Source organism: Pelecanus crispus, chromosome 12, assembly GCF_030463565.1.
Source record: "Pelecanus crispus isolate bPelCri1 chromosome 12, bPelCri1.pri, whole genome shotgun sequence".
NCBI classification, from domain to species: domain Eukaryota; kingdom Metazoa; phylum Chordata; class Aves; order Pelecaniformes; family Pelecanidae; genus Pelecanus; species Pelecanus crispus.
In genome coordinates, this window is record NC_134654.1 from 3,563,874 (window position 1) to 3,634,648 (window position 70,775).

The 70,775-nt window shown below is 50.7% G+C and overlaps 1 protein-coding gene across 1 annotated transcript; it reads left to right on the plus strand.

The window, feature by feature from the left end:
- Positions 1–14,593: 14,593 nt before the first annotated feature.
- TBX4 (T-box transcription factor 4) lies at positions 14,594–55,700 on the plus strand. Its single transcript, XM_075720002.1, has 9 exons — positions 14,594–14,605; positions 19,673–19,831; positions 20,639–20,733; positions 32,910–33,029; positions 34,867–35,014; positions 48,698–48,850; positions 52,789–52,877; positions 53,440–53,681; positions 55,078–55,700. The coding sequence occupies exons 1-9, from the start codon at positions 14,594–14,596 to the stop codon at positions 55,698–55,700; spliced, it is 1,641 nt and encodes a 546-aa protein (XP_075576117.1).
- The last annotated feature ends 15,075 nt before the right edge of the window (positions 55,701–70,775 follow it).

The window sequence follows — 70,775 nt, forward strand, 5'->3', positions numbered from 1 at the left end:
GGACCACTGACCCAGGCACCCCTCTCCTTGGCAGAGCTTCTGCCGGCGAGGTCCTGCGCTCCGGGAGAGCAGGGGAATATTTACACTGGAAGATGGTATCGTGGTGCTGCTCGAGCTGTCCTTTGAGGTGAAGCACAAACAGGTTCGTTTAAACAAGATCACCCCTTTAACAGGTTTAAGTGGGTTTCACTGTAAAATGAATTTATTTCAACAAAACCTTTTTTGATAAATTAAACCAGCACCGCTCTGTATATAATTTCTATAAACAATGTTCTCTAATGTTTACCTAACCTGGGCATGCAGAAACTCTTCCACTTTAAATATTAGATGAAAAGGGGTTATGAAAGCTTTAAATAATTTTTTTTTTTTTTAAGCAAGAAAGGCAGCATGCCATGGGGAAAGGCTTTGCTGCTTTTGAGCTGGGGCTCCCCCAGCTCCTGTTGAAGGTGAAGGGAAGGAGGCAGCCCCTCGTGTTGCCATGGCTTTGTGTTGGGGTTTTTTATTTCCAGGGCGGTGGCCTTGGGCAGGGCTGTAGTGCGAGGCTCGGCGGGGCTTGCTGGGTGCACGGGGCCAGCATCCATCCACGCGCGCCCCTGCGTAGCCAGATCCCTCCGATCCTTCAACTCCTTGGGCTGGATTCTTGGACGTGTAGGAAAATATCTTAATCTTAAGCAAAGTCCCTGCTGCAGCTGACTTCTCCCTAACTAAGACATCACCAAACCAAGTCCCAGGTCCCCTTCTTATATGAAAATAAGGGGAGCGTGCTTTGCAATTAAGCATATAGCTTAATTGGATTGGAGGGAGGATGGCAGAAACATTTTTGCTGAATAATTCAGTATTTAGAGATGCCCTCACAGGACGTGTCACGCTCAGCTATTCAGATCCTTATCAAGAGCCTGCTAAGCTGATGATTTCATCAGGAGCTAAATTATTCAGTAATATATAGACTAAATCTGGCTCCTTTAGGGATGCCAGAGTATTAATCCAGCAAGCTGCACCGTGGGGCTGTTGGTGGATCAATCAGACGCTGCGGCCGTGGTGGGTCCTTTGGAGATCAGGGGAGCACCCACCCCAAAATCAGCCCCTCTGATCCCCTGGCACCCAAGACCCAGCAACCCCTCCAGCTGGGATGCCCACACCTCCATAGTGTTTTCTACTACCAGTTGGCAAAAGTTTCCAAAAAAGTTTTTTTGGGGTTATTTAGATGGCTTCCCATAGTCTGCTCTGGCAGGTGACAAATAACCTGAAACACTCGGTGAGATGGGTGCTGCTGTTTGGAGGATGAACGGTAGTGGCAAAGCAATGCACTGCGAGGCACAACTGCCTGCAGGAGAGAGAATTGATGTAAAATGACAGAAGAGATAAGTGATATAAGATGCCATAGGAGATAGAAGTGATATAAAGCAGCTCCCGGCTGCAGGACTTGCGAGTCGGGCAAGACCCCGTCTGCCGGGGATGGGGTGGGAGCCCGCAGCCCCCAGCCGGCGCTGGGACTTGGAGGGGCTCACGGCGACTGTTGTCACTGTCTTCAGTGCAAGTGCATAGAAATCCTCTCTCCTGCGGGCAGGGAGAGCCTGCAATGAGCTCATGTGTCTCTTCAGAGCTTTGTGGATGCTGGGATTGTGGGATCTATCTAAAATGTGTGTTAGAAATCAGCTTATCTTCCAAATAAACTCTCAGAAATTCTGGTATCTCCAAGATGTGCTTGGAAGCACATTTATTCTTCTTGCTTTTGGTGTTTCCCTGACACTTCTCAACATTATTTTTAATGACAGTGTGTTACCAGAGATCACTTTTGGTGGATAACACAGTATTTATGGAGAAACCAACAGCTAAATCTGGTTATCATTGACGTTGCTTATAAAATATACATAGCAATCAAGATACTAACCATGGTAGTAAATTGAAAATAAATTGAAAACATAAAGCATTTTTTCAATTTATTAGTAATACAAAAAATATTTGGGTGTTCCCCTCCTCCCCCCCCCCCCCCCCCGACTTGTTAAAAAGAAAGATATAGAAGCTGTTGTAAGGAAATCTGTAGTAGTGTTGGTCCAAATGCCGGCGTGGTGCAGAGGGTGAGTGGTGTGCCGGGTTTTGTGGGCTTTCAGATAGCAAACAGCCAGCTCTGGACACGCTACGGCAGCGCCTGGGGCACGTTTCCATCTGCCGAAGGGCTCGTAGCGGAAGCCCAGCCTGACGCAGATGCTGACTCGGCATTAACGCCAACCATCCTGGCCCTAAGGGGTCCTGGGAGCAGGTTTAGGAGCTACTGGAGGGCTGGTGGCTTCACAGGGGTCCTGGGAGCAGGTTTAGGAGCTACTGGAGGGCTGGTGGCTTCACAGTGGTGGCATTAAAATCTGTGACGTTCCCCCGCCGGCTGCAGCCCCTGGTGCTGCGACAGGTCACCCCTCCTGCCCCCGCGGCACAGCGCAATTTGGGTGTGTTGTTGAAGGGTTAACCCCAGCAACTGCTGGGTAAGTGTAAAAAATATTAATAAGGCTGCCGTGGGTCGCCCTAAAATGGGAATTTACGGTGGTAGTCAAAGCTAATGTTTTGGATCAATGCAACATCCCTTCTCAGAATGAAAAAATAAATTAAACAGACCATCATACAGAGGGTATGTAACCAAATCAATCATATTTATTGCATTTAATCAAAACTTGATTCGGTTAAATTTATTCCATATGATACCCGTGCGCTTCGTGTGATGCGCACCTAGCTGAGGTTGCTGGTGCGGCTCAGCGAGCTCTGCGCCGCTTGCCGGAGGGAGGGCTCAACCCCTGTGTCATTACACATTAATAAGATTAGGGGCATTAATTTGTGTACGATGCTGGGAGCAACGCATGGGGTGTGCGTGTGTATATGTGCCCAGGGAAGTGATCAGAGGGGCTTTGCTGTGGATAAATAATACGTATTTAGTAACCAATATAATTCCTGCTCTCTGCACTGCCCTGTTTGCTTGCTGCTGGCTGCATCTAGAGGGCGAGATGCGCTGCTGCCGTGCAGCTTGCTGGCCTCGCGCCGAACAGCTGCCCGGCACATTCCGGCACCGTCCGGCAAGGCCTTGCAGGTAGGTTCGATGGGGCAAAACTGGCCAAAACCCCAGGTGGGGCCAGAGCGGGGCTGGGGGATGCGGCACCGGCACGCCGGTTGATGCTGTGCCGATACCCAGGCAATAGAAACGGCGGCACACGCTGCCGCCCTTCCCATGCTGGTGCGTGGCCGGCCGGCCCCGGCAGAGCCCCCTGCCCCACGCCATCCCTGCCCCTGCCCTGGAGTGGCCTGGGCTGCTTTCAGCTCCACCGCTAATCGAATCCACCCATCCCGGGCAGAGATGTCCATGCCTTTGGCAAGGATCTTGCCACCATCCCAGAGGAGCAGGTCTTTGGGAGCGAGAGGTGCTCGCACCTCCCCTGCTCGCCTGCGCCCGCCGGGTGCTGCGTTCCCGTCCTGGAAGGAGGATTCGATCACACAAACCTTTCTTCTCCTCCTGGAAGTTAAATATTAGAATTCTTCCTAGCTGCATATATAATTCACTACATTAATCTTCCCTTAAAACATGCTCCTTCCACAAAGCCCCTCTGTATTGATCCAACAAAGACAATTATATATTGTGGGGGGAGGGGGAAACAGCTGAAATATTTGAGATTGGCCCTTCAGCTGGATTTATTACGTGTCTGAACTATAGTGTCTGCCTATTTTTTATTCTAAGCCTCTATGACAGGGGTCATGTCTTCCTCCATATACTGTACAGCGCTGTGCACTCCGATGGGGCTATATTAAATACTCAGGATGATTAATCACACTGTATAAATAACACTCTTCTGTTGTGTTTGGAGGCGTGCACGTGTGTGTACGTCAGCGGTACCTCCGTAGCGCTCAGCCAGAGCGCTGTCTCCAGCGACAGGTACTGCTGCCCCGTGCACGAGGCAGTCGTAGGGCCCTGAACTTCTGGATTTCGTGGTCTGACTCCAAAGCGCTCCCTGGCGCGTGCAGAGGGTTCATCTGGAGAACCCCCAGCATCCTTTCCAACTCGGATTTCTTCTGATTCTCTGGGATTTCTTTTTTTCCCAGCCCGGTCAGTTGCAGTGACCTTTCCAAGCGGGATGCGGTCCCAGGGCATCTCCCGGAGGCGATGCACTGCATAAGCCTGGGGGCTTTTCTGGTACCCTGCATTGCCCTGCCTTGGGGCGCAGAGCTACAGGCTGTGAGGGCGCAGGGTGGATGCCCTTTGGGAGAGGGATCACGTGCTATTTCCATCCCTACCCCAAAATAAGGAGGCAAAGCAGACGAGCTGAGAGCGTCTGCAAGCCTGACTGTGTAGGGAGAGAGAAAATAATGAATTACCAGGATCGACTGTTTGTAAATGTGCGTGAGATTAATGAGCAAAGGCTTCTCCATAACACAGAAGGTATGAAATCAATCCTGTGCTCCGAGAATAATGAGGGAATCAATAGGATTACGAGGTTAAGGCCGGAGTAAACCTGAATGACAGCTGCAAAATAAATTTTATTTGGAGGACGTGGCTGGGGTTAAATGAAATGTAATAAATAATGTAAAGCATTTAAGGGGTGGGGAAATGGTCCAGAGATGTAAGGAAGAACAGAAGGCCCCACAGTCGCTAAATCTGTCCCATTGATATCCATGGCATGTTTTCGCAGGCGTGTGATGAGTGCACCCATGCACCGTGCCTGCGGCTGGGATAGTGGCACTGTGAGGTTGGGTGCGCTCCCCTCGCTGTCTGGGACCAGGGTGGGGTGGTGGCAGCGGTGCCGCCAGGACCTCGGCCTGCAGCACCGGCACCAAAATGGGACAACGATGTGCACGTGTAAGTGGTGTAACGCAGCCCAGGATGCGTTCAGGGTGCATCGTATATGAGCTGCATGTTTGTGCATCCCTGTCTCCCTGTGCTTCTCTCCTGGTGTCTGAAAAAAAAAAATCCGGCATTGCTGCCATCCTGTTTTCCACTGGCCACAGACCTCCTGAAGCCCTGCTGCAGGGCATGGAGACCTCCCTCTGCAGAGCCCACAGCTGCACTCAGGGCTCATATGTACCCCACGGATGTGTCCTCTGTGCTTGCGGGGACGTGGACCCTTCCGGCAGCGTGCACCTGCACCCGCTCCACCTTTGTACCTGTGGTGGGCACATCCCGCTCTGCTCTGTGCTCCTCCAGGCACAGGGCAATGGGGAGCTGTGGGGTTGTGGCTGGAGGGGTTTGATGTCCTGCTGACTGCAGCTTTGGGGATAAAAGCTGTGCAGGTGGGTGTAGGGCTGGGATTTCAGGGGCTCGGCACCTTCTCCTGTGTGGCTTTGAGGGGGACGGTTGTGGAAGAGCTCAGCATCGAGCCTGCCGCTCTCTGAGAGCTCAGTGACTTTCAATGCCTCTCTAAAAATTGAGCTGCTCTGAGAAACTGGCCACAGCAGTGGGTGCCAAACTGGTCTGAACCCTGACGGTGTACTGGTTGCACTGATTTTTTCTGACATGATTAACTCCTGGTCCCGCCCCTCCCTGCTAGGAGCTCTCAGGGAAGGAGATCTGGAGTTCCCAGGATGCGCTCAATGCTTTAGAGGCAGAGCCCAGCCCAGAGAGTCATCAGCCGCATCTGCCCCCGAGAAAACACATTTCCCACTCTGGGACGAGCAGCTCCGAGCAGGGATGGGACAGCAGAGATTGAATCTCCACTTAAAAAACCCTCCCGCTTCCTTCTGGAGCCAGTGCCGAGGGAACCCGCGGGGCACTGCCTGCCCCGGATGCTTTTCCATCAGGTTACCCTGCGCTGCGAGGGCTTGTCCTCCCGGAGCGGCCGGTACCGTGCGTGCACGGCTCAGCCCTGCTAATAACCGCTGCGTGTGTTTTTCCAGTCATTAAGCGTATGACTAATAGAGCTATCCTGGCTGCGTAATGCACGCTGACAACGAGGAGCCTCCGGGGAGGGGAACAGAAATAGAGGGATAAGAAGAAAATGGCTTAAATTTATCCCCCGGCCGGTAGATGTGTTTTCCCTGTAGGCGTTACATCCCTGCCGTGCCGGGGCGGGAGGCTGGAGAGGCGAGAGTTGCCTTCTGCCGCCCTTCCCGTTGGAGCTGCCTGGGGCCCTGTGTGTCCGTCTGTCCGTCCCAGGCCCCTCGATGCAGCACAGTGGCACTCTGTGCCGTGATCTGCCCCTGTGCAGTGGATGCCCTTGCGCATCCTGACCCCACCGTGCGTTCGCTTCGGCTCCAGTGTCACCAGTGCAGGCTGTCAATGGTTATTCCCACTATCAATAGTGGGAACTATTCCCACTGTCAATAGTTATTCCCACTGCCGCGTGGTGAGTGCGTGCTGAGGAAGGGTTTGCAAACCACTGCGTGCACGGGCAGGTCCCTGCTGCCCACCCGCTGCCCGCCTGCTGCCCGCGCGTCGCCGCGTGCCCCTGCACGCGTGTGCCCGGTCCAGGGCAGCACCTCCCCACCAGCGTCCCGCAGACCCACCTGCCTCCCACATGAGACCTCTCTGCAACAGGATGCAGAGAAATGCCTTTAAGTTTCCTTTTAATAGCTCCTTTAAATCTTATTTTATGCTAAAGCTAGAGACACATTTATTATTGTCATAAAGGAGGAAGAACCGGTGAGTCCCCAGCTGGCCCCAGACCGGGTGACTGGGGAAGAGCAGAGGCAGCAGGTCGAGGGCTGCAGTTATCCCTCGCTATTTGGCACGTTTGGGGACACATTAGTGACACCAGGTGAAAACCTCTGCCTGCTCGTGGGGCGCAGTCCCCTGTGCCCGGGATGGACTCGAGGGGCCCCGGATGCAGCACCTGGAGCTGGGGGTCAGTCAGGGCTCAGGACCAGGCTGATGCATGTGTCTAAGCGCCTGGGCGCTGGTTTTGCTCCAGCACCTTCCTTGCCATAGGAAGCCATGCAGGATATATATATTTTTTTTAATGTTTTTATTTAATATTTTTTAAACCATTGCACAGGCAATCTCTATCCCAAATCCCAGCCCAGAGGTCAGTGGAGAATTGGCCCTGCACCTGCAACCTGAAACCAGCTCTGCCTGGCTGGCGAGCCTCACGCTGCGCCGCTAATTGAAGGGTTCGGGGGGTTGTTTTTCTTTTCTATTTTATTTTGAGATGCTGTTTTGAAGAGCATTGCCAAGAATGGGAATTTCATACGGTAAACAGAAAAGCTATTCTGAAGTTATTTATTGGTTCTGTTTTCCAGCACGTGGACTAGTATTGATTTATTTTGCAGCGTCTCTAGAGGCTTCTTCAAGGTTAAAATGTAGACATCGCATGTTAGGCTGGACGAAATACTGGCAGGAAAACACATTTGGCTCTTTTAATTGGAAAAACATACTCCTTTTATCACCCTGAGGCCAAGACTCTACCACAGCAGCACAGCACAGCACACAGCGAGCAGGGGAACGTATACAAGCGCGAGATGCTCTGGTTCACGCCTGCTCGGGGGATTCGGTGGGAGCATAGAGGCCCCCACAACCGCAGCTGGCTCTGGGGTTCTGCCAGGCCCCGAAATCAATTCCCCAGGGGATGGAGGGGGCCAGCAGCTGTCCTGGGCAGGGAGGTTGGGTGTGAGCATCCTGCTGAGCAAACCTGCGCTGGGTTTAGGAGCTGTCGTGGCCAAGCTTGGTCCTGGCTCCGTTTTTGCTGCTGTGAGCTCATCCCAATTGCCTCTTGGGGGGACTGGGCTCCCACAGCCCGGCAGGGATGGCTCGGTGCTGGTCCCCAGCAGTTGGTGGCAGGGGCTCATCCCAAGAAGAGGTGCTGTGCACTGAGAGCAGGAGACACCCACGTGTGCCCACCTCAGGCCCCACTACCCCCCATTTTCAGTCCATACAGTTGCAACCATTATTTAGCTGGAGAAGGTGATGGGAAGAGAATTATTCATCCCTAAGAAGCACTTGATAGCCCCTTCCATCCTTAAAGTGCTTTCCAGCCCCCGTGCTGCTCCTGTTCTGCTTGTGCCCCTTTCTTCGGCAACGTAAGGGACTCGCCCCGGGCCATCAAAGGAGGCTGTGTCAGAGCCGGGATGGCTGCTGCCGCTGCGGGTCCCTGTTCTCCGTTGCTCCCAAGCCGGCAGCGAGCGCATGCGGCTGGGGCGGAGGTGGGGAGCTCTGCTGGGAAGGTACGAGCTGAGGTTTAGAAATCATGATGTGCGAATTGAAATGGGAAGCAACGGATCTCGGGAATCACCGCAACTGCTACAAGGTGTTCCTGAAGCTGTCAGCAAGCCATCTGCCCGCTCGCCCTAGGTAAACACCGTGCCGTTGCCGCCATGGCCAGCCCTCCTTGGAAAGCCGTGAAGCAGAGGGGTCCCATGGGGTGAATCCTGCCGGGGCGGCAGCGTGGTCCCACGTGGGAACAGGAGGAAAAGGGCTCTGGCACGTGCATGCATGGAGGGAGCCGTGCCGCCTCGCTCGTGTTGGGGCTCTGGAGCGAAGCCCTGGCTGCGGCGCTCGCTCCTCGTAACTCATCCCAGGGACACCCGCAGTGGGGAGGCAGCGGGCGACCGCGCGAGGGCTGCCGGCCCCGGCGTGCAATTTATGGCTCCGGGGGAAAAATAGCAGCCAGTTTGGGAGCAGAGCAGCGTGCAGGAGGAGCACACCCGGGGTCAGGCTGCTGCCCGGTTTCTCTCACTCGGAGGTTGTTATCCAAGCGTTGACTCTGCCCGTCGCTCCCCTGAGCACGTGGTGAATGCAGCGGGGAAGGCAAGGAGCACGCGTGCAGCAGGGCATGGCTCGGGGCACCGGGGCGGAAAGCCTGCCGTGCTCCAGTCCCACTGCACGTCACAGCTCCCGGCACAGCTTGGGCACTGGGGATGTCACTGCCCCCGCAACGGGGACGTCTGGGGTCCCTGACGCCCTTCAACATCAGGCACCTGCATGCCCCAGTGCTCGTGCTGAGCCAGCTCGGAGGCCACGTGGAGCGGGGAAACAGCCACGGGCTGGCCCCGTCCGCAGCCCCGACACGGCGAGGCAGGCAGGCAGCCCTAAAATGGCTGATTAAAAAAAGCTGGGTGACCCGGGATGAGACGGGCGGCTGGTGAGTCAGTGCGGCCCCAGAAACGCACCCGATGGGTCGGGACTGCAGCATCGCTGCCAGCCCCAAGGGTGGGAGCAGGAGGAAGGGCCCATGGCTAAGACAGACCCAGGGTGGGAGGGCCTGGGGGGGCCACTCGCGCTTCCCCGCAGGGTTGGGGTGCAGCCCCGGCCAGAGCCCCCAGCCCCGCAACTGTTAGTCATGTCGTGCCTCAGTTTCCCCGCTGCGCAGGGGACGGCGGTGTCCCTGTCCCCGGGTGCCCAGGGTGGTGCACTGAGCTGTGGCAAGTTCTGGGGCCAAATGAGCTGGAGAAAAGCAAAACTGGGAAAGAACGAGTATTTCTGCAAAACTGGGCAAATGGGTGCCAAGTTCCATCTGCGCCTGGTGCAGGGACGAGTGCGGAGGGTCGCGATTTTGGGGCTGAGCCCCCTCGCCAAGGACGCCAGGGTCTGTGTCAGCCCGAGGCTCCTCGCAGTGCCAGTCAGCACTCTCAGTCCGCCCGTTCACTCACAATTCAAAATAAATACAGGGAGTGAACGTGACCTTGAGTGTATAGTCTAAAGCTTTTAAAACTCTCCTCTAATTCTTTTAACTTCCCGCACATCTATCCTCTGCACCAGCCTCCTCATTTCTCTTTCCCTACAGTAAACTTATACCCTTTCTAAAGTGCCCGGAGAAGACGCTGTAGATGAAATGTTGCTTTAGCTTAATTTCCTATTCCTAACATATGCTTTAATTAATGTCATTTGCTTTGATTTGCTGCCAGCATGCCAGTGCGGCACTTCCTTCGTTTCCCAACCTTTACCGTAACCTTGTGGGAATGAATATCAGGTGTTCCCGGCTGATTTCATCTGTTTCAGGGCATTTATCTTGAGCTCCGTGGCTTTTCTGCGCTGCGTCAGTGGCACCAGCACTGAGGCAAAACCATAGTGTCCTCCTTCGCTGGAAGTGCTGAGTATTTGTGGTGCGCAGAGAAGGATGCTTGTACATAGAGCACCGACCAACATTTCTTACCCGTGTTTTTTTACACTTTCTAGGGCTGAAGGTTCAATCCAGAGCAGTGAGGAACACGGCAAAGCAGGGGAGAGGAGGGATGGGACCCCTGGCTCCTGGTTTTGCTGCATCAGGATCAGAGAGGCGTCCCCGCCACCAGCCTGGGTGCGCGCTCGTGGTGCTGGAGCAGTGGTTGGGGCCTGGGGCAGAGCCCCCTTCGCCCCCCCCCCCGGAGCTGGCTCCCAGCTAAATGTGGGGAATGGCAGGGGCAGGAGCCCCTGGTCTCCCTCTATAGCAGTGGTTGTGCTGAAGCTCGGCGGTGCAAACCTTCTCTGTCCCGCTGCACCGAGCAACAGGGCTCCGTGGGCGAGAGCAGCATCTCCTGCCGTCCCCAGTGCTCCTGCTTCTCCCCGAATTTCATCCTGTTGGTTTACGGCAGGTGCAGATTGACCAGGAGGACCAAGAAGCCCCTTTTCCATCCATCTCACTGATCCCACCGCATGGCGAGCCACGTGTGCCCACGTCATTCAACACGGCTGCAGGCGTGCGATGTCCTTCCTCCAGCTGGAGCTGCCCCGGCCTCGCTCCACTGCCAGGTCAGTGCCCTGAGCTGCTGTGTGAGAATGAAAACTGCTAATTTGGGGGATCTTTTTCTGTCTGTTCTCCTGATGGAGCCAGCTTGGTCTCCCATCCCAGGCAGAAAAGCACCCCTGAGCTGCCCATGACTTTCTGTGACTGGTATGCTTGAGAGCAGCTCCCTGCACAGCGGAGCCCGGAAGAATATTTAACAATTGTCTACTCTGGCCCCAAATCACTGGCACTTGCATACAGCAGGCCTGAAATGGCCCCTTTCCCAGACAGCTCCTTAAGCAAGGTTTTCCTGTCTCTTTATTTAATGAATCTCAGCCATCCTTTCTCTCCTCGCTGGAGCCAGGGGCAGATGCAGGAGAGGGAGCGCGCTCCGCTCCAGCACTTCACCTCTTCCCTCTCTCCGATTTCCCTCCTTCTACCTGCAGCATTTGGGGTTCCACAGCAAGTCATGCCCCACGAGGAGGAAATTCCCAGCTTCTGGGCCCCATCCCAGTTGGCTATTGTTTCCCTTCCTGTTTGCTCCTATTGAGAACCCCCCCAGGAACGTGAATGTGATGCCTTTTTGCAGCTTTTCCACTCTTACTATGGGGGCAAAGCCACCCTGAAGGCTGAGCCCTGCTTTCAGACCAACCCCTCTTGCTGGGTGAGGAGGAAAATGCCCAAAATGGAGAACAGCATTTGTCCCAGGCTTGGCCCTGCCCCACTGCAGCCCGAGGAATGTGTTCCATTGCAGCGTCCGGGAGCGGGATGGAGATGTGGGAGGGATGAGACTGAGCAGGGAGCGAGCCACCACATCCCGGAGGCCGGCTGGCGATGCGGGGAGGCTTCCTGGTGAGCGGAGTTACTGGGAACCAAAGCCGGCCTGAGGGTTTGCATCTTTATGGGAGATGCTGGGGGAAATCCCATCCCAGCATGTCCTGACCGCAGAGGGATGCAGTGGTGAATTTTGACGGGCTTTGCCGACCTGCTTCCTAGGAAGGACCTTTTATTTCCCCTTCCGTCCCTCCATCCCTCCCTCCCTGCCATCACCTCCCCAGCAGCTCTGCAGCCTCCCAGGGCTGGGGCTGGCCCCACAGCTGCTCCCCCCTCATCTGCGGGGCAGAAACCCGAGGCCATGGCGCTGCCCTGGGAAGCAAAACCCCTCCCCAAGGCGGCCCCTTCCCGCCGCAGCCTCCTGCTCCCCAGACCCCGGAGCAGCTCCCTTCCTCCCCACTCTCATCTGCCTCTCACCTCGTCTTCCTCCATCCCGTCTGGCCGCCTCCTCGCCGGCAGCTCCACATCCGGATGTGTGTTTGTGTCTCTCCGCTCTGGCCCGTGAGCCCCTACGCTCGGAGGCTGGCCGCCTGCGCTGCTCACCGCTCCCCTCCACCCTTTTAAATCACACCTTCCCGCACCCCGAAAGCCTCACGCCCCTTAAATCTGCCCTGCGTGATTTAGCAAGGACCCAGGATGGGACTGACCCCCAGGAGCATGATAGATGGCTATCGTAGGCATCTGGCAAGTGTTTAAATCCCCAGTGTCCCTGTTTGCTCCTGGCTTAGTGTTTCCAGTGAGCCCAAAAGAGGGGGTGTCCCCCTGCCCACAGGTACAGTGCCAAGCCCTGCTTCGACCCGCTGCCGTGCTGCGGGGTCTGGCCCCAGCCCAGGGAGAAGATTTCCCTCTGGGCAGCACCATGGTGGAAAGGGACTGGCCAAGAAGAACCGTGGGCTCCGGTGGGGAGCGAGGGCTTGTGTGTGCCAGCCTGGGAGGTGGTGGCTTTGCCGATGGCTGAAATGATGCTTTTGCCTAAATAGCAACCGGGACACTAAGGTAAACAGAGGGATCGTGGGCTACAGCCTCCGTCCCAAAGCACGGCGGTGCTCACCGGGCGCTACCAGCACGTGTTCGTGCGTTGCTGTGCTGCCTTGCTTGGGCTGCTGTTCAGTGGGGTCTGTCCCAGAGGCAAGGGTCCACATTGGGGTGTAACGCTTAAATGTGGCTGTTTGACCTGACTGGCCCCGGTTGCCGCGACAGAGCAGTGTGCTGTGCCACTTCGGGGCTTGGACAGGGTCAGCACCCAGCTCCAGGGCAGAGACGGTGCTGGCAGCTGCCTGCCTTCATCCCTCCCACTGGGAATTTCTCACCCAGACCATCATTTCCCTCTTCACCCTGGAGAACAGCAATTTCCCATGGCAGTAACCTCCTCCTCATTGCCAGCACAAATTAAATAATCACTTTGGCCAGGACTTGCCTTGAGCCCCTCATCCCCTGCACAATGACGGGTGGATGATGCCAAGTATTTTGTGCAGAGCCACGACGCGTTGCTCTGAGAGCGCGCCGGTCTGGTTTTGCAATACCTTAAGGCAGTTTCTCGCTCTGATGCAAGGCTTCTGAGACAAGCCTCTCCTCTTTTCTTCCTGCACGGTGAGAAGTGACTTGCGGTGTTGTCACTTGGTGGATTTATGCGCGGCTCGTTTTTTTGCTCGTAGCCCATGTGCTCCAGAGCAGCTTACCCGGGAGGTTCCACGCGTCCTCCTCCCACTCCACCAAGGTCCCTGCAGGACGCTGAGCTGCCCTGGGGCTGCTCTCCCCTCTCGGTGCACGCGTCAGGCTACCACCCCGACCCATGCCGCTGCCCAAATCCCTTCTCTCCCGGGCTGTCCTCCGGGCCTCGGCCAAGGTTACCCAGCGGTGCTGGTGACCACGGCACGTCTAACCAGGGGCTTGTGCGACCAGAGGCGCTGACCCGCTGACCTGCCGTAAACGGCAGCGGCTGCCATGTGCGGAGCGGTGATGGCAGGGCCTGCTCGGAGCCCGTCCCGGCAGCACCATTTTGGCTCGGCGCAGGCAGCAGAGCGGAGCCGCGGCCGCCGTGCCGCTTGCAGCCAGGCTGCATAAAAATCACGACACGCATTGTTCTGCTTTTATTTTTTTAAACCGTTATTTCCATTTCGGCGTGGCCCTGTTTGCCTGCTCCCATGCTCCAGCACGCTGTAGCTTTAGGGCTCTTTTCACTAAAAAAAACCAAAAAAGTAATTGCACAGCAGATGGAACAATTTTTTTTTTTAATAAATTGACATTAAATCAGACCTGTGGCTAGGAAAGACCGTCGGAGACTATCTCAGTCTGACGTTCACCAGGGCAGTGATATCTGGACTACTCATTCTTACACAGAGTGTTGCCGAGCTCAAAGTAAAGTCTCTTCCGTACAAAATGCACAATGGACGCGAAATGTTATTTTTCTAGATGCAACTTTAGAAACCAGTAAGACAGCATATTCAAAAATAAAAATCCAGAGCATTTGGACAAAATTAATGTTAGTTTTAAAAATTAAAACAATTCCATGGTTGTTTGCTTTTATTTGTGAAATACTTAAGCTTTTAAAAAATGTCTAGATACATGAATATTCGTTCATAGTTTAATTATTACCGGTTACACAGTGAGCATTGCCTAATAGCTTGCATCCTACATAGCTTTGTGTGAAATTACGAGGGGTAAGTACGCTTGGTACGCCGGGACAAATTATCCAATATCACCCAAATATTTAAAAACAAATCGGAATATGGCTGTTCGTTTGATCTACCCGCTTTCCGTGGAGCTTGGTGCAAGACCGAGTAACACGTTAGTTTACAACGTTTTAAACCATTCGTTAAAATATTTACTTAATGGTCTAAAACAAAGCCTTCGAGCCTACAGACGTGCCTAGGTCAGGCAAATACATGCGGATAATTCGACTGACCGATTTAGCAGCAGAGAATCGCTTGCATTTAAAACCGTGCATATTTTCAAAACCCCCTTAGTGCATCTATTTTAGGCAGATGCTTAAGATTAAAGGGCCGCGTGTCAGCCCGTATCTTACCCATTCTTCCTGTCATCGTTTCTTTGCAATTTAATTTTGTGTTTTCCTTGCAGCCTAGAAGTGTTTGGTACCAGTCTCTTGGCAAAAGAGCCTGAGGAATAAAAGGGTAAAGAAATATGACCCAGCTGCTATGCACAATGAGGTTTGTAAGTCCTTGTATGGTATAAATAAGCATATTACACAGTTATTAGAAATTTGGCACTCCCTGTTTAGAAGCCCGAGTCTGATGCTGTGTAGTTCCTCCCGAGTCCATGCATAATTCAGTATTAGCGCTCCATCCTTCCAGCCTTATTACTGGCCAAATTCGGCAACTTTTTCTCAGTCCTCATCCATTCAAACCCTCCTCGGCAGCGTAAACCGGTGAGTTTCCGCTCAAGCCAATAAATCTGTGCCAACCCACGCGGCCGAGGCTCGGTCCTGACTTCACGGGAGCCTGGGCCAGGGTGGGAGCGGGGCCGGGGCCGGGGCCGGAGCCCGCCGGGTTTGCCCCCGCCGCCCTCCGCCCCGCACCGGGGCTCCGAGCCGTTGGGGCCGCCGGGTACCGTCGGGTGCGGGCTCGGGGCTCGCTTCTGCCCGGGTCTCCGTCGTGGCGGCAGGTTTTCTTGGGGAGGAAGAGGAGCAGGTTTTCTTGGGGAGGAAGAGGAGCAGGTTTTCCTGGGGGGAAGAGGAGCGAGCCAAGGGGAGCGGCGCTGGCCGCCGCGGCTGGAAAAGCCGTGGAGCATCCCCGCAGGTAACGCGCAGCTCTGAACCCGCTCTTTTTTTTTTTTTTTTTTTTTTTTTTTCTCTTTCTCCCGGCCCGCAGACTGAGTGTAATTATTGGAGAAAAGCGACAGTAAACTTTTATTAATCGCCGGTGTTTAGGGCCAAGGCAGGAGCGAGCTCGGTGACAGTGATGAGTGGTTTGGAGCGCCGGTCCCTGCGAGCGGGGCTCGTCCTCCCCCTGCTCCTGTGACTCGGCGATGATGAGCCGTGAATAGGAGCCACCCTGCCGTCGGGGATCCGGCCGTTTATCTGCCGGGTGATGACAGTCGGGCTGGTTTCGAGCCTCGCCGTGAATTGCCGGAGCCTCCGGGAAACGCAGGGCGCTGCCGCAGCCGGGGGGCTCCGGCCGGCCGGGACGCTTCGCCCCTCGGCGCTGGCCCCGTCCCCACGGCCGGGGGATGATGAAACCGGTCGCGGCTTCCCCGCTAGCCCCGGGCGAGCCCCACCGACCCCAGGGCTGGGGGAGCCCCGGGGGCAGGTGCCGTGCTCAGCCCGGGCGCACGGCGCGGCGGAGCCGCCGAGCGCGGAACGGGGAGGAGGGCCGGCGGGCGGAGGGGGAGGCTCTGGCTTTGCTTTAATTAAATCCTCCCCACCTGGGGATCGCCCCCTCCGCCCTTTTTTTGGTCAAGGGGGTGGATGGGGGGGGAAATGCATTTAACGTAGGGGAGCGCAGGCAGCGTCGGCGATTCCCGCTGTCCCTGTCCGCGGCTGCGGGAGGAAGGCGCGGAGGGAGACTCACCCAAACAAAGCCGAGCGACCGGCGCCAGCCGCAGAGTAAATACAAAAATTCACCTTGCCGTGGAGCCCGGCCCTCGGCAGCCGCCCCGGGCCCCCGCCAGCCCCGCGGGGAGCGCCCGGCCCGCAGGTGGGAACCGGACGGAGCGCTCCGAGCGGGGGGCGGCTGCGGTGCCCGGCTGCGCGCATCCTCCGCGCCTCTGCGCGGCTTCTCCCCTCCCGCGGCCGTGGGCTCGGGGCACGGCTCCGGCCCGGGGCTCGCAGGCAGCTACGACCCGCGGAAAACACCGCGGCCGCGCACGGGGCCGAGCGCAGCAGGGCAGCGGGGCTCCGGGACCCCCCCCACCCCCCCCGGGTCGGGCCGGGCCTCCCCGCTCCCACCGCGGCCCCGCCGGGACGGGTCCTCGCCCCTAGGCCCTCCTCAGCCCCGGCTCCCTCTGTGCGGGCCCCCCCGCCCCGGTCCCGGCCCCGCGGGCGCACGTCGGGGCCCGCCGCCGGCCCGGTCTCACCTGCCCCCGGCTCCTGCGGGAATTGCTCGCTGCTCCCTCGCTCGCATCCCCCGGCCCGCCCGGGCCTTTTTTTTTTTTTTTTTTCTCCCCCCCCCCCTCTTTTTTTGGGGTTTTTTTTTTTTTTTTTGGTTGGTAGGAGTGGGGAAAAGGTTCATTAAGAGGTTGACCCCAGTTTACTTTTATTCTTGCTCCTGTTCCCAATTTCGGCACCACGTGACGGTGGGAGTGAGTTTGGGTTTAAATTCACTTTCAAGAAAACCCCGATAAAAATCCTGCCCCGCGAAGCCCCGCCGGCTCATGGCGGTGTCCCTGTGAGCCCGGGGCTGCGGGAGGCGAGCGGCACCTCGGCACCAGCCGGCTCGGGTAAGCGGGCGCGGAGAGGGGGGCGAGATGCGGGAGCAGAGCCAGGCGGGGCTGTCGCGATATAGGGGCGGTCCGCAGCAGTGGCGCTGTCGCGATAGGCATCTCTACAAGGGGTTAGCGCGGCAGCCTGGGCGCGTTTCGGTGGCGGGTGGAGGCGAGGGGCGGCTCAGCACAGGGCGGGCAGCCCCCGCAACAGCGCTGCGCGGGGGCGGTGGGCTGCGTGTCTTGGTAATCGCGACAGCAGCGCTGAAGCGGCCCGTTCGGTCGCGACAGCACTGGGGGACTCTCCCGAGGGGGTTCTGCCCCTGATTTGGGGGTTTGCTTGGCGGTGGGAGCCCCGAGCAGGCGGTGCCGGTGGCCGGAAGGTGCGGGGGCTCCTGCCCGGGGGGTGCGGGGCCCGGAGCTCCGCTGCCCCCGCCGCCCTCACCTCGGGGCGGCCCCGGCGGGCGCTGGCCACGGCCGCCCGGCCTCGCCGCCGCTTTGTCTGCGGCCGCCCAGCTCCTGCCCGCCGGGGGGCAAGGCTCGGGGCTCTCTGTCGCGACCGGGGAAGGACGGGGAGCCCTGTCCCCCCCTCCCCGGGCTCTGGTGGAGACCCGCACCCAAAGACCGGTCCCAGGCCGGCGGGACACGGGCAGTTTGGCTGCCGGTACGGCAGGGCCGGGGAAGCCGCCGCAGGCTGCGGATCCCTCCCGAGGCGTGACCCCTGCCCGGGCCCGGCCCTTCCCCACCGCCGCTCCCGGGCGGCCCCGGCTCCCGCCGCGGGGTCCCGCCGCCCCGCACCGCCCGGCCCGCCGAGCCAAGCTCCCTTCCAGCGCGGCCTGCGCCCGCCGCGGCCCCTCAGCCCCCGGGCCGGCTCCCCGGCGGGCAGTGGGGAGCGCCGGGACCACCGGGGCTGGGAGGGGGCGGTGGGGCTGGGGGTGTCCCGTCGCCCCCCCACCCCCCCACCCCGTGCTCCCCCCCGAGCAGCCCGCGGCTCCGCTCGCCGCCAGGCCCGGCGCAGCGCCGAGGCAAGGCCGGGCAGGCCGGGGAAGGCCGCAGGCGGGCCCGGTGTGCGGGGGAGGGCCGGTCGCTGCCCCCGGCCGGTGCCCCCCGGTGCGGGCCGTCGGGCGGGCGCGGGGCCGGGGCCGGGGCGAGCGGGCCGGGCCGGGCGGAGCGGGCCAGAGCCGGTCTGTGGGGACGTGATTGACAGCGGCAACGTCAGCAACAGGCGGGGAAGGGAAAAGGGAGGGGGGAGACAAAGAGGGAGGGTGTCGAAAGGCCCCAAACTGGATCTTTATGGAACATTTTCCGCCAAGATCAAGGGAAAGTGAATCCGCGCAGCGGGGGATGCCCCGCACGCCGCTGCCATCGGGGGCCGCGGAGCCGCGCCCGGCCTGAGCGCCCCGCGCAGCCGCCGCGCTGCCCCGCGGATGCCCTTCATGCCGCAGCCGCCCCCCCGGCGAAGCCCGGAGCCCCCCGCTGCGCCTCCTGCCCCCCGGCCGGCCGTGTGAGTTCCCGGGGTGCGGAGGGAGGACGGGAGGGAGCGGGGGCCCCGCGGGTGCGGAGCGCCCTGCAGCCCGCCGAGCCCCCGGCCTGCGTCGGGGCGGCCGCCGCCAGCCCTGCCCGGCTGCTTCCCCGGCCCGCGACCCGGCTGCGGCCCCGGGAGCACCGGAGAGCCCCGCCCGCGGGCGGGAGCCGGGCCCTCGGGGGTCGCCGCCGCCTCCCACCTGTGCTGCCCCGGCCCCGCGGTGCGGGTCGGCCGCCGGGAACGTCCGCGCCTCGCCCGGGCCGGGGGTGCCCCGGCGCGTCCCCCCGAGCGGGGCGGGGGGTCCGGCGGTGCGCGGAGCCGCTGCGGCCGGGGGCTCCGGGCCCGGGGGGGCCGCGGCGCGTACGGTGCAGCTCTGCAGGGGAGCGCGTGTGTGCCCGCTCCCCGCAGCCGGGCGGGCTGTCCGCGGCTGCAGCTCTCCCCGAAGCCCTGCGGTGGCTGGAGCTGGGGGTCCCAGCCCCGCTCTCCACCTCCGCCGCCCCGGACGGAGGCTCAGCCCCGGCGGCGCCGGGCAGGGGAGCGGGGCTGCGGCCCGGCGGAGGGGAGCGCTCCGTCGGGGGCCGGGGGCCGTCGGCCTTTCCCGGTGGGGCGCGCCGGTGTCGGTTCCCGGGACCCCGCAGCCTCCTCGGGGCCGCTCCCCCTCCGTGCCGGCGCTGCCTGTCCGTCCGTCCGTCCGTCCGTCGAGCGGGGCGGGCGGCTGCGGCCCTCCGCGCTGTAAAAGTCGGGGTTGATGCGCGGCAGCCCCGGCGGAGCTGTCAGCCCTTATCTTTATTGGCTTTTCCCAGTCTCCGTCCAAGTTTAAGAGGGGCCCTTTTATCTCGGGGCCCAGCACTCCGCCTGTTTACGCCGCCCGGCTCCGCCGCGGCCCCGAGCGCCGTCGCGAAGCCCCCGCAGCCCCGACGGGCCGGGGCAAAGCAAAGCAGAGCGCCGGGCCGGGCCGCCCTCCCCGACGGGTACCGGCCCCGCACGGTGGCAAAAAGCGAAGGGCGGGGGGAGCGGAGAAAGTGTCGGGGCTGTGGGGCTGCGGCCACATCTGAGATGAGCTGCCCGGGCCTCAAGCGGGAGCGCAGCCGCGCGTGGGCCGCTCCCCCGCGGGGGCAGGCGGGCCCGGCGCTCCCGGGCACCGCGGCTTTGCCCCGGGGCCGGGGGCGGCACGTCCCGGTCTCGCCCAGTGCCCCTGCCTGAGGAAGGACCGAGGGCCGGGCCGGGGGAGGGGGGGTCTGACCCCGCAGGTGGCCGTGCCCGGGGCTCGGGGAGGGGGGCTGGACGTGGCCCCCGGTGCTGCGAGCTAACGGTGCGCCTCTCTCCCCCCAAGGAAATGCTCCAGGAGAAAAGCCTGTCTGAAACCGAGGAAGGGTTTCCAACAGCCCCCGCGCCCGGCCATGCGGACTCCTCCGCCGGTTCCCCCGTCCTCGGCGTAGCCGGGGGGAGCAGCACGCCGCTCAGCAGCCCGCAGCCCCCCGACCCCGAGCAGGTACGCACCGCCCGGCCCCGCGTCCTGCCCGACGGCTTCGCCCCTCGCTCTCCCCGCCGGCCGGGCCAGGCCTCCCGCCACCGCGCATCGCCCCCGGGGAGCCAACTGCGAGGAAATCGCATTATTCTTTACTTTTCCTTTCTTTTGTTAAATTTTTTTCCCCGTGCAAAGCAGGCCGTCCCCCGCCCGCCGACGGATCCCGAGCAGGATCCGGCCCGGCGATGGGTTTCGGTGGGTGGTTTTTTTGGTTTTGGATTTTTTTTTTTTTCCTCCCTTCCCACTAAATAAAACGCCGGGTCCACCCGCGGGCTCTCGGCACATGGCGGCTTCTCCGCCTTCGCCCCCCGCGCCCGGCCGGCGCCTCCGCCGTGCCCCCGGAGGAACCGCTCCGCGCAGGAACCGCGCATTGCTCCGCGGTGTCCCCGCGGATGCTCCCGGCCCCGGTTTTTGGGAGCCCCAGGGCGACAGCGGGGTCCGTCCGCGCCATCGGGGCGCGGAAACCCCTACCAAAAAAAAAACCAAACCAAACCAAAACCCCAAACCCAAACCAAATCCCTTTGGGCGCAGTATCCCGCCTGGATGTGAAAGTCTGCAATTAAAACCTCCGTTTGTTTCTCTTATTTTTGGCAAAGGGCAGTGGAATTTTTGGGACCCCATCCTCCTCCCGCACAGGCAGGACGGAGGCTGCGGTGCTGGTCCTGGGTGCGCAGCCGCCGAGCCCCACTGCCCTGCCCGCGGCCCTTCCCAGCTCCTCTCCTGGGTTTCCTCAGCCATTTCTTGCTGTTCTCATTATCTTTATTTTTCCAGACAATAGAAAATATCAAAGTCTATCTCCATGAGAAGGAGCTATGGAAGAAATTTCATGAAGCTGGCACCGAAATGATAATAACCAAAGCAGGCAGGTTAGTGAAAATTCCCTGCGAACATGTATTGCTTCTGAGCCGTATGAAATGTCCCCTGTTTGCCGAGACTGGGTTTTGCAGAGCTACTGCGATCAGTGGCATTTTAAAAAATTATTATCGTGATTGCAGATTTCGGTAAGATCATTTTTTTGGGGGGTAAACTGTGCATGCGTTTGAGTGTGGCAACGAGATTGCGGATGCAAGAAAGAGTTGTGGAGTCACTTGCTACATTTAGTCCCAATTGTCTTTGGTAATTCTTCATTTTGTTTTTTTTTTAAGATGTTAGCATGATTGCGGTTCTACTTTTTTTTTTTTTTTCCCCTCAAAGCAAACCCCACTCCCCTTTTCTGCACAGTGCACTAAGACCTGCAAAGCCCTACTTTGCACTGAATTTTTAGCAATATGAAGGCTTAGGCTATGCTTTTAATCTCAAAACTGAAAGAGGGACAGGTACCACTTTTATCCTGTTAGGTGCGGAGAAAAATTTCTGCCTTCCCTTGGAAGCAAACGATTATTTTTACCAAATCAGAGCCCCCTCAGCCTGCACACCCAGGCCTGGGAGGGAGCCCAGCAGCTTCGCTTCCAGGGGGAACCCATCCCTGCGCCTGATCAGGGCCCCCTTCCCACCCGGGATGCTCAGGTGGGAGATGGCAGAATTCATGTCAGAAAATTAAATGTCAGAATTAAACCTGAGACCATCAGCAGCTCGGCAGTCAGACGGTTCCCAGTAAACCCAGCCATCTCCTGCTGTGGGCACCGAGATAGCTGGCCTCGGGTTCTGCGGCGGCAGGCTCGCGTCGCTGCTGCCGGAAAAGAAAAATTGCCAGCCTTAGGTATGAAAATCCATTTAATTCTAACGCAGCTGTGTGCTTCTGCCATGCCCTGCGTTTGCTGATTTTACACCGTGCGAGAGAGCTATGCAGGAGGCCGTTCAAATAACGGGGAGCAAGCAGAAAAAAAATCCCACAGTCGATGTCTGTGCAGTCCGGTTTCACTGCGGTCCCTGATCCTTCGTGCGGGGCAGCCGGGAAGCTTGGGGGGGTCCTTTCTCCCCTGTACGCTGCGAGACCCAGCCCCGGACCCTCGGCTTTGGATTTGGGGAGCGATGAGCGGTTTCCCTCTCCTTTCCCCCGTCCCTGGCAGTGCTGCTCTGTGCAGCAGCTGGAAGCTTTCCTCGAATATCCAAGGTATTCCCATTAGCCCCCCTGGAGAGGGGGGTATATATACCAGGGATCTTCAATTTGTTTGCTATTTGGCCTATTTATGAAGTGCTTGTGCAAGTAACTCTGTCCTTATCACACCACATTTTGGTGTATAAAATCTTAGTGCTTGTTCCGTAGCGTCTACTGATGTGAAGAGCCGGATTCATTTTGATAGGTCTGCTACCTAAGTCAGCTAAGACTAGGGGATCAAGACCTCAAATATTTCACCCTTAATTTATAGTATCGGAGTGTGTCTGTGCGGGACGTGTAATATCTTTACCAAATTCTAGACCCTAAGCATCCCAAATGTGCATGTTATCTCTTTATAAGTCTTAACGTGGATTGTTTAAACAAATCCATATGTATAGGGCTCAGTCCCACATTCTTTGTCCGGTGGAGCTGGCAGTGCACACGTAGTCACCTTTGGTGAGCGTGTGGATGGGACCGAGGGGATGGGGGGGAATGACCCCAAGATGTACAAAACTTGGGGGTTTAAGTTATCAAGCCGAATTCTCCATGTGTGAAAATCGGTGCGGCGCCGGCAAGCTAACAGCATTTTTTTTTTTAATAGATAGTTTTTAATTAAAAAAAAACCAAAAAAGAAATGGCGCAAACGCTGCCGGAACAGAATAGTCACTTCGTTTTTTTTTTTTTCTCTGTGACCAGCGGCAAATTGTGTCAAAATAAAGGGCATGATTTTTAGGGGTGTTAGCGGTGAGCCCGAAGGCTCCCAGCCCCGGAGCCCACGCAGCGGGACCGCAGCCTGCCCCTGTCCCGGGCTCTGCAGCAGCACCGAAAGCAAAACCGCACGAAATAATTAGCGTGAGGACGGCAGGAAAACCGAGCGGCTGAAATCCCCGTGGTCGCCTCAGGCTCTTCGTTCACACCGAGTGCCAGGCTGAGCCCCTCGTGTCCGCGGCCGAGAGCGGGGCAGCCCAAAAGCAGGGCGATGCCGTTAATCGTAGCGCAAAAGCCGAACTGAACATCAGTACTTCGTGCAGATTTCATTTCACCGACGCTATTTAAATAAAGCGTAGCAATAACAACCCGCCTCTCCGCCTAATTAAAAAAAATGATGGTTAATGGAGATTTGTATGCACTTGCATTTAGCACTGGGGGGAGAGGGAAAAACGGTTAATTGCAGGCACTAATTAGGACTCTAATCCCCCTCCCAGCAGGCACAGGGATGCCCCTGAATGCAGTCAGTTGAAATCACTTAAATGTCGGTCAGTCTGACCTCAAGGGGCACAAACGAAAAGCAATCGAAGCCCGATTTTTAAATTTCAAACAACAACAACAACAACAACAAAAAATGAGTTTAATGACAAGTTCACTCAATGGGGAGGAAATGTAAAGCTCAGCGGAAGCGTTAATTCTGTGGCAACGGTGTAAAATAGCTTTTTTGTATAAACAAGGCAAATATTGATAACTTGGGGGGGGGGGGGAGGGGGAGAGGGGGAGTCATTTGTTTCATTCTTTGTCGGGCTCCGCAGAACGAGCCAACTATAAATTACCGAGAATTTAGGGCTGAGAACGACTTTGGGGGATTGTTACTCCCTCTTAGGACTGATCTGTAGGAGACATTAGGAGAACACAGCAAGCTCAGCATAGAAATCGAAATCGCGTTGTTGCCAAGAAAGCTTGATTTATAAAGTGGAAACATCTTTAAAATGCACTCGCTATCTTTTTAATGTTCGACTGCTTCGTTGTGGGAGGAAGAAAAAAAAAAGAGATTATTTTATATTAAAAGGATCATCAAAAGATAAAAAGTTTGTGTTAGCAAAGTTCCCTGAACTTTGCATAAAACCGCTCGCCTCCTTCAGGCATAAAATCCTGCCCATGGAGCGCCCGGAGGATGGGACGCTGGGCTCCATAAATCAGAACCTTTTCTTGTTCCTCCTATTTGAGGTTTGTTTTAATTACGAATTTCTACTCCAGAGGCTTTTCTGTTGCTGGGTTTTAAAGGCTGAGTTTCAGGCGGCGCAAAAATTGCCCCCTCTTCGCTGTTGCCTGGAGCTGGAGGTACCCAAGGGCTGCCTGAACCGGAGGGGGAACGAGAAAAAAAAAAAAAAAAGAAAAAAAAAGAAAAAAAAAAGAAAAACCCGGCCACGCGTGCTTTCTTTAAGCGCTGAGCATCGCGAGGGGCATTTTGCAGAGCAGCTTTTTCGGGAGGCGGCCTGGCTCGGGCGCTGCCGCCGCTTGCAGCTGCAAGCCCCTGGCTTTTTTGGGTGGCTGCGAGCCCGGCTCGGCTCCTCCGAGCAGCCTCTCACCGCGGCGGCCCGGCGGCTCCCGGTCCCGGTCCCCGCTCCCCGTCCCCGTTCCCTGCTCCCGGTCCCCGCTCCCGCTCCCAGCGCGGCCGGGTCTCCTTCCCGGGAAGGGTGAACGAGCCCAGCACCCACACCGAGCTGTGTTTATCAATAAGCCTATAATTATTCACAAATCCTCCCATTTATTTTAAAAAAAAACCAAACCAAACCAAACAAACCGCTTTTTTCCCAGGCGGTGGGGTCCTATTAATTTAATAAAATCAATGTAGATGGCCAGAAAGGGGACAGGGTGTGTTGGAGGATGGAGGTGGGGATGTGCAGCTGAATTCCTGCCTTTGGCTCTGCGCGGCCGCAGCCTGTCCTTGCAAGCGCGCACCTTTCCTGCTGGAATTTAGGCATTCCCTGGTGATGGACTTGTCTGAGGGGTGGGTAGAGCAGAAAGCAAACGGGAGAATTCATTACAACTCCTCTCCCTCTTATGTGCTATTATTGAACTGAACAATCGCATTTTTTTAAAATTTATTTAAAAAAAAAACAAACCTTGTGGCAAACCTCACTTTGTCTCTCAAAATTCTTTGTGAAATCTCCTCTTCCAGACCTTATTTCTGCAGGAAGTTAATCTTCGCTCACACAATCTTCCTGGCTCAGGATTGCTTTCTTTCTCTTAGTCTTTATTCAGCTCTAGCTGTTGACTAGTTTTTCCAGGGTGCCAGTCTTTGCAGCGTTGCAGTTTCTATCCAGATATTGCCAGGAATGAACAATTTGACGAAGCTTATGGATAACCAGTAAAAAAATACCAGTTCATGGGAAGTGTGGCCACTTTTTCATGGATAGTTATTGAAGAGAAAATAGCGTGTCGTTCCTCTATGGTAGCACAGCCATCCCAGAGATGTGAACAGGAGGCTTGAGATACTGAAATTGAGTTTTGGACAGAATGCAGGATGTGCACAGGTACAAAGATAGCTTCAGTCTTTATGGTAGCAGGTTTTAAGAAGCATATGTAGGAAAATACTGCACAGAAAAAAAAAATCAATAAAGCAGCTTGCATGTGTGGAAAAGACGCAAACCTCCTTTAGATGTTCAAGTTTCATTTTAAAAGTGGCTTATTTCAGTTTAAAAAAATCTGTTCCTAATCAACTTTAGTAAACCAAAATAAAACTAGATTTTAGGACATCAAGGTCTGAAGAAGTATAAATGCTTTGGCTAAGCTGGTGCAGCTTTCCTCTGTGAATAATCCTTTAAAAGTTAAATTTTCCATGGCTCTGTAGGGCATATGGATGCCCAGTTCTCATTACAATTAAAGGGAAATATTTGTCCAGAATCTTTTGAGGCAGTTACAAGAATCTCTGCTAAAGGTTTTTGATCCAAAATCAAACCTTAATATCCCAGATCAGCGATGGAATGTGAGCCATCAATTTAAAACTTGGAAATAAAGTAGATATTTAAGGAATGTTTGATCTGCTTAGTCCTAAATTTGGGGTCCTGGGATTACCCTGTTAGGGCAAACTCTTGCTTTTAGAGAAAGGAGCAGGAGCAAACTCCAATGGCTCTTGGCCATGCTGCTAAAGATGTCGACAGCTTTGGCGAGGAAGACAGAGCTTATGCACACCGAGTAGGGCAGGGATGGGATTTTAGTTTTTAATACCCTTCTCTCTTCAAACAGCAATCCTTGCTTTTAGTTTGTTAAAGACATGGGATGCTCATGATTAAGGGTGTTCCCAAAGCTTTCCCCGCTTGTCCTTAGACCGGAGCTGCAGCAGCGCTGGCCGGGCTTGCAGGGGAGGGTTTGGTCAAGCCCAAACCTGCCAGGGAAGATCCCCACCATCGCTCAGGCTCTGCGCCGAAGGCTCACGGGCACAGGGGCCGTGGATCATCTCCTGCTCTGCACTGATGAGCCGGTGGCATGGCCTGGCACCCACGCCGAGGCTGCCCATGGCTCCGCCGAAAGCCCCTGTGCAGTCCACGCAGCTGGAGGGGCTGCACCGTGGAGGGAGCCGGGCCGGCGAGGGAGCAAACCTGCCCTGAAATGCTGCAGCGCTGGGTTGTTGGCCATGCTCTTGCACAGCTTCCCTCCGAGGTACCTTCGGGCTGTGCTGCTGGTGCCGCCGGAGGCTGCTGGCACCGACCTCTCCCATCCTCTGGCACGCCGAGACCTTTTCTGCTCAACTTCAGTTATGGCAAAACGAAAGCATCGGAGAAGCATCCTGTGGCAAGAAGCCTGCCTGTGTTTCAAGTTACCATGGGGCAAAGAGAGGAAATGTTTCTAGACCATGAAAGCAGCCATCCAGCTAACCAAGTTCTCAAGTATGTGAGAAACAATGTTTTATTTAAAAATTAGATGCGCTAGCCAGAGGAAAAAAATACAACCTCGCCATTCCAAAATATAAAAATCCCTTAACTGTCTGACCTTCTCATCACTAGGTCATGGTCCTGCCACCAGATAAATCTCTCCTATCTGTCCATAGACTGAGAGTTCAATGTTGCTTGTGTTAGTGACAGTGAATTTGGGGCTGAAAAATGAACTACTGATGAGAACTCCTGTTGAACCTGTATTGTTTGTTATTCTGAGGCAAGGATCTGGCATGGGCTAATCCAGCACTTCAAAGTTAACTGCTCTTACTTTGTATACAGAGCGTCATAGCGGAGTGGCGTGGGTGATAAGAGAAATAAGGGACTGAGGGTTAGGATACACTGGGAAAATGGGACCCTGTTGAAAAACTCTTTGATCTCTTTAAAGTATTTTCTGAAAGCAAGAATCTATCAAAAAGGAAATGCCATTTAAAAGGCTAAAAGAAACAGCTGACATCCCCAAATTTGTTTTAATCTGCCCCAGAGAATATTATTTTTAAAGATGCGTTAAGTCAGTGGAAGAAATACTTGTCAAAAGAAGGGAAATTAGGAAAAAGAAGAAAGATCATCAGAATGGAAACATGGTTCTTGAAGCCTCTGCACACCATTCCTTTCCCTCCTAACAATGAAGATGAGGAGAAGCATCCTGAAGCAGCCATGCCCAATTCTCAAGAAGAACTTGGGGTCACATTAGTCATTATGAGGGAGGTAGGCATGTCATCTGCCTTGGTGTTTTGAAACCATCACCGGAGGCATCTCTGCATGCCCAGCAGCTTCTGAGGAGGTGGTCTTTCAGCCATGATATGGCTTGTTAGCCAAGATGTTGAGTGATTTCTTGTTTTTTTGATCCTTTCACAACCTGATATGCCGTAAGCGTCACCTTTCTAGACAGCACCGTACAGGAGCTTCTGAAAATCCAGTCGTCACTTTACTTGACCACCCCAAAATCAAGGATTGTAAAATCACTGTCTGTCTTTGGAAATCTTTGTCTTATCAAAACTCCTTTTGAAAATAAGACTTCAGCTGCTGAGCTGCTGAAGGGCTGGGGGACATTTTTACCCCCTGAAAGGACAGAATGAAGCGCTCGGTAGTATCTGAAGCAGCATCCACACCACAGGGGCATGCAGTGAGCGCCAGTCCGCACACTCCCATGGGCTTCAGAGAGCACCAACAGCCTTTGGTGAGAACATGACTCGGGTTGCTCCAACAGGACTCAGGTATCTTGTTTCCATGCAGTTTTCTCTATGGAAATAGCAGTTAAGTTCCCCATGGCTTCCTCACTTAGTGCGTGCTGGTTAGAGAAACCCCTTCCCATCTAATGCATCAGTAGGAGCATCAGAAATGACGTTTGCATCTAAGCTAGCATCTAAGCTAGCAAGGTCAGATCAAACCCTTGTGAGCAGGAGGGTGCTGAGGACCGAGGGGTCTGCAGAGGCCACCCCATCACCGAGCAGTACCATGGCATGAGCCGGTGTCCCTGGGACACCCAGGTCCTGGCGTGCAGCACAGCGCGGGGCGGTCAGTGCTCAGATGGGTGCTTTGAGCTCTTTGATCAGCTCTGATGCTTTTGGCTTTTCTGGCTGCGCTGGATTGCTGTCCCTTACCCAAAAATAAGATTTCGTTGGACCTGGGAGCCTTGCAGTCACCCATCTCTCCAGGACCAACCAGGCCTGCTCATATGGGGATTAAAATACCAGATGCCCATGAAGTGGCCAAGCCTGGGGAGCCTGAAAGGCTGGGAACTGCTGCCCCAAATGAAACCAAAGCTTTCCTCTTATCGCTCGCTTCCAAATCCAACCAACCAATTACACATTAATTAAACTTTGTTTGAACATAATAGAAGCTTTGGCTCCATGTCAGTAACTGCTCCATGGTTAAGGGGATTGGATAGTAATAGAATAAATAAATAAACAAGAGATGCTTATTCTAACAGTTCATTTTAAAACAATTTGTGAATATCATGTAGAGATAAAATGTGCCTAGCATAAACTTAGCTAAGCAATGACTGCTTCATTATCAGAACAAATAATTCACTCGCACATCATCTTTGAAGCTTGGGAGGGCTACAGAATTGTGCTGCTTGTTTATTTTCCTGGCTTTTACTGGTTTTGCTACATTTCATCTGCACAGAGCTGCGGGGAAGGGTTTAGCCGGGGCTGTGGCAGCGCGGTGCCAAGCCCCGGCGACGTCGGCTCCACTCCCGCTGCTCACGGTCCCCAGAGCCAGGCTCAGCCCCTCTGCCCTCCCCACGCCATCACCCTGCACCTCAGCCCCCAGCGACCGGGTGCCAGACCCTGGTATTTTAATGCCGTATCAGATGTCCCGCTCGCACAGGAGTGAGGCACCATAGCCTTTCTCCCGTGATCGCTTTCTTTGAGGGCAGCTTTCTCGTGTGAACGTAGAAACCGATTTAACTTTTCCCCTCTGATGGGCAGTGAGGGCTGCCGCTGTCGCACGGCAGCACCGTGCCTGTGCCAGTGCAGGGAGGGAGGTGGAAAAGTGCCTGTCAGAGCCACGAAACCCCGCAGAGAGATTTGAGGGGTGTGTGGGAGACCATCAGGATGGTGCTGAGGAGTCTGGATGGTCCCTTCTTCACTAGGTTGAGCTGGAGGGAAGGAACGGTGGGTTTTGAACGTGTCCAAAATTGGGGTCTGCTGACTCAGTGTTTTGCAGAAGAAGAGGCTGTCGGGGCTGATGCTCGGCTGCATGTGCTGCACTCACCCGTGCATCGCCGGCTGTCGCGCAGGCACGCCGTGGGCTCGTGGCCGGTCCCTGGGCGGGCAGGGGAGCCGTGGGGCTGGTGTGGCTCCGTGGCTCCTGCTCACCAAGCGGCTGCGCTGGCTGCCCTGTGTTGGCTGGGAGCAGCCATCGCACCTAGTGTGCGCTGGTGGGTTAGACACACGCCTTGTGTGGCTCTCAAAGAAAGAAGAAATTGGTCCGGTCTCCCGGCCTCCCCTACCCCAGGGATGGTGGCAGCATTTGCATGTTCAGGGCATTTGCTGCAGCCGCAGGACACCGTGTCCAACTAAGCTTTGGGTCCGAAAAAACGAGGACAATGCCAGGAATTGCTGCTCTTAATATTCTGGTTACTGGTGGCTTAAACTTCACCTAATAGTTGGTTTATCCTCTGCTGCACATCTCTGCTGCGCTTAACCTCGCTGAGCTTCCCCGTTCGCACAGCTGCAGCAGGGCTGCAGCTGCCTTCAATGCAGGAGGTGTCGCTGAGGGGCACCTGCTCAGACACGCTCCCCACAAAGCCCCAAATTCACAATTTTTGTAACCGTTTTCCGTGCAGTGAAGCTCTCCCCGGGTTTGGAGTCGGGCGCGGCAGCGGGAAGGAGGGTGGGTAAAATGTGGGTCTGCCCAGATCTTGCTTCAGACCTCCCACCAAAGCCAGGCTGAGCTTTCCCAGAGCTTGGCAAGACGTTGGCAAGTTTTTTTATTGCAGCGCTGGGTTGTTCTTCTGCCGCTGCTGGTCCCTGAGCAATCGATGATGAAGCAAGCTATTGTCAGGGAAAGCTGGCCGAAGCGAAGCATCCTCTGCGGAGACGCCCATCCGCCCGAGAGCTCCTGCCTGCAGAGATTTGGCAGAGGGGCCGGTTATGCAAAGCTACTACTGAGCATAGAGCCTATGGCTGTGAGTAGCTCCATTGACCTGGAGTAAATTTGGGGAAGCAGGCAGGTTTTTGGCCCCTTCCCAGGGCTGACGGGGAGCTGTATAGACCCACTGTAGGCATGGCCCCGCTCCCAGGCAGAGCTGGTTGCAGGCCCGTGCCTCCGCCGTGGTTTTCTGCTCCCCTCTTTCAAGTGGAACATTGAATAAGGGCCAGGACATGATATTAGGTGCTCTCTCTTGCCTTTTTTTTTTTTTTTTTTTTTTTTTTAAAATGCTATGACTGCATTTTCTTGGACCCGGCTCTTCGGTTTGTCATGCCTTCCCACCAGAAATGCACAACCCATGTTTGTATCATATTGCAAAGAGATATTTACTAAATGAGTCCCTGCCAAGGGGTTGAGAAATATGTTTTCATTAAGAAAATTAAACTGACAAGTCCCTGGACAGCACATTAGTCGCATATTTTTTTTTAAGACCAAAATGCAGCAGCTAATAATAATGATGAAATGTCCGTGCACAGCCAAATTACTAAAATCTACCCTGTGTTTTCCTGGAAAAGAATGCAGAGAGTTGGCAAACTTGGTTGTAGCTGGGTCTGTCGACTGCCGAGTACAATGCTACCACTGCAAGATAGCAAGCGGGTTGCAAGTTAAGCAACACCTTCAATCAGATGTGAGTCCCCATTTGTTATCCTTAAAGAATTTCAGCTGTATATATTATAGTAGTACTTTGGCTCTTTGTATTTATTTTAGAGGGCTATACTAAAGAACATTATAAACTCAGGCATGTCCATGCTATATGAACTCCATATGCTGAAGCTTAATTTTAAATGCCATTAAAAAAGCACTTAACATTTACAGTATATCAGTCCGGCTACTTTAGCAGCTTGGATGTACTACAGCAAATGAAATGATTGAGAAAAAAACGAAATTCAGAAGCTCGATGTTATAAAAATCCCCGATGCAGGATGTTCGCTTGGTACGATGCAGTAACTGTCAAATAGTATCCATCTCATTTCTGTTTTTTAATCAATTCCTCCTCTTTTTTGTTTCATTTTTAAATGTCATTTTAAGGCCTAATTTAAAAAAAAAAAAAAATCTTGGCATTCAGATTGGATTCCTTATGCCATTTTTTTCAATGTGTGAATTGGGCTGTGTATTCACAAATTGAAATGTCCTACTGTATTTATCCAGGTGCTTACCTGTAGGAGGACAAGGTTAAGAGGAGTGCAGAGTTTATGAATGAAAATCAAATACGGACATTGGTAAACCACCCCTTTTTAGTCCCAGCTAATTACATGGTAAACATCTGGAATTTATGCAGGGCAGTTAAAAGAGTCAATTGAAATGATTTCGAACAGGGCCCATTTTGTTGCCCTCTCCCCAAGCAGCGACAAAATGGTGCTGCAGACCTGGGCCAGCTCGGCCGGGCGCGGGGGCAACGCGCAGGGGAAGGAGGGATAAAGCCGGGGGGGACAAAGTGGCCTTGACATCCGATGGAGAAATGACATCAGGATTTGAGCCCTTCTTAATTAGGGTAATTAGAACGAGTCCAGGATGTAGCAGTTCTCATCCTCCGTCCCCTTATGCCAGTGGAAGGGAGAATTTTCTGTTCTGGCTAGTTGCTTGAAGGCTGTGGTGAGCCAGTTTGCTCAATTGACTTGTTTATTTTTACTGGTTGAGGAGGAGGTTGGGAAGATGGTGCCAAGAAAATAGTTACTCCGAGGATGCAAAGTGTCTGATCCTGCAAATCCTGGCTCCTGATGGAGTCTCGAGGGCTCAGGAAGCCCATGGCAGTGCCCGCACTCATCAGGGCCATCTCCTTTGGATCACAAGACCAGACCGTGATGGTTTCATAGCTGTAGTTTTATAAAAAAAATACTTTTTGATATTGCAAAGGTTCTTTAAATATGTGAGATATATATAAACGTTCTTTAACGATACACTGGTTTATGTGGTGTTCCCCATTCGGTGTTGGTTGCTACCTGTCCGCTAAAGTCAATGGTAAATCAGTGGGACGGGCGCATTTTCAGCGCAGAGCTCTGCGGTGCTCCGGCTCGAACAAGGTTTAACGGGCGTGCTGTGAATTTGGGAAATTTGGGAAGGCCAGAGGAGCAGTGACTGTCCACACCACTGCAGGGTTTAACCCTTAGTCTCCCCGCAGGCTTTACTGATCCTCAGTTTCCAGCCTGTTGAAGGGAACGCAGGTTCAGGTACTGCGTAGGAGTAGTGGTGGGACTTGGTGTCATGGACGTTGGGAACGTGTGAATGAGAAAGCTGCGTGTGCTTAGTTTCTTCTGAAGTGTCGTCAGATCTCACAACTTTTCATGCACTTTCATGGCAACAAGAAATCTGCCTTTTTGAGGCTGCCGTAAGCCACGTAGAGCCTCCTGGGTTAGTGAGGGCTCCCTATCCGAGCCTCCCTTAAGGAGGGATGTGTTGACCCCCCCCATAGCTCTCTCTACCCCCACCTTTTCCTGGCACTGGCCCATAACACCCCCTCTACACCCCCTCATCCGTATTTGTGCCCCATTTTGCACTAGCCCTGTGCAGCCCATGCTCTGGAAAGAGTGAGTTTAATTCAGGTGACGTACAAGCAGCAATAATGTTTTGTACCTCATTTGTCCTAGCATGAATTCATCACGTGGTGGATCTGCCTTTTGGGGTGCTGCTCCAAGTTTCCATCAGTTCCAGCGCTGCTCCAGGTGGCTCACTAATGTGTTAACCCTTTGTTTTTCCTAAGGAGGATGTTTCCTAGTTACAAGGTTAAAGTGACCGGAATGAACCCCAAGACTAAGTACATCTTGTTGATCGACATCGTCCCCGCTGACGACCACCGGTATAAATTCTGTGACAATAAATGGTAAGAGAACATTTCTGTTTGCCTTCTTTTCCATAAGCAAGTTGCAATTGGATCGCCCGTTTGCTGTGCAAACTCAGAAACCAGCATAAATACCTTCCCACGGGAGGGATGCCAACATCCCAGAGCTCTCTTTCATGGAGCAGCAATAGATACAAGAGCCAATGGCTGGAAGTTAAAACCAGACAAATATAAAATAAAATATTCTTAACAGGTTGGGCGATTAACTGCTGGAACAAACTGCTAATGGAGATGGTGGATTGTTCATTTCCAAAGCTCTCAAGATTGGATGTCTTTTCAGAGGAGATGCTTTAGGCCAAGCATAGGTTATCTGCCCATGTGCAGGTGTAAGATGGTAAAGCCACAGCCTGTGTTATACCAGCGGCTGGGCTGGATGACCTAATGGTCCATTTTGGCCTTAAAAATTCGGTATCTACATGAGTCAAGACAAGTTTTAAATTCTGTTCTTCTATAGTAATATTTTGCTTTTAGGCGATCAGCTATAAAGCAAAACGTGGGGTGGTTCACTCAAAGCCCTGGTTCAGCCACGCTGATCCGGCAGATGAAGGGAGCCACAATTCCCCATCACAGTCCAATGCCAGATCCAGTTTCAAGCTTTTTTTCTTTTAGTTCATTCTTCCTCTGGAATTTCTTCCTCTTCTGTTATTCTTCCCTCCCTTGTGCCTTTGACAGTAGAGTTACTTACCTGAGAGGCAGCTATGATTTTTGCTTTCTGACAAAAGCATGTTGTTTTCTCTTTTGATTTTTACCCCAAATACACCCAGCAGCCTCCCTCCCTACAACTATTCGCTGGGCTTTTCCCAAACCCTTCCACTGACTGCTGCCTGGTGAACAGACGAGCAATGGAAAACTTTGTATTCGTCTTAATGGGAACGAGCCTGGTGACATCCTATAAAACTGTAATAATTTACTTGCACATTAGGGCTGCTCTAGTTTTTAAAAAAAATCCCTTTTCTGCTCACTTTTGTCCTGGAGTGCCGCTGGGTAAGAGGAGCGAACTGAGGGCCTCCGCAGCACGGCGGCCACTTTGTGTTTTAACCATTAGGCCCTAGATGATGGATAGTTGTTAACTCTGTTAACGACTGGCTTTTGCCAGCCCTAGAGCTGTTTCCCCTTTTCATTTTATTACTGCTGGAAAGCCTCTGTTGTTTTTGGTAATATTGCCTTTACTGGTGTTTTATAAGAGGAGAACAATGGACGGTAACGGGGGAGTTGCCATTAAGCGATGTCTCATGGCGGGGTCTTGTGTCCGTGAGAGTTGGTGGTGTTGGCGTGGGGGCAAGGGGCGCTGGCAGAAGGGTACGAGGGGCAGCACCGTGTGCCAGCATGCAGCTCCGGAGCGGGGAGCAGCCCCTTCCCACCGGAGCTGCCGCCCAGCCGGGGGCTGCGGGAGCCCTGCATGGCTGCGGAGGGTGCACCCATGCCGGTACCCGCTCCTGCTCGCAGATACCTTCTCCTGGGGAAGTGTGTGAGACTGTCTGCCCTTGCAGAATGGCCTTGGAAGGCTTTGTCCTCTCCAAAAACCCACATGAGATTTCCTCCTTGACCAATGCCAATGCAATTGTTGTGTAGAGACACTGCCCCAAGGAAATGCCGCACGGGAGCGGAGACAGGGTTACTCTGCCAGCCTGTGATGCTAAACCAAGGAGCCCTGAAACCCCACGAGCAGCAGGAGCTTCTCCGAGCCCCCGTGCCCCAGCGTGTCCCTCCAGGGCTGGCGGGAGGGTTGCTGGGTTGAGTTCAAGGATGAAACGCTCTCCTACGTCCAGGCTGGTGACCGCTGCCGAGGTGATGCAATCTATAACCGCTGTGTTTGCAGGATGGTGGCCGGGAAGGCAGAGCCGGCCATGCCGGGGCGGCTGTACGTGCATCCCGACTCACCCGCCACGGGAGCACACTGGATGCGGCAGCTGGTGTCCTTTCAGAAGCTAAAACTCACCAACAACCATCTGGATCCCTTTGGACATGTAAGAGAGCTGTTCTGCAAGGGGTTTGGTCAGAGGTGGGCGCGCAACGCCGGATTTGTGTCTGGACTGGGATGCCGGTTGGGATGTCGCAGTTAATTTAATAATGAGGAGCAACATTCATCTTGTGCTGCCGGTGCGGCTGGGTGGGGGAGAGTTTAATAGTGAGGGAGGGGGGCTGCAGTCACCGCCTGCGTGCTTCCCTGCTCTTGGAAATGCAGCCTCTGACTTGCTCAGTTGTTGTCTGCTGGATGCCACCGACCTTTTATTTTCTGCCCAGGAACTTTCCAGGCAGCGCTGTGGGATTTTCAGCCCGGCTGTTGCTGCATGCGGTACATACAGCTCGCAGAAACAGGTTGCATAAACTCATTATTTTCCGAGCTGGCTTTGGCAGGCGTATAAAAGATGAAGTATTTTATTTGGAAAATCTTAATTCATGTGTATTGCGAATGCAGAAGTGGGAAGTACACACTTATCTACCACAGCGCATTTAATAACTTAGCACAAGGGCCCTTCCAGCCTGCCAGGCAAACAAGTGCTTAGATAATGCATATAAAAATATGGACCTGTCTGGTTTGCTCTGTCCGAGCTGAAAGCCACGTAAAAATAAACAAACCTTGCTGGCTGGAGGAAGGGAAGATAGAGTTTAAAATCCTTTTAGGTTTAGTGCCATCAGCTCCTCCTAGTACCGCAGGTAAGAGAATCTACTTTGTATCATCCAACGTGGTTTTTAACCTGCCAGTCTTTTAAACAGCAGCATTTTGGGGGGTGAGGGGGGGTGGTGAAAAGGTCCTGAAGAAGGGTGCAGAGGGAGAAGGGGGTGTATCTGTCTTGCTCAAAATGGTCATGCATCAAGCCTCTAAAGAGCAGGTTTTCACGTGGAGTCAGTTGCCCTGACGCCACCTGAGCGCCGTACAGAAAGCGCAATTCTGACACAGCTAAATCAGACGGAGCTCCGTGGGGTTGGACTCCAGAGGCAGGGCGACCCTCCTAGCTTAAAACGCTGCGAAAAATTCAGAATTTTTGCTGCGATCGTAATTTTCTGCGAACTTCAAAAAGGAAGCGGGCCGATCCCGCGCGTCGCCGCCGCGGTGCTGCGGCGGAGCCGGGCTCTGGCAGGGTGACACGGTGATAACCCAGCCCTGCGCAGAGCCCTCAGCAGCGCCGGGAACTGACCCTCTTCCCCAACCTGCTGACCCCAATGAAACATGTGTGAACTTCAAAGGCTAATCAGGACCATTTAATGCTGACATTATTAATCACAGGCGATCTCGCCCCTTCACTCTTCTTTAAGGGGGAAAGTACCACGGAAATGAAATGAAAACAACTGCGCTAAGGGCTGCACAGTAAAAATTACATAAAGCCCACAAATGCCGACGTTTTGGTGTCAGCAGCCGTACCGACCTGCTTGCTTTGCACGTGGCATTTTTTTACTCCCGTGTTTTTTCTCTTGGTTAACTGTGTAGCTTAATATATGGCTGTTTACGTTGTAAAATGTAAACCGTAAAAACATACAGGATGTTCGATGTGGCCATAAAACAAACAGGATGTGCAGTGTTGGTTTTGCAACTTTAAACATTTGCTTTTCCTGACTTTGTCATTTTCTAACTGCGATTTTAACACTGCATTTTAACAGGGAAGATTCCGCTCCCCCGCCCCGGCTTTTAATAAACAGCCTGTTTGTCCTCCCACAAAGCTTCCCTAGTGACACAGAGGGGACCCTGGTTTGCATTTTGGGGCGATACCTGCGGCATGCTGCAGCGGCCATGCTCCAAACGAGCCCTGCTCAGTCCCCTCGTGCCATGCGAGTTGTCCTGCCTCGTACCCAGCCCAGCACGCTGTCTCACACCGCTGGGAAAATGCTGGGAATAACCTGGTTTTAAGTGCCCGGGTCGCTGCGCGGTTCAGGCACTGACAACCTGCCTGGCTAAATGGGATTTAGCCCCTTCTCAGGCAGTTCCTCGTTACGCTTCTAAATTAATCATCTGCTTTCGAGAAGCGGTACTCCCCTTTTTGCTGTGCACACGGAGGAGACCTGGACTCTGTACCAGGCGCGCGTGAGTTTTCCTAGCAGCTCGTCCTGCAAACTCTTCTCCTGCTCTTGCATGGGTGGCCGGTGTCCCTGGGACAGGCAGTGCCTGCGAGGTGTCTGCCCGGCACGGCACAGTCCTCCCAGCCCTGCCTGCGAAGGCATTGCATTATGAATCATAGCAGCTTCTCATTTCTAGGAATTTGTTCCCAGCGATTGCAAATGCTCTCTTAAAGCTCCCTAAGAAAAACAAGTCAGAAAACCCACAGGGTTTGTTTGCCTTCTTGTGCTCCAGCGAAGCTTGCCTGCCATTTCCTTTTGTCTTTGATTCTCTCCAAACCTCAAAAACCACGCAGAGCGATAATTTCTGCAGGCTGCCGCTGGTGCTTTTTTTGGTGTGCGGGCAGCTGCCCAGCCAGAGCCGTGCTGGCTCACCCTCCTTGGCACCCTCGGCCACTGTGGGCACCCGCAGGTGTCGCGGCACCGGGCTCCCTACCTGGCTCCCACCGTCCCGGGCTCCAGCTCCTCCCGGCGTCCCAAAATCCCGCAGCTCCCAGCCCTGCCCGCAGCTCTTTGCTGCGTGTGAGTGATCCCCTCCAGCCGCTGCCGTGCTCCGATGCGCGGGGCTCAGGAAGAAATCGCTTGCGGCTTGGGGGCAGGAGGGGCGAGGAGGCGGGGGAGAGGCGCACGGCGAAATATCTTTGCACTAAATGTTCCTTTTCTGGATTAACCGTTTTTTTGGTAGACACTTATTTGAGGTTAAAAAAAACCAAAGGAACTCTTCCAGCTCCCCTGCCTGTTCACCTACCAGTTAACGTCGAGCGTGGGGAGCTGATCCTGGGCTCAGGCGGGAGGGTGCGTGGTGTTACGGGGGGGTCTCGCAAGGAGGACGCGGTAGATTTTATGGGCTCGGGGTCGCAGATGCAGCTGGAGCACGACAAGCTGCCGCGCTCCGTCCCCGTCTGCAGCCACCCTGCGTGGCGGCGGGGGGGGGATGCACGTTTGGAGGGCAAATGCATCGCGGCGTGGGGCGCAGCGCCTCTGAGCGTGGCCCCTGGGCGCCTGCGATCTCACCTGCAAAATAACCGGGCAGAAATTCAGCATTATTTCAATGGATTTGTTGATAAATGAAGCCATGCCCTGACTCTGTGTGCCGTGGTACTTAACATCAGGGACAAGCAGCCCCACGGAGTTCATAAAGAGAAGTGTAGGTGCATTTGAGGCTTAAAATAAGTAAGTTAAATGGCTTAATTAATAAGCCGTGGAGCTGAAGCCCTTGCTGCAATCCGCGGAATTAGATTGACGATTATTTACGGTGCTGGCGGGAGGGGATGCCTTACAGGCAGCGCTGGAAAGCCTCGCTTTCTGACACCCAGCCCATAAACCCCAGCCACCAACCGTTCTTCAGTCTCAAAACCCTCACTCCTGCTTCTTCCACCGGCCAGTTATCTATTGCCGTAAATTATTAGTTACAGTCAGAAGCATGGGAGGCGTTTTTCAATGCAGATGCATAAAAATGTGCAGATTTTAAATAAGAAGAAATTAAGCGCAGAGCTCTGCAATCTGCCTGCAAACCCCTCTGGCTGAGCAGGTTTTGCGGCAGGTAAGCCTGCGCCCAGCTCCTGCACCATGGCCTGAAAATGTGGGCTGTATATTTTCCTCTCGGGGGATTTTTTTTTGACCGTGAAAGGCTTCTTTCACACCAGGCTTAACAACTGAGAAATGCTCATGTTGAGCACGGATTAAGAAATCAGCAGCCGCTGTAATGTTTAGCTATGGCGAGGTCTGTCTGATCCTAAAGAAAGCATTGTGAGCGTAGAGTAAAATCTTAATTTATGTCTTTTCAAATCTTTACACGCAGAGATAATCAGCCTGACAGAGCTTCTGATTTACGTGGGGCTGGTGAGCGACAGCGTTAGTGATTCTGGCAAGGCTGATGCTTCGCCCTCTCACGCCACGTGAATAACAGGCAGTTGCGTATAGTCTGTCTTCGGAGACGGAGACACGCTCTTCAGCGCCAGCAAGCTGCACGAGGGTGGCACATCCCTTACCCATTCCCAGTGTATTCTGCCTAGCAAGCACCTAGCTGTGTTTTCCACGTGAAAAATGGGAATGACTCCTTCATCACGAACCAGGTTATATCATTACCAGTGCTGACAGCTTGGCTGGCTAATCGCAGCTGTAGGTGATGCACAAAAGTAACCTCTCCAAAGCAACCTCTCCGTCGGAAAGCACAGCGTAACCCGCATCGCTTTCGGCAGGTTAGTTCAGGGCATATGGGGAAATGCCGAGCGAGTCCTGGCGAGGATCTCCGTAGTGATAAATGCTCATGAATGGAATTCCACTTTCTTCAGAGGTTTAAAATATGTAAACAGCGGGGTGGAGGGCGCCCGTGAGACGGTCCGTATGGCCGGCGAGCTGCGGGGCAGCTCCCGCTCCCGGCCCCAGCAGGTGAAGGATGCTCAGGGCGGGTGTGAAGCCACCGAAGGGGCACGGGGGGGGTTGCTGAGAGGCTTTGGCTCGGACCACCGGTGAGGTTGGCCTGCTGTGCAACTCGTTTCAGTTAGTCAGGCTTTTTTTTGTTATTTTGCTGTTCGAGCTTTTCTTCACCTCTTGGCTGAAGGGATTGTTTAAGCTGCTGAGACTGGCAGCTCTTTGAAGCAAAAAAAAATCAACTCTTTTCCACCTGCAGTGCTGAGCATGAGTGCCTGGGGCACGGTGATGGCGCAGGTAGCCGTAATAACCCCACGGCACGCTCAGGCCCTCAGCCCCGGCTCCCTGAAACCCCTGCAAGTGCTGCCCAGGCCTTGAGCAGCGGGCAGAGCTGGCGAGGGTGCCGGCGAGGGTCCCACCCCCATGGGATCGCGTGGGGCAGGGGGGCTGCCCGCCCCACAGTGCCCGCAGCACCGGGCGGTGTGCCGTGCCCGACAGCCAGCGACCTCCTGGCACAGCCAGCCCGCCTGCTGATGGTACGCAACGACGCACGTAACGGTGCTTAATGGAGCTTGAGGGGCAGTGAGGATGAGCAGCAAGGGCTAGAAACCGCCCAGCAAGGGTTAAGTGCTGCAAAGAAGCAGAGGCTGTTAATTAGGGCAGACTCTAATTTGGTTTTGCGCTCTGTACGCGGTAGGTAGGGAGGACATGAGGATGCCTTTCAGGCACCGGCGAGGGGACTGGCCACGAAGAGTGCCAGCTTTTGGTACGGCATCGGGGAGGGCTGCGGGTCGGTGGCTCCTGAGCTGTCTCCAAGTGCTGGCAGTGCAGGAGCCCAGCTTTGCTTGGATCTTTCTCCCGAGGACCTTTTGAGTGGGGTTTTCAGTACCCACAGGAGTTAACGATGAGCTGGATGGCAGCTCCGAGGGAAGCCCGTCTCACCAGACGCAATGGATCCGGAAGAAAACCTTGTCTTACTCTCAGGCCCCCTCTTCCCCGACTTTAGGCAGGCGGTGAACACGCAGAGCCGTGTAAGGCCAGCGCTCATAGGCGCGGAGTAACGCTGGAAAACGGCAGAGGAGCAAGCACGACGCATCAGGGGGTTCTGCTTGTGTTGTTGTTGTTAATGACTCCACTGGAATTAAACCTCTGCCAGAGGAATCAGCCTTTCTCATGGGCTGCTGCAGCCAGGCCAGCTTGGAAAGGGCGATAGCATCACATCGGTATTTCTGGCACACTTCAGCTGGGACCAGATCAATTGGAAATTATTTTTCTTTTTTACAGAATATATAAAGCTATTCCTGCGGGGGTTGGGGGGGGGGGGGCGGAAGAAAAAGAGAGAAGTAATAAATGAAGATTAGAAGTGGAGATTGTGACAAATAAGAGTAGAGATTTAATTTAATCCCCCACCTCCTAGCACAGTATTGCTGAGCTTGGTTGTGTTACACACCCTGTACCTGCCTTGCTCCTTGGCAGCTGCTGGCGCATTGAATTGCCATAGTGGACTTTATCTGCTTTTAAAGTGTGGGGTTATTTTCCTTCCTGAGATGTAACCTACTGAGGTTTACAGCTACAGGGTATTATAGGTGGTCTGTCACTTGTGATAGCATTTTGAGTGATATTCCTGGATTTCTTGACCCAAATCTGCTATTTACTGGCTTTCCTCTTTAATGCAGATGAGGTTGTTATTTCTGTCCAGATTTATTATTTGCACACTTCATTTTATTTGATTATCACTGAAAGACTTAATTTTTCCCCTCTTGGGGTTTTCCCCTCTCATTTTTCTATTAATCCAATTTTAGCGTTTTTCTGGTTTTGCTTGTCAGGTGCACTCAGGCACTTTAATTAGGTTAATGTCCTAGGAATCTTATGAAACCCTAAATTTTATTTAGATTTTTTGGGGGGTATTTGTTTGCTTTATGACTTGTGGCCGAGCAGTTTCCTTGCCGCGCGCTGGTATGAGGTTTAGGTGCCGCCTTGGCGGCAGCCTCCCCACTGCCCTGGATTGCCTGTGGCCGAAGGGATGGGGCTGCGGCAGCTCCCAGGCAAAGTCTGCCTGGTGGGAAGGGACGCGGCCTCGCTGGCTGCACCCCGCTTGTCCTCACTTACAGCAGTGCTGTACTAGCTCTGTAGCAAAAGAGCAGTTTCACATCCTTATTCTCAGCTAAGAATTTCTTTTTTATATATATAAAAGATTTTTTTAATATATGGTTTCATATATATATGTTTTCTTTTATATATATATTTTATATATATAAAAGAAATAAATAAAAATTTCATATATATACACACGTCTGCTGTTACTAAAGTAGCTTTATTCTCAGTCCATTTAAAACTTGAAAAAACCCTTTTGTCCAGCCCTAAATTTAAAGTCAATTTTTTTCAGCGCATCACTAAGTCTTCTGCTGAAAGCATGTCCATGAAAAGGTTATTTTCTTCTTTTTTTTTTAAGCCATCCATTTTAGGAAAATTCTTACAGCTGATCTGAGGAATAGTGGTGCCCAGATAAATTATAAAGCCCAATGTGAAGCTTTACATTGTCTGCTTTGTTCCTGGGGAAAAAAAAAGAAAGGAGCAGAGCTGTGTGCCACTGGGGATGGCATGTGTTTCGCAGGGATGAATAGATGCGAGCGTGCGATTTAAATAGCTGGGTAAGAAACGACCAGTGGAGTTCTTGGCTGAAAAGAAGATTTACATCTCTTGTGTTAAATCTGTTTGTTGTTACATGACTGGTCTATATGAGTCAAATGCAGTGGGTTTTGGTAAAGTTTAACTAGTATCAGATCCTGAAGTCATCATCCAGTCTTGAGTGGGGAGCTGGCCTAGAGAAGGGCAGGCGAAGATGTCCCGGCTTTCCAAAGACCTTTTGGGTGACACGAGGCCCCGCAGCAGCGCGGGGCGGTGCAGGGGATGCTTTGGGTCCCACACCAATGGATGTCCCAGGATCCCACGCCAGTGCATGTCCCAGGATCCCACGCCAGTGATGTCCTAGGATCCCACGCCAGTGGATGTCCCAGGATCCCACACCAGTGATGTCCCAGGATCCCACGCCAGTGATGTCCCAGGATCCCACGCCAGTGCATGTCCCAGGATCCCACGCCAGTGCATGTCCCAGGATCCCACACCAGTGGATGTCCCACGATCCCACGCCAGTGCATGTCCCACGATCCCACGCCAGTGCATGTCCCAGGATCCCACGCCAGTGATGTCCCGGGATGCCACACCAGTGATGTCCCAGGATGCCACACCAGTGATGTCCCGGGATCCCACACCAGTGATGTCCCAGGATCCCACGCCAGTGATGTCCCAGGATCCCACGCCAGTGATGTCCCGGGATGCCACACCAGTGATGTTCCAGGATCCCACACCAGTGATGTCCCAGGATCCCACACCTGGGGTCCGCCCTGCGCTGGCCAGTCAGAAGTCACTGCTCCTGAGCTAGTGCGGAGGTGGACTTCTCCTCCACACCAAAGCTGTATTGCAAGGCCAGGAAACACTACCACGAATTTCAGCTGACATTAGATGAAAAAGGACTGAGGGGAAAAAGGAAAGAAAAAAAAAAAAAAATCCCAGCTTTGGCCCTCTTGAAAGGAACAATTTGTCTGAGTTCATGTTGAATCTTTTCCCAGGATTTTCCAGCCTTTCTTTTTTTCCCCACTGTGCGGATTGCCAGGACAAACGTGTGGGTTTGGGAGGCTCCTCCTCTGGCCGCGCGGCGGGGAGCAGCCCGGCCGGCTTCAGGGCTGGGGCCGGCTGAAGGAACCCGTTCCCTTTGAGCAGAGCAAGGTGAATAGCTTCCTGGAGACGACTGAAAATAAATAGGATGAGGTTTAGGTAATTTTAGAGCTAGCTTTTTAGCTGCCGTAGAGGTTGTCGGAATATAGCGTTGTATTTGGTTGAACTCGGTGATCTTAAGGGTATTTTCCAACCTAAGCGATTCTGTGATTTTTAGCTGCTTGCTTTGGGGTGATGCATCTCCGCAGGCTCCCGCGGTGGATGCAGCGAGGGCAGCTGTCCCAGGGCGGCGGCACCGCGCTCCCATGGTCGGTCCCTGGAGACGTCCCCTTCATCCCGGGCCGCTGCCGCGACTCCGGTATGGATGCTGTGAGGCATCTCCGAGCCATTGACTCGTAAAGAAAAGTTAGGTTTGGGGTGGCTTATACCATTGAATGCTCTCAATATTAATCAAGATGAACTGCAGCAGTGATTGTGGAAGAGCCTTGTTGATTAACGCACTCTTTTTTTCCCGTGCGGGAGACGGAATGGTCAGGATTTTGTCCTGGTCCTTCGCGCCCCAGCTCAACGTCCCGGCGCGGGACAAGGGCCAGCCTCAGCTCAAAGGCTTTTTCACTTTAAAAAGAATAGAAGGAAGGAAGAAAGAAGCAGAAAAATATATTAAAATGAGAGATTTTATATTAGTTATGTGATCCCTCGGGAGCAACCATAAAATTATGTGGCTTTTTCGTAGCCATTTACAATTCAATATAAAAAGGGTAGTTGCCATGACAACCACTGCATCGTACGACATCTGATACCTTGGCGAAACAGGGAGTGCTCTTAAATCAACTCCCCAAATTTCATATGAAAGTAAAGACATTTTACTGGTGATTTCAAGGCAAGTTTGCATTGCGACCAGCAATGCGGCACCATTACCCCGCAAAGCTTCTGGTCTCTGGGCCCGATCCTGCAAACTGGCAAATGTCTTCAAGCCCTGAAGCCGACATTACTCAGCAGTGCGCGAGATGAGATGCTAAAGGAGTGTGTTTTCCTAAGTAAAATTAAATGGAAGGAGCAAATGACACCATTCTCTTTGACATTTGTTGCTGACTGGGGAATGCCGAAAAAATAAAGAAGTTGAGCTGTATTACAGCTTGAGTTCCAGCTGCCAACTGTGTGATCAGCACAAAGGAGGGGGACGGGGAAGCGGGGGGAGATGTTTGTGTAAGCTCACATTGACTTTGGAGTTCGCCTCTCTCGCAATCTGGTCCGCACGTGCGACGTTGAGGGGGTAGAAGTGACATCACCCTGGAGATCCGCTTTGGCTCCTCTCTGGCCAGCAATAACGGAGCTCCGCGGCGGCACAGGGGGGTGCGCGGGCAGGGGGAAGGCATCCCGGCGAGCTTCAGGCCGTGCATCACGGTGACCGCCTCGGAAGGCGAGGGGTATAAAACATTTCTCAGATACCAGAGGAGCTGTTTGGATCTCGCCCAGCGCAGCCCGAGGAGGGTCCCCCATTGGGTCCCGTCATTGGGTTCCCCTGTTGGGTCCCCCGTTGGGTCCCCGCGGCAGCGCAGGTGGTTCATTACAGCCTTTTGGCGCCGTCCACACTGGTGCTCTTCGAGAAGGTTGCCGTTACCCACATGGGTATTTTTTAGCAGCCATTTTGTTTTGTGAAAATGTGTATTTTCCAGGCAGAGAGAGTGCTTGGGTGGCGGTGGTGGGAGATGGCATCCCCACGGGGGCCAATATCCACTTCTTGAATTTGGGGTTGTCCATCTAATTTGAGGATTCTGGTTGGGATATCTGTTTCCTTTACCTTTTTTGGTTTTGTTTTTGGTTTTTTTTTTTTTTTAAATACAGAAAAAAATTATATTTATTAGACTCCTGAACACACTGCCATTTCACGTAAGCTGAGCTGGTTCTTTCATAGGCAGATAGACAAGATCCCCAAGTTGCAGAGCGAGGCTTTCAGTCACTAAGCCAGTGTGCCTCAGTGCTGCTCAAGAAACACTGTTTTCCAGTTTCCCTAATTAATTTGGTATCCTTGTCCTTTTACCACATTAAAATTCCCCTCTAACCCATACACCAGGAACTATTTTCAGTGGCAAGACAAGGCAAACACCGGTTCGTTTTTAGTAGCTAACCTATTTCAAACTACCTATATTTTGTACCAAAACCAATTTAAAAACGTGTGTGACACTGTCTGACACTGACTTAATGTCCCTGTGCCCTCGCAGTGAAAAAGATAAGTGCAGGAAAATATGGAGTTATTGTTTTAGCATCATCTTGGAGGCTGGGAGCTCCTCCATCACCTTCTGTCCCGCTCAGTGCTGCTGCTGAGGCCCTGCCTGCCCAGCGCCGACCAGCAGCAGCCGTGCTCTGTCCCGTCACTTAAAATACTTCTCATTTTTGACACAATTCTTTAAGTTAATCTTTCCACTGATGTTCGTCATCGGAGTGGAATTTACATTTGTTTTGTATATTTTTAGCCAGTGACCAGTTTTCCACAGCAGCCTTGAAAACTATTTAGCCCGAATTGTTGGCGTTTCACTTTGCACAGGCACAGTGTTTTGCAGCTAAGGGTTGGGAGGCTTTTGGGAACGGTTTTTGAACGCACAAGGCTTACACCAAGCACAAGGAAGGAGGACGCGTGTGCAGACACAGCCTCTGTACACGAGTTCTTGTTTTCAAGCCTGTGAAGTGTTGGTTGTGAGTAGGCGGAGAGTGGTCGCTGCCCCCCGAAAAAAGATGTGAGACATCACCCGTGCAGCAGGCGCAGGGAGGCCATCCGAACCGGCACCACGACTTCCCATTTTTATCCCCAATCTGACGTGCTGACCGCTCTGCCAAAGAGCTGAAGGGCTTTTTTTCTTCGTCATATGAGAGTGCCGTATTTTAATGGGGTTTTGCTTTGCTGGAAGCTGTTCGCCAGCCGCGTCCGTGCACACTGACTCAATGAAGTTAACCTCAGGGCTCTGTGGTTCTCACATCTATTAATCATGTTTCGTGCTCAGTGATGGCTGTTCGGCTTTGATCTGGCACATCTCAAGGAGTCTCCTTTCATGGTCCCCGCAGTCAAAAGAAATTCAGCACTTTCCAACGAGTCTTACTCTGAGACACGTGGGCAAATATTCACTTCATGGCAAGGGACAGAAATGCCCAACCTTGTAAATGCAGTGGGCTAAGTTAAGCCATTTAGGGGATTTTCCGCCCCCCCCCCAAACATCCCACAGATATCAAGCAGTTCACAATGAACCTCCAGGCAGGTTTGCAGCCGCAACTCTAACCTTGAGCATCTGTCCAAAAATCCTTTCCTGAATGTGTCTACCAGGCTTCAAAAAGTAATGTTGTGTTCATTTTGGAAATCGTTTGGGCACTTTGGGTTTAAAGAGGTTATTAAAAAAAAAAAAGATTTTTAAGGGGGTCATAATAGCCCAGTGGATACTACTTTGGCGGGGGAATACAGGCTATTCATCCAGAGCATAGCGAAACTTGGGCTCCTAAATTTCCCTTTGGAAATCTCAGTTTGTTTTCTTCGTCCTGCTGTTGACTTGCTCTGTCTCTGGGGACAAGTCACCTGTCCTTGCTAGACCTGGGCAGGCAGTGAGGAGAGCTTAGCTGACCCCAGGTTCTGCTCCAGACAACCATTATTTATCAGCTTGGCTCAACTCTAAATTATCGAAAATTAAAATGCTCCTTCTTATGAAAGTCTCGGCCCTCTGGCGTTATTCATCTTGGCTTTGTTTTACGAGTGGCTGATACATGAAAGCAGAGAAAAGGCTCCAAACCCAAACCTGAGCCGACCCTCTCAGATCTACACCCTGCACATCAACAGCCGCAAAGTGGTTAAAAGAGACTTGATGCAAAGCTGATAAAATGCCAAAAATTCCTCATTCTCTCTCTCTTGGGGAGCAGGGAGGGTTGTCTGGAAAATGTCAACAATAAAAATTGCATTTAAGTGGTATATAATGCAGCCAGCTACTGTGGGCAGAGTTACGTGCAGCCAGATGAAGGGGTTTAAAGAGCACAAGCTCCCTACGCTACCTCCCGTCCCAGCCGGAGCGCGCCGAGCAGCGCCGCGACCGCGAGCTCTCCTCGGCGCAGACGGGCACCAAATAGAAAGGGTTCCTCAGCACAAACGCCGATCATGGAGCAAACGTCTTCTGGTTCTTGATAAAGCTCATTTAAAATTGGCTAAATCCACAGTTAGTGTAAACGGATGCTGCTCTGCTGCATTGTGCACGTCCATCTGTCCGCCCATCCGTCCGCCCATCTACCATCGGTTGAAGACACCAGCCATTGCGGTCTTCCCTACTTGGCCCGTTGCCTGCGTGTCCGTCGGGGATGGACGTGTCCTTGCCAGCTGCTTTGGGCACCCCGGTGAGGAGAGGGGTGCCAGCCTGGCTGGGGATCCCCTCGCCTCTAGGACCAGCGGGGCTCCGGGAGGACAGACTCAATTAGCCAATTTGGGAGAGGGAAGAAGAGATTGAAAAGGGTTATGCCAAGGAAACGAGAAAAAAAGCAGTATTTCTTCTTTGCCCAGTAAAAGGAATAAAGGCTTTTCTTGAAACCATTCAATTTCTTAAAAGAAATTTCATTTCTTAAAACCTTTTTTTTTCTGTAGCATCTGGGCGCATCCCTTCTTGGTGGAAGAACAATGCTGCGGGGCCAGGCTGGGACAGGCGGCACAGCGGGGGGGTCAGGCCAGCCGCCCCCGCTTGGGCAGCCCCGCTCGGCCCCTAACGCTCCGTCAGAGGAGCCCTGCGCTGGCCTGAGCCCGGGCTGTGCTCTCCCCGCTGGACCCCAGCCCTTCCTCGCCTCCCCGAGCCCCCGCCAGCAAAAAGCGCTTGGCCGGCTCCTGCCGCTCACTCGCAGGGACCCGGGAAGAGGCCAGAAGCCAGGGTGGCTACGAGAGGTGCCTGTGACCCAGCCACCCGCGCGGAGCCGCTCCACAAACAGGAGGGGGAAAAAAAAAAACCCTCTCTTTTGTAGTTTTCTTTTACCAGCAGATAAAAGAAAAATAGCTTGCTTTTTTTCTTTTTTCCTGTGGTTTCTGTGATTTTTTTTTTCTTTTGCCTCTGCTAAACTGTGTATTTTTCAGCTCAGTAAAGTATTTATTAGGAAACTTTATGGACCAGTCTGCTGGTGAATTATATAGATTGTACAGCTTCAGCATGAGCTGGGAAAAAAATTTATGACTTTTTTTCCACCCAGACTGACTCTATCCAATAGCAATAAGAAAATGAGGGTTTACCAGGAAAGCTTTAAGTTTAGTTCTGCTTGCCAGAGCAGCAGATACCTTTTCTGTCTTGGTTCATGTGCATTTATGTAATGTGATTTTTTTTTTTTTCCCCTCTAATTTGAAAGCAAAGCTAAAGCTGAGCACTAGTGGGCTTTAGTATCCTGCTAGTAAAGTCTGTCAAACAGCTATGGCTTGTCTTTTTTTTTTTTTTTTTTTTTTCCCCCCAATTGGATTTCTCACTTTAGCATCAATTGTTTTTCAGATCATTCTTAATTCAATGCACAAATACCAACCGCGACTGCATATTGTGAAGGCGGATGAGAACAATGCTTTTGGGTCGAAGAACACAGCCTTCTGCACCCACGTTTTTCCGGAGACGTCCTTTATATCGGTGACCTCCTACCAGAATCACAAGGTAGGCTGCTTCTCTGGCTGAAGGGGCTTAATTTCTGTTTGTGGGCTTTTGCAGCTCGCAGCCCTCCGCTGCCGACGGCTGCGAAATGAGCTTCCAAATCGCAGGGGCACAGCGACGTCGCTGCGGTGCTGTGCTTTGGTGAGCGGGATCTCTTTGCTCGGAGGGAGGGGGAGAGCCTGTTACGCTGCTCTCGTGCAGCAGAAAATGCCCGCTTTAAAAGACAAGTTTCCACCCCAGCTTTAAGCAACAGTGACGAGCCAGAGGATGCGGCTACGGAGCAGCGTGAACATCGCCGGGTAACGGTATCTTGTCAAACCCTGCGAGTCCAGACACTAATGAATCGGCGTGCTCATAAACGCTGAGATGTCATTCAAAAGAGCAAGCAAATCTAATAATGACTAGTAAAGCTTGCTCATAAATCTGCAGTGAAAAGTAATTATAGTATGTGTATTTAGCGAGACAGACGAGGAATGTAACCATAAAAACGCAGCTAAGAGCCTGCTCTGTGGTTAGCACATGAAGGCAGGAGGGGGTTTGGGTTTGTTTTGGGGGGAATATAAAGTACAAAGGGCTTGGTTCTGCGCTTTGGGTGTGTGTCACAGATACCCGTGCATTGCAGGCTTTGGCTGCTCTTCTTTTGTGAGCGTCTTGGTCGTGGCGGCAGCAGGTAGCGTTCTGGCTGAGGATTTTACCAACCCGGGTTACCGGCAGGATGGACAGCAGCGTGAGAGTTAATTGTCACCTCCCCGTGACAGCGGGTGCACCGTCACCAGGGCAGGGAGAGGAGAGGACGCCGGGCAGGGGATGGGCAAGGCTCCCTTTTCAATCCTGCTACCGATTTGCCTTTGCACGAGCTCCTGCTCCCCTGCCGTTTTCCTGCCGGTGAAGTACTACTGCAGGGTTGTGTGAGGATTAATTGGAGTTTTTAAAGTGCGTCAGGATTCATAAATAAAGGTGCAGGGTGAAGTAGCAGCGCCAGAGCCCTCCTGTCAGCCCCGAATGTGAAATCTGCCATGTGTTACTGTATCAGCTCCTTTCCTACACATTCATAGGAAAATACTACAGCAACGGGAACATATGTGAAATTCTTCCTCCCCAATAATCTGACCAGACCTTTTCCTCCCAAGCAGGATGCCTGTATGGCCTTTGATGCTTGAAGCGTAGAGTCCTTGCAAGATTTTGCAATTAGTGAGCCAGTTAAAAGACTCAGAGCAGAAACACGGATGTGTGTGTTATGGTAAGACGGGGGGGGGGAAAAAAAAAAGAAGTCCCTATTTGGACACTGAAGTGAATCCTGTTTGAAAAGTTGTAGCTGTTGGTGTAAAATGACCGGTTGCCCAAACATGGTTAACCAGAAAAGGCTCAAAAGAGCTTATTTAATACCTACTTAAAACGCCTCAGGTGTCAATAGTGCCTTTCATCACCTCAGGTTCCCAAAGTGCTTCATAAACTTAATACTTCCACTGTCATTGCCATACAACCACTGCTGGGGGAGGCTGGTAGCTGGGTGGCAGGGCAGAGGGGACCTGACCGATTTTGGGAAAATGCCCCAGATGAGCCCTAATTCTTTTGCGAAGATCCCGCGAGGAGCCGCCCCGGTGCTGCCCAGCTCTTGCCCGGTGATCTGCAGGCCAGGGGGGTTGGATGGCGCCCGGCCCGAGGGGAGCACGGCGGTCTGCAGCGGAGCAGCGGGACGCAGAAGGTCTCGCCACGACCTCACTGCGGTCTCGAGAAAAATCACAACCTCAGAGAACCATCCGAATGCTTTTACTTATTCTCTTAGGCATTAACAATTAAAAACCTGGTCTGGGCAGCTTTTAAAGAAAACAAACCACTGAATTATTTTTAGCTCAGAAATATCCTGCTAGCAAGAAGTGTCCTTGCGAATAATCGTCTTTCTAAACAAAAACCAAGCGTCTTGGCCACAGAGCTGACCGTGGGGCTCCCGGAGATGGAACGCTGATGATAGAGGCTACCCCTAAGTACGGCTCGGTGAGGAAGGTGTAGGTGTTCACCCAAAACTCCCTCCGGGGTTGGATGAAGGCAAGGTGACAAGGAGGGACTGAAGCCCTGATTCTGCTCACGTCAGAGGAAAACCACAGTCACTAAATAACAAAATTAAATTAAGACGTACAAACCTGACATTGGGCTGTGGGTTAGGAAGGGCCCTCCACTCCTTGTGGTCCATCAGCTGACTGGGGGCTACCCTGGAGCCACTGTGGGCTGTGGGAGCAGAGAGGAGAAGCTCGAGCCCTCGAGGCTGTTGAATTCACGTGTCACCAACCTTCCTTCCCCAGCACAGACACCGGCCAGCTGTTGTCTCAGGAGTTGTTTGGTAAGGGATGTTTTCCAGCGTTGCTAAAAGGGTAGTTGTTACTTATGGCAACACTCTTGTAAAAATCACCCAAACGCGGAACTTGCTCGTTATCCTTGCCGCTAAAATCGGATGCAGGCTGGTGCAAGCCGGCGGGCGGCTAGCAGCGGGGAGCGGGGCTGCGCGGCCTCGGGCAGAGGGGAGACGCGAGGGCAGCGGCACGGTCTGCGGGGAGGTCCGTGTCCTCACCCCACCAGTGTCCTGCCACGCTGTCACCTCGCCTCCTCCTGGAAAAGGTCTTTTCAGTGCCAGTCGGATGCCCAAGGAGATGATCCTACCCACTGGTGTCCCTTAGTAGGGAAGGACATTAATAAGACCTGTTTCTGACCAGTTCTGTCCATGGTATGTGTTCGACCTGTCTATAACCTCGCTGTCAAAGAGCCTTGGGCGTGTTTGTGCACAGACACACGTACGTCTCTTGGGAGGTGGACAAGGGATATTTTTAGGAGCTCCTGTGTCCCTGCTCCTGTGTCCCTACAAATGTTCCGGTGCTGTTCTGGCATTTTGCAGCTCCTGAAACCCGCTCAGATGATCTTGTTCGCTACCTGTTTGTCTTTATAAAATCCTTTGTTAAAGAGGTGGTTTATATTTTCATTTTTCACTGGACAACCAAGTACCTCTTCCCAGCATTCCTGACCATTTTATGGCTTTGGTTTGTACCTGCCTTATAAAGAGAAGGGATTGGGTGGCAGGATGGGCAAGGGAAAACTGTATTTACTGGGGCTGTAAGACAGATGAACTACTGAATATTTTTAAAGGAGTTCTCACACATAATTTTTTTAACAGAATTTTCATGAAATGGCAGAGTTTTCACAGTTCCCTTACAAAAGCTGAGCTCCGTCAAAATTAAATGTAGTCTAAGTCAATTCTAAGGCATTGTAGTCTAAGTAATTTCTAAGGTGGACTTGATAATGTTAGGTTAATGGTTGGACTTGATGATCTTAAAGGTCTTTTCCAACCTAAACGATTCGATGATTTTGACCCTTTTAACATGCTGCAGCTCCTGGGGGGGGAAGGCAGTTCTTGCAAAAAGCTGCAACTTTCCCTTGCACAAACCCAATTCACTATTTGAGCTATGAGTCTTTTCACAGAGGAAAAATGACTGAATGAAGAATGTAAAGATACATAAAATTGTTATGGAAATGAGGGAGAGCCATGCAGTAAGGAATAGGGGTCTTTCACATGGAGATGTAGGAAATCTTCTTTTAGATCAGACAAACACATTCTCACTAACAAGAATCCAGAATAAGAACACAGGACCCAGCCTTCAAGAAATTTGCATTCCTGTCCTCATTCATAATCAGCAGTTTTGTCAGCTTTAAAAGCTGCTTCTGCAAGATCTGGTGCCGAACTTCACAGCTCAGTTTCTCTCTCAGCACTGAATGCCGAAACGCCGTCTCTGCCACCACGTCTTTAAATGGCTGCAACTCTTCGTGGACTCTGCATTTCGCGGGGTGTCGCGTAGGACAGGGCACCTCGAGACCCACAGCCTCAGACCTGCTGCTGCACCTATTGGCCCGATCTATTTTCAAACGCTTAAATGCTTGGTTTCATTCTTTTAAAGATAACGCAGCTGAAAATCGAAAACAACCCCTTTGCCAAAGGATTCAGGGGGAGCGACGACAGCGACCTGCGCGTGGCACGACTGCAAAGGTACGGCCGAGGGCGCGAGGAGGGACGGCGGCGAGGAGGTGCTCAGCGGGGCGGCCTCCTGCCCGGCTCGTCGGGGTCGGGGAGCTGCCGCAGCGTGCACGCGTGTGCGCGCGGGCGCACCGAACCCAGCAGGGTCTATGGGCCGGCGGCGTCCGACACGCAGCCAGCCAGCGCGCCCTTCACCCTGCGCAGAAATACAGCCTTACAGCTGGGCTTTAATCCGCATTCTGCTACTCATGTGCTGCACCTCTTTGGAGAAGACGATGTTAAAAGGCGCCTGTGCCGTGGGGGCATCACTTTTTCTTGTGCTTGAGGGCATGAGGGCTTTTAATGCCATTGATACCCCTGAAAAGCTGCTCCTGCAGTTCGGTGACACGCTCGGTGTGGTGCCGTAGCACTTGCCCACGCCCAGCAGAGCGTGGTGAGTACGAGTTCATCCAATTTGGCAAAGGGCATTGAAGTCATTGGACGGAGATGCTCTAGCGAAGCCAAACTAATATTTCATCTTTCTGTTAATGCTGATTGCTGTCTAACTGGTAATAATTTTTCTCACCTCTTTTAGCAAAGAATATCCAGTCATTTCCAAAAGCATCATGAGGCAGAGGTTGGTGTCCAGTCACGGCCAGCTTTCAACAAAGCCGGATGTTAACCCACTTCACGGGAATCACCAGACCCTTCAACATTATCAGTATGAGAACGGTGCTCACATGCAATTTGCAGCTTCAGATACTCAAGATCTGCCACTCAACACCTTCACAGCACAGAGAGATTCAGGGCTCTTCTATCATTGCCTAAAAAGAAGAGGTAACTCGAGTTTACAGCTAGAGAAATATTACGGCAAACAAACCTAAGAGCATGAGCACTGAAAGCGTACCGCTAATTCCAGTTCAGTTTTGGGTCGGTCTCTTAGGCCTTGATCTTCAAATGCTGATGTGGTCAAAGTGTTTTGGAGGGTCAGGGCCCCAGAGCTGGGTTTTGGGGCAGTTATTAGTGGTTTTGTCCCATAGAAGGCAAATTCAGGCTCTGAGTCAGAGCTGAAAAAAAACCAATCAGAATGCATAATTAAAACGGCATGAAGCGACGCTGGAAAATTATCCATTGTTCAAATCAGCCGAACAAATAATTGTTTGGAGGAGGCCTTATCTGTCCTGAGGTGTTCCCAGACTGCCGTTAGCATTAATGTAATTACACAAATTCAGCACTTTTCCAGGATGAAAGCATTAGCAATTTTCTCCATGTCTGCAAATTAGTGGGACTGTGGTAGCTGCATGTAAGCATCCCTTTCTTCTAATCCACTCGTTCTCAAGTTTAAGTGAGCTCTAACTACATTCTCTTCCTTTTAGTCCAGCATCAGATGAGATCATGGCATGTTTTAAGTTAAACGGAAAAATTCTGCACAGAAAAAATGCCTTCTATTTGCATGTCTCATTGGCCGCTAATTTATTTAAGCTGTGAGAATGCTCTGATCGTGGGCAAATGAAGAATCTAACAGCACCACTAATGAGGACTGCAAGGCAAATGTGTAATTTTAGCAGATGTTTAATCGGCGGATGAATTCACTAATTCAGCCAGAGAATATTCCTAACAACTAACAGAGAGCCGCCGGTAAACACAGCCACGGTCATCGTGATCTGTGGGAGAGGGGCTACAGCTTCTCAGCGTAAAGCTGAGGGGAAGGGCTGATGACTGGGAAAGGGCTGCTTTATCTGGAAATATTTCTGCAGCTTTTGACATGAATATCTGGGAAATGTATAGTCATTTTTGTAATGACAGGAAGGCAGGCTGCGATAAGACCCTTTAAGAGACTTCTTGAGTTTGTCAGGAGGAACACTGCAAGAGTGGCAGGGACCTCTGTTATCTGGATGAACGTGAAGTAATCTCTGATGTGAGAATAGTAGCCCAAGTCACTCACTTAACCTGATAAATGTCACCCGAATGCTTTGAGGCTGAGGGGATTAGCCTGACATTTGCAACACAATGTCTTTTTGATGCCGTACGTTTTCTTTCCAAACTAAAATGGTTTAACCGGATTAATCTGAAAAAGAGCACCGGTTGTTTAGCGAAATAATCACCGATTGCGTGCTCGGCTTCTAAGGGGACTCCATAAAACCAGCCCAGGCTCTCAGCAGATTGCTGTTAAACGCTGTCGCTCTGGGAGCTGCTCCTGAACATGGATTTTTTTTTGTTTGTTTGTTTGCAGAAAGTGCTCGGCACCTGGACCTGCCCTGCAAACGCTCCTACCTGGAAGCCTCCTCTTCTGTAGGAGACGATCACTATTTCCGTTCCCCGCCTCCGTACGATCAGCAGATGTTAAGCCCTTCCTATTGCAGCGAGGTGACTCCGAGGGAAGCGTGCATGTACTCTAGTTCTGGGGCTGAAATCGCTGGTGTCTCGGCGGTTGACGACTTGCCACCTCCACCTCCCCCCTTGAGCTGCAATATGTGGACTTCTGTCGCACCTTACACCAGCTACAGTGTTCAGACAATGGAAACTGTCCCTTACCAGCCTTTCCCTGCTCATTTTACTGCCACCACCATGATGCCGCGGCTCCCGTCCATCACGGGTCAAGGCTCGCAGCCACCAGGTAACAGCCACTTCAGTGTCTACAACCAGCTGTCCCAGTCTCAGGTTCGGGAGCGCGTTCCTTCTTCATCTTTCCCCAGGGAAAGGGTGCACCCGTCTGTGTGCGAGAGAAAACCCCCCTCTCCGCACCTAAACGCGGCGAACGAATTCCTGTACTCACAAAGCTTTTCCTTGTCGAGGGAGTCGTCGCTGCAGTATCATTCAGGGATGGGGACTGTGGAGAACTGGACTGACGGATGACTCCGACGGCCAAGCGATGCCACAGCCAACGTTACTGCTCCGGGACAGTGTTCAATCAGTGTTGATACCTGTGGGTAACTTGCACTTCGGTGAGACAAATGTGCATTTCCAGAGGGATTTGTGTGGGTGAAGAGCTTGTATCTTCAGGCACACAGAGAATTAACATCTCCAGTCTCGGTGGGCTGGATTCATCAGTCTCATACTGACTCCCGGGTAAATTAATTCCCGCGTCTTCATTACTGATCCAGTAGAAACCATCTTCATGACTAACCAGTGAAGTAGCTAGTCATTTTCTTTTGCTTGTAATATTAAACATCCATGAGCAAATTTTGGCTATTTGGGAAAAATAGGAGCTTCGCTTTTATGGTACTTGGTTCGTGAAGTCACAGCATCCCAAAACTCAAGGGAAAAAGCAATCTGTTCAGTTGTGTAGTTCAAGGACTGCGGTAGCAGCACATCTTTAGCTCTTTTTTTATCTGTAGAAATTTCTTCTTCCTCTGGAAGTGATGGAGCCGTAGGAGCGCAGGGGCCAGCGGGGAGGCTCGGCCGTGGGGTCAGGGAGCTGCGGTGCCGCTCCGGTACCTCCCCGGCACAGCACAGGGTTCGTGCCATGGCACGGAGAGGAGAAGGCACCGATGCACAAATGTCTCTTCTTCCCCCCACAACACCATCGTTCGTGGCTGTGGGAAACTAAGAAGTGAAGCATTATGCCTGAGGCCAAACAGCAAATTAACTGCAGCGTTAGGAACAGACCCAGTGTCTTCAGACTCCCATCCGTTGGTTGAATCACACTTGCTTATTGCAATATATTTATGAAGTTTAAGCTTAAAAGTCGCTAATACTTTCCAGAAACGATTTCTGTATTTGCTGGTCCTTGATTTCTTTCATATTCAGCTGAAACGCGCCTTTTGTGCTATGTTTTTTTCTTTTGCAGCTAAGTCGGAAAAAATTGTTTTCAGCATAAAGGAGGCATAGAGGAATATTTTCTTAATTGTGGGGTGGGGTGGGAAGAGTTCCCCTTACCTGTCAGGCTTTACAGTGTACAAATATTTGTAGAACAGGTAAAAAATCTGTAACCAGTGTATACATTGCTACTATTGTTTACTGTGGAAGTATCTTGAACTGACTCCGTCGGCGCTGGCTTTGCCTACCAGAGGGTCCCTAGGAGGTAAGGAGGGCTCGCTCAGCGACAGCCACGGCGCGAAGCGGCCTCGCCTGGGAAAGCAAGCTGCGCTCTTGCTGGAACGAAACTCCCATCGCCTTCACCCAAAAAGCTCCTACGCAGGGATGCGTCCCCCTCCGGTCTGCAGCGCGTCCGTGCTGCTCAGCTCCCAGGCGACGCTGTCCCAAGGGATGGCAACACAGGGGCGAGGCTGGGAGTTTGGTTCCACCGAAGAGCGCAATATTTAAGCTCTAGTCATGCACAGCGGGGTTTTCTTTTTCCCCCCGCTTGCTTCCCAAATAGGCAAAGGCAAAAAGCTGAAATACAAATGTGGAAGTTGGGAGGTACTTCTGTGTTTCGATGAAGCCGTTCCAACGAAGAGAGGCTGATGGATGAGGGCGGCTGCTTGCAATGAGACAACCCTGGGGCCACTAACGTGGAGGTCACGTTTCAACCAGGACAACCGCATCCACCCATTCAGCAGACTATGTGTGTGACTGGTGTGGATTTTGTAATCAGATGTTGGAAATCACTACAATTTTTGCATGCTGAATAGCTATTTATATACATATATATTATATATATATATATAAAAATATATATATATATCACAAATGCAGGCCACGTGTCCAATTCAGCTTTGCTTTTTACGAATGAAATACTTAATAAAAATGAATGTTGCAAGGTTTTTTGGAAAGACATCTATTTAAGATTTTTTTTTTTTTTATTACACACCTTTGATGTAAAAACTAAGAATTGGTTAGATAAAAAACATATATACTACAGATAAATCTTTATTAGAAACCACATTAGATACAGGTGGTATGGAATTTTTAAATGTTTGTTACATAGCATGGACATTTTATTTTACATATCAGAACATAAAGTCATTTTACTACTATAAGCTGTCTCTGGGTGCATTTCAATAACTAGTATAAAAATGTTTGGTGGTGAATTACGGGTTGCCTCGTCTCTCTTCTGTCTCCTCCTGTCCAATTATACCAATCTCACACTTTCCAAGGTGCACACTTGACTTTTTTTTTTTTTTTTTTTTAACCATCTCACAGCTACACCATCAAACTTGAACAGCCCACTGCAAGACGGAGGGGTTTTGGTTTGTTTGTGATATCTTGTGTTTCTTTTTTTTTTTTTTTTTAATGGACACATGAATTGATCTGAATACACCGAGCACTACCAGGCTAAGTGAAAAGCAGCAGCTGGCCTGATAACAGGAGCACCAAAATGATGTTCCTGTACTTATGTGCGGATCAGTTACAACAACAATAGTGACGAATTAAAGCGGGGGGGGGAAGAAAAGTGAAGAATTGGAGGTGGGGAGAGGTCTGAGGGCGTCACTAACCATTATTTGAAACGCTCCCTTCATTTCTCATAGTGACACTGAATCAACACTAAACGAGACAAATGCTGCCACTATAACCCAAAAATTAATGGGGTCAGCAGCCCAGTGCCCGAATGACAAGCTACACTGGATCTTTTGCTTGTTTTACAAATATGATTAACCGAATAACAGTGTCATTTTTAATGACTAATTGTTGCTTCTATTTTTAACCATTTTTCATATACCTTCCGCTCATCAATGCAATATTTATTGATTTAAGGCAGTTGTAAAAGTAACTCCTCTAAGAATTGTTCCAGCAGCTTTCAGTTAACGCAGGGGACGTAGAGGAGCCTCGAACACGTAATTAATCCAAGTTTTCACTTGCGAGCACGCAGCAGGCGCTGCTGTCGGCCTTTGTGCGGGGCACAGCCGAGGCTCAGCCCCAAGCCAGCCGCTGGAGCTGAGCAAGTGCCCTGTGAAACCCTGTGGCAAATAACAAGCTTTTAGTTATAAAAATAGCAGATGATATTTGCGGGTACAGGACCCGATTGTAAAAGGCTGAGTTAGCATATAAAAGTGCAAAATCTGGATATATGCTAATCTGGTCATCTGGGCTCCTTTTATGGTCAATGGAGAGAGATCAGACGTTCAGATTAAACTGGGATGAATCATTCTCTAGTGATGATCTTTTTCCACTCAGAGAGGAATCTAGCTCAGCCACTTAGACTAGATTTCCCATTCCCAAATGGCTAAAGTTAAGTTAGTGGGATTCCCCTTCTACGTGAGATTGAGAAAAGCGTTTAGATAGCATTAAATAGCGATCAAATCACATTCGACCTGAGCACGGATCCGTAGCTAGCACATCCCCGAAGCACATTCTGGTTGTATTAATTTATGGAATGGAAATGTGCTGTTCTCTTTTGGGTTTGGGGCGGTTTTTTCATCGCCAGATTTCTAAGCCGGTTTACGTATCCGATCCCAAGAGCGAGCTCGTGGGCAAGGCGGGCAGCACCGGGCTGGCCAGGTGGGGCACCCAGGTTCCACTTCATTTCTCCTGCATTTCACGTCTGGGTAGGTCTGGCCGTTGCTGAGGGTGTGAGTGCCCGTCAAGCGCCCGGCTGTGCAGCGTCGTTCCCGGCGACGCCTGCCCGGCAGCGTGCTGCCCGGCCACGGGCATTCGGAAACAGAGAGCACAGCAACAGCAAAGTATCCTTGAGGATTTGGGACCTGCCCATTTTGGAGGCAGGAAGCTAATGGTCTATTTGTTTTTCAAATCAGAAACACTAAACTGCAGACATCATTAAAAAAAATCCCAACAACCTGCACAGCATTAAAATAGATCAAGTATGCTTACTGCGTCAGGGCTTGATTTACTACAGTTTAAACAGCTTTTACTTCTCAAGAATGTGGAGAACTTCATGCGTGCGGAGGCTTTTTCAGCTCTAGCTCTGGTTAGATGGCTTGTTGCATCGTAACAGGGAATGGCAATCAAAGTGCAGAAAAACTCGGTCCATTTCAAATAGGATTAAGGCAAAAATTAGCAAGCGAGGAAAACCTGGATACACATAAGGTCTGCTTTCCATTGATGTATTCTGATCTGTACCTAAAAGGCTAGGGGATTTTTTTTTTTTATTCTGTTTTTCTTTAAGGTAGATGTCCAAATTTAATATTGGCGCAAGCAAGCTTAGCTCCACTGAGTCCAACAGCACTTATGCCAGCACTGAGTTTGGACTTCACTCTAAATAGAACAAATATTTGTATCAGTTTGCTGAGTATGTGAGTAATACGAATATTTGCCAAAATTTAAACAAGCTAAACTTAAGTCATGCCAAAAGCCCCACCATTCAATTTGGTATCATTGGCAGCCCACGGGCTCAAGAGAGGCCTAAGTCTGGAAGAGCTGGGGTGTTTTTGGCAAACGCGACTTTTTTTTTCTCTCTCTCCACATTTTGGAAAATTTGTGCCTCTCTGTATTAATTTATGATGTCATTAAATAATTCTTTTTGCAGCTTGTATAGAAAGAATGTTTCTTTTGAAGATGAGAACTCCCCTGAGGATGGTTATAGTGAAAAATTCCAGCAGGAGGGAAAAACCTCCTCTCTCCTTGGCCACTCATGTTCCTGCAGTAGTGTTTGAAAAGCAAAAAATTTACAATATTTTAATTTAAGGACTTGCTCCAAGGAGGTGCCGTGCACTTGACTGTCACAAAGGGCAGCCTAAATTCAATGCGATTTGAGGGGTTTTATTGCTGTGATAGTAGGCTGGAAGAGAAATCATGAGCCCGTAACTTGCTGGTGGAGAGAATAAGGTTTTGAACTGATTTCCTTTCCACAAAGTACAGGATCAATAATAAAAATGAAAGAGAAGAAAATATTGGGAACGGTACAACAAAAGCAAAAGGCCTTGCCAACATGGACTGTATTTTCATGTGAAAACACTGTCATGAGAGAAACTGCCCCTTGGGCTCTGCCTATAAAGCAGTCACTGTAGGCACTGGCGTGTAGGTGGCAGCTTCACGCTAGGATTCACAGCCCCTCCTTGCACCAGCCCTGTGCAGTATAGACCAGCCTGTGTTGTATTTAAACCAAAGTCAAGTTTAAAATTAAACTTGGCATGGGCTGCTCAACCCTGTTGAGAAACTCCTTGGGTAACGGCGAGGGAAGCTAATACCCCTGGAGCTTTGTGCCATGGTGCTGGGCGGTTACGGCCGCCAAGCAAGCCCGCATACCTGCCTTCTGTCAGAAAGAACATGATTCCGGTCACGACCAGCAAACGTACCTGTCTGACTATTTTTGAGACTGACTTTTCAAATGTCACGGTGGATTTATGCAGGGTGTGCGGCAAGGTGCCTCCGGGCAGAAAATTGCACTCCTGAGCCTGAGTCCACCGTTGGAACCGGGTCCTGAGAGAGGGAAATTAAAAAGTATATTAATTAGTACAAAGTGCTGATAACGTTAGATCAACTAAAATCAGGATAGTTTTGATTTCTGTTAATTAGAGACTTGTTTAACAAAAGCAAAGCAAACCCCACTGGAATGAAAACAGGAGGAATAGCTACAACAGGTCACAAGGCTCTTGTTCTACAGAAAAATATTGATGGGTAGGAGGTTTGAATGAGTATTCTGCAAATGCCAACATCTTTCATCTGGGGTTTTTTTGTTGCTGTTTTCCTTAGTTTTCAGCAAATAATAATTTTTGTCTTCCAGCCATACATTGTTACCGTTTTGATGAATATTTTCACTGGGGTTGCATTTACAAACTGGAGGAAGTTTTTTTTTAAAAAAGAGTGTGGAATGTTGGCTCCATCTACTTGGACACCAGTGATTTTTAAACAATTCCGAAAGACAAAATTTGACAAATGTAGCTTCTAGTTGGGAGGTTTACACTGATAGCAGGAAACTGGGCCAAATTTGTGTACTAAGCCTTAGACACTGCCAGCAGGAATGGATGCATCCTTTAGCAAGTATTTACTAGAGAACAACGTGCAGAGAACAATATGTGCAAAACTACTCTTTCTCCTTATCAACCTCTATCTTACGTAAGGCAGACAACAATGCGTGCTGCAGCTCAGCGCTCAGCAGAGGCGAAAAAGAATATTTTCATATTTTCGTGCCAAAATCACAAGGCTGAGTCCTATTTCTGTTGAAGTCAATAGGAAAACTTTTATAGACTTCAGTACAGCAAGACCAGCCCTCTAATCTTTTCAACAAGCCCAGCCTGCAGCCTTGGCCGTGCAGCGTACAGTTTAGGTATGAGGCAGAGCGCATTTGAGTTTGATGGATGACGCAGCCACACTCTGCGAATTATGGTTTACTCACGCCCCGTGCAGTGAGCAGCTACTGAGAGAAGAATAAAATTTTGAATCTAATACATTGTGTTGTATTTAATATCAGTTGTGAATCTAATACACAAATGGATAGCTCAAAACATAAGAAGAATAAGACTCAAACCATTGATTATCCCCACTAAATCCAAGCACTCATTTTAGCCTGAAACTTTAGAGCAGATTGCCCTGGACATGAGGAATCAATCATGAGACATCCTGGAAAGGTGATGAACTCGCTTTGTGCGTCAGAAGTAATATGAAACAGTCAGCGTGCAACAGATACCTAGACTGAAAGCAAAGGTGATGGCTACTGAGCAACTACGTGCAGGACAAAAATGGAAGTAGGAATAGATAATCAATTAAATTTAAAGTAAAAAATAAAAGTAGCCACAATGCCTTACCTGATTAGACATCTCTGCGTAAGGATTTGGTCTAAGACTTATTGGGAACACCAAAGGTGACCAAGAGGAGAAATATAGCAAAGATTTGAGCCATGTAAACATCCTGTTTTAAATGAAGCTGCATTCTTCCTTCCCATCCTTCTTAAGACACAACCAGTTCAAAGCTTAGATAGTCTTCCCCCTCCCTCACCCTTTCCCTCCCACCAACCATTTATCATTATGAAGGCAAGTAGACAGGTTAGAGGCAGGAAAAACTTCCACTGGGATTTCTGTCCAGTATCATGGAGAAGGACTAGATTTACACTCAGCGTTAGAACTGAGCACATGCCTGTTACATAAATGTTTGGATGACCTGCAGTTTTTCTACATTTCTTCATCAGTAACATGCAAGGAGAAAGGGCTTTTAACTCTTTGTATGAACACTGCCCAGGCACTTCAAGAGTGGGAGGTGTCAATGCAAGTAGGCTGGAGGGGTGTGCTTGAAAAAGCAAGAGGGCAAAACTCGTACTTCAACGTATACAGGATATTTAGAGTGAGGCAAGTGAGGGGTGGAAAAACCGATGTCTCAATGGATCCATTGACCATTCTCCCCAGTGTGATACAGAAACTCGGGAGCAGCAGAGACATTAACTCAAGAAGCTAGAAACAGAAATACCCTGAAGCTCTGAGAACCCAGGGGAAACGAGGCCTGATCCTGCACGTCCACGCTAGGGCATGTCCCACTAAAGCACAACAGCACGTTGACAGTGCGACCGAACGTGCTGCCGCTAGCTCACCGGCTGGTTTAGTGTCTAGTGCAGACGTAGCTCCTCCTAAAAATTGCTAAGCTGAGTTATAAATGCAAAGAAGCCACTACTAAGTCCTCATTTAGACCAGCTACTAAAGCAAATCAGCACATGTGAAGCTAAAAATCTGTGCTTACTTGTATTCCTCTTAAGCTGTGGTTTCAAAGAAGAAAACAGCTTTGACTGCAGACTAAGAACTCCAGTGAAATTCAGGATTTACAAATGCTAATATACTCAGCGATGATTCAGTCTACAGCCATTAGTGAACTACTTAATTTTTGCCTTGCTTCTCTCATGCATAACATGAAAATAATATTCACTCAGCTCTGAGAAGTAGTTAATTAGATTGCCTGAAAATCAATTTTCATCCCAGAAACAGCAAAAGAAAGGGCAGCAGGAAGTCAGTAGCCAGGAGCTAAAACCAAGGAAAATGTGAACTGGAAAACTAAAAAGAGGAGAGAAAGAAAGGAAATAAATAAATATAAAACGCTTCCTCTTGCCAAAGAGCAAAAGCACGTGGCAACATGCAGACGAGCTGCCTGAGGATCCGACGGCCGCTGGTGGATGCGGGGAACTGGCGCTTACATGCGGGCGACCCGAGCGCAGCTGCACGCAGCGCATAAGGTGAGGTTCACAGTCCAATACATTTGAGATTGGGACCCGGTTTACCGCACTCGCGTGTTGCAAAGTTCGGCGGTATTGGGTGAGACTATGGATCGTATACCCTGAGGTATCACGTAGTGTGGAGTCAACAACTTTAGTGTTACGGAGAGAGGGTTAGCTTGTTCTCCAAGTTTACTTGTTTTAACCACTTCTGTTCTCATAGTATGTCAAGAACTATGGATAACACAGCTGTGCTTTTCGTAGTTTGAAAAACAGGTCTCTGAAAATGTGCAAAAAAGGAGAAAAGTAACTTTTAGCCTACTTAAGACAGACTAAACATCCCCTTCCTCCTGGGATCTCTTGTTACTTCTTTGGTTAAGTTTCAATTTTGCAGGTATATGGGCCAGTTCTGATAATCTCATTGATGCTAATAAAAAAATTCCTATTAATTTCAAAATGATAGGGTATTCTCCTACCGCACATACTGTATGACCCTTTCCTGACAGGCTAATATAGTAATAATTCTTTGCTTGGCTGCAACACTATGCTCAGATGTTTCCTTGGAAATATTTTGTTCCTTTCTGTTGTCTCTTACCGCAGATTGAGATTCTTTGTGTGGCAATGGTTCCTTGAATTGGTTTTCCACAGCCTGGCTTCTTTTGTTTCCTTCCCAGTTTTCCTTCCCATAGATATTGAAGTGCACCATTTCAGTGAATCATGCTTTCTTCTAATAAAAAAATTATCCGAGTTCAGTGCCAAAGGCCAGATTTCTATAAAAGAGATTCAGAATGAGCAATAAGTACAGAAAAAAAAAATTTTTTTTTGGTTGTTCTGTGGTTTTTGTCCCCCTCATTTTTGGGGGGGCAGAGACTCCTTAGAAGACCAGTAGCATTAGAGGGACTGAGCAACTCATTGCATATATAATATTTCATATCTTTAGTCTCGTTTAAGGGCCACCTTCTCTGCTGGAGTCCATTAGCTAAGTAGGCGAGGTATTGCTGTCTTCCTTGTGCTCCTGGGCAGGGCCATCAAGAGCTAGTTCAGTTCTTGGGTCAACAGAATATCTGTCCTCTTATTACTCTGACCTTTCCCACCCCCGTTCCTAAAGCATACTGACAGGTAGCCCAGCGGCAGCTGCAAAGGGTCAGAGCAGAGGGGAAGGAGCAGGGGGCCCCTGGGGTAAAAGACTTTTCCTGAGCCCTCCAGGCCCGAGGGGAATCGTTCCCGTTATTCCTCTCACCCTCCCACCTCCCCTCTTGGCAAGAAGGCGACCCAGCGCCCGGTAAAGTGTTCGACCAAATACTCGGGACAATTACGACGCAGAGCAAAGCTGAGCCAAGCTTCCTGGCAGCATGCATGGAGAGCTTGGAATTAGGGATATGGTTACTGGCTATGAATAGCCATTACCCGAATACCTCCAATAGAAGGATTAAAGTCAGTAGAGAGTACAGCACGGCTTCGGCTTATAAAAGTCGCTATAACTTATCAACGGTGATACAAAGAAGAGCTGCTGTGTATGGCCCACCGCGCCAGCAAGCCAAACAAAACTCATTTGTTCTGGCCTTGCGCAGATGCCTTGGCTGCCTGTGCAGCGCGCTTTGGATATCTCGCTGCCTAAGCAGGCGAGATCTTGAGGGCATCAGCAATGTCTTTCACGTGTTGGTACAACGGCTCACACAGAGCAACAACTGGGAATTACCAATATAAAGTGATAATAATGGCTTTCCACACATTCCATTTAATAGGGTACATTCCTTTTTGAAATATTACTGAAAGTCACTAAAATAGAAATGAAATAAAACCCGTTCTTTTACTTACTGCTAATAACAGCCAGTCATACTGTCCTCGATAGCCACATATAAAGACATTCAAGAAATATTTGCTCTATGGTAAAATACTACACTATAAATGAGACTTCTGGAGATGTTACCTAAATTAGTCTTGTTCAAATGCCTTTGTGATATTTAATCATAATAATAAAAGTTAGAGTGCTTTTTGCCTTTCCATCAGAAACTGGTCTTATATGTTTTGCTAGTCCCACTCTATACTGGCAACGTGGTGTATAATTTCATAGACACAAAGACACTTCACTACCATAGCTCTCATTATTAAACAATATATTTTAATTGTCACCACCCTTCTCATATAGACATGGGCCAAATCTATCCTTATTGGTTTCAACTGAGCTACACAAGGGATGAATTTGGCTCAATATATATAAAAATACAGCAAGTCAAGTAATAAAAAGAAATGTTTGGGTTCCTTTTTTTATAGCAGTCAGTGCTTTTTGCCATAAGAACACACATGCCTGGCCAGTAAAATCCCATGATAAAGGACTAAAGTGTTTAAGACTTCATATGCAGAATAGACCATGGTGTTTAATTACGATAGCAAAAGATGCCATGTTATAAAAGCATTTCTTACCTGGAGAAGGGATCCATGCTCTCCAATGAAGCTTAATTACCCAAGCCATGCTGAGTTTTTCCCTCCTGGCAATAACCTCTAACACCAATAACTCTGCTATTTCTTTTGACATCTGAATAGCTGAATATTGTTAATTTTTGTTCTAATTTCCTTATTTGGATTACAGCCTTCCAGTGTTTTACTTCTTGAAAGTTTTGAATGTTATAAGAGCTTCATTCCTGGGACATTCCTCTTTCTTTCTTCCACTTTTCCCTTTGGAATTTCGCTCTCTCTCAGCCCTGCTCTGGCACTCCTGCTCCCCCATCTCTTTACGCCTTCCCAGCATACTTGGCTCCAGATGTAGATTTATGCATTTCCCCTCTTGTGATTCTTTCCTGCTCCACTAGAAAGGTTTCAGCTTCATCTCAGGCCCAGAAGATCTGCATTTCTGCAGCACGAATTAACTTAAGACATTAAAGAAAATGCCTTGCCTGACTAAGTCCCAAGCACTCCTGAGTCACCGGTTCTACAGCGCGCTCGCACGCAGACACACAGATCCACAGACGGGGCACAGAGCAGTAACTCTGAAATGAGCAGCGGAGCTTACAGGGAGTCGTCCTTTGACTTGTGCAAAAACCCCATCCAACTGATATAATTTTGGGGAAGCTGAGTTCTTCATTATTTATTAAGTTGTATTAGATTTATAGCTCAGATTCGTGCTGAACTTTTATAATTCCTAAGGAGAAGATTCAATTTTTATATAGAAAAACCTCCTTTTTTCGAGGTGGGGAGGAAACCTCGCCCTTGGAAAATGATGTGATATTGAGCCATGATTTAGAATCATCACCTGCGTTATCCTCCTCATCCTCACGCCTGCATCCTCGGCTTTTGATGAAGTCAATTTCCTGAGTGCATGTGAAAGCCTGTGGCTGCAGCCTGGAACAATCCTACCTCAGTGCTTCCCTTATGTTGTTGATCCTTTAATTTCCTCCAGCCGACTCCTGCAGGGGACTAGTTCGAAGTTTTATGCTACTCTTTTGGACTAATCATTTACGACTGACTTAAAAAAAAAAAAAAAAAATCACTTACATACTGCTGCTGCTAGATAGGAGGGTTACTAATTGGGATGTACTTCTAGCCAAATGGCAACATAGGTTTAACAGCAATTTGCAGGAACCTAAAAATTCTGCCCAAAGCTTTATAACCAGACCAGTTCTTTAGAATCTTGTTCTGAAATTATGGTTGCCATCCATAAAATACCTCTGCAGTGCAAATTTTCACACCTTGAAAAACCAGGCTAGCAGAGAGTCATATAAAACTGATTAATAGACGAAATCACAATATCAAGAGAAAGATCTCCTACTCTGATGGTTATGAAAGTTACACACAGGGCTCTTCTCATGGGACCCAGGTCTATGTGTTAAAAACACAAAATCAAAGAGGACCTAAAATTACAGATCTGAAAGAAAGATGTATACTGGATTAGAAGTCTAAAAATACGTGCCTTAGGGGCTAGCTGTTGACTAATGGCAAAACAGGAAACAAGATGAAATACAGAAGGGACATACATTAATTTCTCCAAGATTATTGATGTTAGTACTCAGTAAAATGGAGGTCAAAACAGTAATTTTATTACATAAGAAAGGCAATATTCATTTAACACTACTTTTGTAATAAAATCTAGTAAATTCCAACTTAAAGTTGAGAATACGATGTTCATCTCTTAGACAACAGCCCTATTATTTTATCACGTTAATTATGTTAACACAGATGCACATCCTTCCAAATACGTTCTTTTTGAATAGTGCAGCTTTTCTGAGCTGTGCTAATGAGGAATATCATGACAGTTGTGACCCAGGCTTAAACACACAGGCACGAATGGTCAATTATAATAATTATTTTTGTATTTGTATACATTATAGGTGACAAAACTGTTCTTGAAGAATTTTTTTTTATTACATTAAAGGACAAACTTATACAACAGTTTGATATATTTTACACACCAGCTACCACTACAAACTATTGCTAAATCTTAAAATCAATACAAGTACATTACTTCCAGTGAAAGCGAAGTCACACTGCGTTTTCAAGACCAGAAATTGGTTCTGTTGCTATTTCTGGCTGCATCTGTTAGCCTGGCTCAGATTCACTCGTACAGTGTGGGTAAAAGCTAGTAATTCAACCATTTCACACGCTCATGATAAAAATCTGAGATTCAATTAAAAAAATTATTCTGGCATGCTGAATCAAACGTATTCCAAAATACTTTAGGAAACAGAAAGGAGGAGATAGAAAGGCTGAAGTGATCATTTATATGAGTGGTTATGTATGGCAGAAACAGAAAAATCTCAAGCAGCAGCCGATTTATACGCTGCTAATTCCTTCCTTAGACGATCAGACTTAGACTGGTCTGATTTCAGCAGGAAAATCTCTGCATGGAGATCAACACTGGTCTCAAGCATAAGATCCTAATTATTTGAAAGGCATTTGTTTTCATAGCTTTTTTTTATGCGTCCAAGTCGATGGCATTTTAATGCCTTATTAAATGGTTGTTTTACAGCAGCCCGTCTGTTCAGTCTCTGTGCCCATGTCTGTACTTTGTGCTGCAGGATTTTACCTTTCATGCTAGCCAAAAAATATTTTCCGAATTCCCTATAAAAGTTTTCGATATTTCCTAAGACAAATAGAGTGGGTTTTTACATACTCTAAAATGACATTGATATGGTAGATATGACATGTATGCCCCTCCATTTATGGTATGCTTGCAAAAAAGGCGAAGGTTTGTGCTCATTAAAGGGATATGCTGGCTAGCTTGGGCCCAACTTTATATGATTTTTTTTTAATTACATAAACAGATGCAAATGTTTTCATTTCTGTTTTTCTTTAATTGAGTTTAAATCCCGGCAATACAAAATATGCAAACACTCCCCTACCATGTTTTTAGCCCCGACATTGCAATGTGAGGGTCTCTAAAAGCACAAGAAATAAAAAATGAGCCAATTTAAACCCAACCTGAAATAAAATTAAACTGATGAGAAGTTTTTATATCAAATCGCTCTGAAGTGCATGCAAGGTAAACAAATATTCAAATGGGAAAAGGAAGGTAAATTTAAAAATTATACGTTTACCAGCATTCTGACAACAGTCCCAGTGAAATATTTCTTTTAAACATATGGTGAAGCCCTTGCTTTGTTGAAGTCAAATGGCAGAACCCCCACCGACTTCAACGGGGCCGGAATTTGTAACCAGGTAGCTCCTTCCCATCACTCATACACAAAGACTGTACTGCCTCTCCACTTGCGCTGAAGAATACCTTTGTCGGAACCGGCATTAAATAACAAAGTCCTTTACTTATCTGTCTTATTAGTCCTGATGAATGTGTGGTATGGATCAGCAAAAATCTTTTAAGATAAAGTATAATTTAATTGCTTGTTTTCAGTTCTTGAGGGTTCTGTAGCAGTAAGCAATAATGAACAGATGATGGAAGCAGCCAGACCTACAAAAGAAATGGTATTTTAAAAGTACTGTACTTAGGGGAAAAAAGGGTTGCCTTTGTACATAAAGAGCGCTATTCATTAAAAGAAGTTTTTACAAATGTGGTTATTTCAAATAGTCAAAAAGTGTGAAATACACTTAAAATGAGTAAAATTTGTGGGTTTTCCTATGGGTTAAATATGTGCCATACTAATAAAGCTCTCCTCACACCTCTTCCTACCTCATAGTCTTTGGCCTCATTCTGCAAGATGTTTTGAATTGAGGGAGCTCAGCACTTTGCTGGAATGGACCATTAGCCGTTAAAGGCCCAGCTCTGCAAAGATTAATGGACTTTAAAGGGATCCAGAAGAAATCACCTAAATCTGACATTCAGCATGGCACACATCACAGCGTCCTGCACCAAGCCCACCAAGTACATACACGAGCGAGCTCCATGTGCTTACACGGGTCCTAAAAATTCCACCCCGAGGATCCCACCGGAGGACAGAGCACTCTAAGGAGGAGCTGTTACACTGAGTAGCTAAGCGGGCACAGTAAAGGTGAAATGAGAATGGAGACCAAGTCACACAAATCAGAAACATCAAGCAACCTCAAACCTTCTTCCTTACGGCCCCCAAGAGGTCAACTTTTAAAGCGCAAATTACTTTGAATTCTGCCTAGGTGCTCAGACCTTGAGTTACTCTGGAATCCAAGCAGCTCCCAAGTACATAAGTATCCGGGGTCATTGACTCAGAGGCCCCGATATCAGGCACAAATAGCAGGTAACTGACTCCGCTATTTAATGGCAATGTGCTTGTTTCTGCAGGAGGGCTTCCCACATTCAGAATCAGTTTTCTGATGCTCTCCTTCCCACTCCCATTTTTAAAATGTACCTGGCACTTACGCCGTATAAAAACCCATATTAACAGCTTACACATGAAAAAACCCACCCCTGCTTCATGTTTCATGAAATGTACCCCTGCTGATATAGGTCAGTATTACCGGATAACCCACAGTAACCTAGCGGTACCACTGATTTAGATGCCAGCTCATTCAACAGAGGTTTTAACAAAGGGATGAAA

Bases quoted from the DNA above. Each gene is read 5' to 3' on its own strand.
- TBX4 (XM_075720002.1), top strand. The intron at 48,851-52,788 runs GTAGGCTGCTTC...ATTCTTTTAAAG, and splicing joins CCTCCTACCAGAATCACAAG to ATAACGCAGCTGAAAATCGA. The intron at 52,878-53,439 runs GTACGGCCGAGG...CACCTCTTTTAG, and splicing joins CGCGTGGCACGACTGCAAAG to CAAAGAATATCCAGTCATTT.